This window comes from Grampus griseus (genome assembly GCF_964374135.1).
Source record: "Grampus griseus genome assembly, chromosome: 11".
NCBI lineage: Eukaryota > Metazoa > Chordata > Mammalia > Artiodactyla > Delphinidae > Grampus > Grampus griseus.
The window spans coordinates 48704972-48777060 of record NC_139005.1 but is presented as its reverse complement, the minus strand read 5'-3'; positions in this window follow the sequence as shown (position 1 = coordinate 48777060).

Genomic DNA, 72089 nt, shown 5'->3' with positions numbered 1-72089 from the left:
GGTAGGTGGTATTAAATAGTTAATCTCAGTTATAAATTTTTTCAGTTGATATCCTGTAGTTTGAACTGAAAACATTTTACATAGACCTTTTTAAAATTGATTGTGAGGTAATTATCTGTAATCCATTCTCAAGGCCTCTATTTTTTTGTAAAATGATGAAAGACGGGAAAAAAAGTAAGTACTTTCCTTCACAGTGGGTGCCTCGGCCAAGTCCCCCCTGATTCCCCACAAGCCAGCATAGATACCTGTTCTCCACACTCCCACTGCTTTCCTTCTTAATGCTTACTTGTTTGCTGTCTAACTTCTGCAATCCTAGTCCTTTCCTCTTAGAATTCGAATTGTGCAACAATGTCTGGGATGCAGCAGGCAGCCAAAACATTGCTTATTAAATGAATCATTGCATAATTTAATATACCCTACCTAGGCACACTTAGCAGTAACTGAGTTCGCTTCTTGTTGATTGACTAACTTGTTCCTAAACTCAGAAATGCTGAGTATCAGCTGTTAAGAAAGATTCTGGCAAATGGAGCATGATTGCGATTTGCAGTGCAAATGTCATGTTAATCTTTGTTTGTTTTCTGGCTGATAGTTAAATCTCTTGTACTATGCATCAAAAATGTCACAGCTAAACAATCTGAGGGATTAAATGGCTCCTCATAATTTCCATGCTGCTAACTGGCAGAAAAATAATCACTGTTGTCAGTCTTGGCTGGTGAGTTCTCATGGAAAATATTTCTTTTTTAATTTGAAGGCATTAGGAAACACACTCAAGTTATAATTTAAACATTGTTTATCCTGGAGTACATGAACAATCTATTGCTATTTCATTGTCAGTCATTCCAAATATATTACTAAAAAGTCACCAGGATTGGTCATATTTTCACCTTCAATGCTTTTTATTAATTTATTCTATGCTAATTTTTACAAAGATGATTTTAGATATTTTTGAATCCTGTGGTATTTCATTATGACAACTAATGATGCATGTTGCCAACATCTCTAAACACTAACAGAAGCTTAAATATTTTGTTGGCTTAATTGCTTCTGGTAGCATTGTAATGACATAGTGTGAAACTCATTTCACCCTCCTCATTTCATCTCTAGCCAAACATTAGGCCACTTCTGTCTTGTGATTATTTAGTTTTAAAAAGTTAAAATGGCCCATTTTCTCTTTTAAAGGACTCATTATTGGAACCAGTTTCAAAGAGAACCATGTGGCAGTTGTGAAGGGGAAGGTATGAGATATCTCAGCGTCCCTTACAGGTTTACTAAGAAAGAATACTTGAGAATGTATTACAGATAATTACTTCACAAGGAGCTTTTAAAAATCCAATTACCAGATTTCTAATTTAAATGGAAAAAATGGGAAAAAAAAGGTTCCAGAATCACTTAAATGCAATGTGCTATTTTGCAGAATATCAAGTCCATCTTGGGAGTTTAACTGTGGGAGCACTTTGTAATAGCACTGTCTCCCTATAACAGGACTCCACAGATAGCATTATGATGAATCTCCTGTATGTATTCATTTAATTTCAGGGGTTGCTGTGGTAAACAATATACCAAATTTGAGAGCTTGAATCCGGATGTATCTTGTCACTTTCTCTCCCCGTCAGTTCAATCAAATGTCATTCTATTCAACTGAATACGGACAGGGTGAATTTCAAGTAAAAGAAAATTCAACCAGAGTGACAGATTTTCTCTTAAAGTTACTTTTGTTTGATTTCATCTTCTTTTCTTTGCTGTGAAACCACAAAATGAAATGGAAATCAGGATGTCAATTCTTCTGCTCCTTGCTGTTTCTAACTTGTGCTTTTGGATCAGTAAAGCTAGTTGCTTCATACATGCCTCATGTGGTCATACAGATTGGGCACTGCACAAATCCAAGGAGCACCCATTGACCTACGCCACTATGTGAATGTCAGTCCCTTGAGTTGTGCAGTGTCCATCATGCACAACTGTAAGCAGAAGCTTTACTGGATTCTAATATTTTTGGTTGCAATAATGCACATACAAGATTCTACTAAGATATATAATTTAATTTAGGTAATTAATAATTTCTTACAATAAAATATATTAACATATTTAATCACAGATGCATGCCCAGAATAAATAATTAAACAGAATTAGAGATTTACTAAGTTAGATTGATAGTTAACCCAACTTGATCACTTTCAGGTTATCTACATCTGTGAATATTTCAGGAGACTTAATTTCTTAATCTAAGACAATGATGAAAGATTTTATCTTCTCTATTTAGATTTTCTCCCTAAGAAATATTATTCATGCTGATGACTCCTCAAATTAGTAACTTCAGCCCTAATCTTGCCCTTGAATGCCAGGATCCTTACCCCAACAACCTACTTGACATCTCCACTCAGATGTCCAATTGGTGTTTCAAACAGAACATGGGCAAGGCAGAACTTTTGATCCCTCTACCTCAACCTTCAAACCTTCTTCCTCAGTTTCCTCTAATTTTGTAAATACAATTACAGTACACCCAGTTTCTCACATTAAAAACTTACTCATCTCTGATTTCTCTTTCTTTGCCACTGCCGCATCTAATCCGTCAGCAAGTGCTATTCACTCTACAGCTCCAACCACCCTGAATCTGTTTTGCCTTATTTTCTCTGCTATCACCCTGATACAATTCACCATCATCTATTACCTAGACAAATGAAACAACAAATTTTTAACTGGTCACCCTATTTCTATCCCATTAGCATAATCCATCCTCCACACAACAGCCAAAATAAACTTTCCAAAGTATAAAGCTACCTTTCAACAAATTGTGCTGAGATAATTGTACATTCATAGGCAAACAATAAAACAGATAAACTAACAAAGCCAAAACTGAAAAAACCTTGACCTAAACTTCACACCTTATACAAAAATTAACTCAAAAAAGATTGTGGACTTAAATGTAAAATGCAGAACTATAAAGCTCTTAGAAAAAAAAAGGTGGGAGAAAATATTTGGGATCTACAGTTAGGCAAAAAGTTCTTAGACTTGATACTAAAATATAAGAGAAAAAAATTAAAACTTGGACCTCATCAAAATTTAAACACCTGCTTTGTGAAAAATCATGAAAAGACTGAAAAAACCGATGACAGACTTGTAGAAAGTATTTTCAAACCACATATTCAATAAATGACTAGTGTCTAGAATATATAAACAACTCCCAACACTCAACAGTAAGAGTTTCACTTCATGGTGACACAGGAAGCTCCTGAACTGACCTCCTCCTATGGACCCACTAAATCTACAGCTACATATGGAACAGTCTTTTCTCTGAAAGAAATCCATAAACCAGCAGAGTGACTTGTACACATTTGGTGAAAGAGAAAAAAATGGGTAGGAGAGGATGAGAAACAATCTTGTCATAAACCCCATTCTTGATGACACATAATTGGGTCACACAAACATCAACACACAATGGGAAGGAACTCACAATCCCCAGCTTCTGAGAAGGGTTTAAGCCCCACATGCCCCAAAATTTAAGATTTCTACCTGAGAGAGAGCTCCCCAAAACATCTACCTCTGAAAGCCAACAGGGCTTGTGTCCATGAGACCCACAAGGCCATAATGAACTAAGAAAGAGTTCTTAATGGGTTCACATGGACTCACCACAGTATCTTCCCCAGGCAGGGCCCACTGCAGAGGCAGCAGACTGAAATACCCAGTCTTTCCACGAAAGAGACCTATTGGCTTATTCATAGCTGCCACCAGAGGGCAAGCCTTCTATTTAACACACATCTAGGGGCTGACTGCAATACTCTCCAGATACTGGAGAGGCAGGCAGTCACCATCTTCATGTTCTCCCTCTTTCTCACTTCAGTTTGCCAGCATCTCCCCAAAGCAGCTTGTGCACACATCTGATACCCAAGCTTATGTGCCTGCTGCCCAGAGGGTACATCCTTTGATAAGCCTGGCTCTGAGGACCAGCAGGGATTGTATTCACTGGCTCAACAGGATAACAAACAGTTCTTAATGGGCTATCCACCTAGGGCTTGATCAGAGGGAGCAGGCAAAAATACCCATCTCCCAGTCTCCCCTAAAAGAGGTATATTTACACATTTTAAAAGCTGTTGCCTGAGGGTTCAGTTTCTAATAAGCCTGCATCTAGGTGGCGACTGAGATTCTCCTCTTTGTGACACTGACAGGTCTTAGAACAACGTCAACTACTGGGAACCACTATGAACAGAGCAGACTGTTTGGACAATCACAAAAATTTGAGAGACAAGCAAAAGCTAGGACAAAGTTAAACAATAAGTTTCATTTCCTACCTGTCGCCACTCCTTCAAGACTGGGAGAGGTGGTTGTTTCATCTAATGCATAGAATCCTAACACAGAGTCAAGGAAAATGAAGAAACAGAGGAACACATTCCAAATGAAAGAACGTGATAAAAATCCCAGAAAAAGATTTTAATGAAATGGAGATAAGTGATTACCTGATAAAGTGTTCAAAGTAAGTGTGATAAAGATGCTCACTGAGATCAGGAAAACAATGCCTAAATCAAGTGCATTTCGCCAAAGAGCTAGAAAATATAAGAAAGTGCCAAACAAAATACAGAACTGAAGAATAGGATAACTGAAGTAAAAAACTCAATCAGGGGTTCAGTAGCAGACTAGATGAAGCAGAGAAGTGATCAGTGATCTTGAAGACAAGGCAGTGGTACTCATAAAATTGGAGGAGAAAAACAAAAAGAGAAATGGTGGAAAAAGAGTGAAGACAGCCTAAGGGACTTATGTGATGACATCAATAGGACCAATATTAGTCCTATAAGGTTCCCAGAATGAGAAGAGAGAGAAAGGTGAAGAAAACTTATTTGATAAAATAATATCTGAAAACTTTCTTAACCTAGAGAAACAAACAAACATCCCACATTCAGGAAGCCCAGAAAGTTCTAAGTGAGAAGAATCCAGAGACCCACACCTAGGTAATAATTAAATTGTAAAAGTTAAAGGCAAGGACAGAATCTTAAGAGCAGCAAAAGAAAACACCCTGTTAATTACAAGGGAATCCCCAAAAGATTATCAACATTTTTCAGCAGAAATTTTGCAGGCCAGAAGGGAGTGGCACAATACACTCAAAGTCCTGAAAGAGATTATGCCAATCAAAAATACACTCCCCAGCAAAGCTGTCTTCCAGAATTAAAGGAGAGATGAAGAGTTTTCCAGACATGCAAAAGCTGAAAAATTTCATCACCATTAGACAAGCCTTATAAGAAATGTTAGTGACTTTAGCTGAAATGAAAGGGTGCTAATTTGTAACAAGAAAACATATGAAAGTATAAATCTCACTGGTAAAGGTAAATACATTTTAAAAAGGTAATGGATAAATCACTTATAAAGCTAGTATGAAGGGTAAAAGAAAAAATAATAACTACAATTATTATTTAAGGGATAGGCAAGATAAAAAGAAGTAAAATGTGACAAAAAACCCCATAAAACATGGGGTGGGAGAGTGAAAATATAAGTAGAACTTTAGATGTATTCGTACTTAAATTGTTATCAAATTAAAATAGACTGTTATAAATGTAAGTATATATATATATATATATATATATATATATATATATATATATATATATATATATATACACACACACCTCCTGGTAACCACAAAGAAAAAACCTATAGTAGATATACAAAACACAGAGAAAGAAATCTAAGCATACCACTAAAGAATGTCATCAAATTACAAAGGAAGGGCTTCCCTGGTGGTGCAGTGGTTGAGAATCTGCCTGCTAATGCAGGGGACACGGGTTCGAGCCCTGGTCTGGGAAGATTCCACATGCCATGGAGCAACAAGGCCCGTGAGCCACAACTACTGAGCCTGTGCGTCTGGAGCCTGTGCTCTGCAACAAGGGAGGCCGCGATAGTGAGTGGCCCCCGCATGCCACTAGAGAAAGCCCTCGCACAGAAACAAAGACCCAACACAGCCAAAAATAAATAAATAAATAAAATTTTAAAAAATTACAAAGGAAGAGAACAAGAGAAGAAAGGAATTAAAAACATGCAGAAAACAATTAACAAAATGGAAATAAGTACATACCTACTAATAATCACTTTAAATGTAAATGGACTAAATTTTCCAATCAAAAGACAGTAGCTGAATAGAAAAAAATTAAGATCCAACTACTATGCTGCCTACAAGAGACTCATGTCAGCTTTAAGATATATACACAGACTGAAAGTAAAGGGATGGAAAAAGATATTCCATAAAAATGAAAATCAAAAGAGAGCTGGGGTAGCTGTACTTATATCAGAAAATTTAGACTTTAAGATAAAGATTGTAATAGACAAAGAAGATCATATATAATAATAAAGGGGTCAATGCAATAAGAGGATATAATATTTTTAAATATTTAGCACCCAAAATTGGAGCACCTAAATATATAAAGCAAATATTTAAACACCAAAAGTGAGAAATAAACAGCAATACAGTAAGAGTAGGGGACTTAATACCCCATTTTCATCTATAGATAGATCATCCAGATGGAAAATCAATAAGGAAAAATTGGACTTAACCTACATGTTAGACCAGAAAGACTTAACAGACATTTACAGTACATTCCATCCAAGCAGCAGAATACACATTCTTCTCAAGTATACATGAAACATTCTCTGGGATAGATCACATATTAGGCCACAAAATTTGTTAATAAATTTTAAAAGATTGAAAGCATATCAAGCCCCATTTCCAACCATGGTGGTCTGAACCAAGAAATTAATTATAAGAAGAAAACTGGAATTTCACAAATATGTGGGGATTAAACAACATGCTAGTGAACAAACAATAGATCAAAGAAAAACTCAAAATAGAAACTAAAAAGAAATGTTGAGACAAACAGAAATGGAAATACAACATATCAAAATATATAGGATGTAGCAAAAGCAGTTCTAAGAAGGAAGTTCAGAACAATTAACACCTCATTAAGAAACAAGAAAGTTCTCAAATTGCTACAAAACTACAGTAATCAAAACAGTATAGTACTGGCACAAAACAGACACATAGATCAATGGAACAGGATAGAAAGCCCAGAAATAAATCCACACACTTACGGTCAATTAATCTATGACAAAGAATACAAGAATATATGATGGAGAAAAGACAGTCTCTTCAATAAGTGGTGCTGGGACAACTGGACAGCTATATGCAGAAGAATGAAAGTAGAACATTTTCTAACACCATATACAAAAATAAGCTCAAAATGGATTAAAGACCTAAATGTAAGATTGGATACTATAAGACTCCTTGAGGAAAATACAGGCAGGACACTCTTTGACATAAATCATAGCAATATTTTTTAATCCTTCTAAAGGAAATAAAAGCAAAAATAAACAAATGGGACCTAATTAAACTTAAAAGCTTTTGCACAGCAAAGGAAACTATCAACAAAACTGAATGGGAAAAAATATTTGCAAATGGTATGACTAATAAGGTATTCATATCCAACATATATAAATAGTAAATACACTCAACATCAAAAAAACAACCCACTAAAAAAATGGGTAAAAGAACTGAATAGCTATTTTTCCAAAGAGGAAATGCAGATTGCAAACAGGCAAATGAAAAGATGGTCAACATCACTAATCATCAGGGAAATGCCAATCAAAACCATAATAAGATATTACCTCACACCTGTCAGAATGGATATCATCAAAAAGAATACAGATAACAAATGTAGGCAAGGATGTGGAGAAAAACAACACTTGTACACTGTGGCAGGAATGTAAAATGGTGCAGCCACTGTGGAAAACAGTATAGAGGTTTCTCAATAAAAGTAAAAATAGGACTACCATATGACAGCAATTCCACTCCTGGGTATACATACAAAAAAAAAAAAAAAAAAAACCCAAAACACAAATTTGAAAAGTTACATGCACTGCAATGTTATTAGCAGCATTATTTAGGTGTCCCCATTTGACTCAAATGTAAACCCAGGAAGTTAGGATCTTGTTTATCTCAAGCAGTATTTCCCCAGATCCTAAAACAATGTCTAGCAAGTAGCAGACACTTACATTCCTGTTTGTTTAAATGATGAAATAAAAGAGAGAAGAAAGAGAAAGAGAGTGAGGGAAAGAAAAACTGGAATACCCACTTGCTTGAATAGTTGAATCACAATATAGGTGTGAGTGAAGACTGTTAATTCTGTTAATGTCAAAAGACAAAACTGGGGAGTGGCATATAATCACTAAAGTAAATGTCTGTACTAGTACACAGGACTGGACACACAGAAGTGTGATAGAAGGCAGTGCTAGCTGCTCAATCCAGGAATGCGTTCATTATTTGTGAGTAAGTAGAGGAGTAAATAAATATCTGTGTAACTGGAATGTGGGAGAAATGAGTTGCACAACCACTGTCCTTAAGGCAGGGGTCCCCAATCCCTGGGCTGTGGACCAATACCGGTCCGCAGCCTGTTAGGAACTGGGCCTCACAGAAGGAGGTGAGTGGTGGGCTAGCAGGCGAAGCTTCATCTGCCGCGTCCCATCGCTCCCCATCACTAGCATTAACGCCTGAACCATTCCCCCCACCATAGAAAAACTGTCTTCCGTGAAACTGGTCCCTGGTGCCAAAAAGGTTGGGGACCATTGCTTTAAGGAAATGGAAGGATAAAGGGGGTGGAGAGTCACTTCTCACTACATTACAGCTCTCTACCATGTTGTCTCAAAGGTGTTAGTGTCTTCTCCATTTGAATTGGGGAAAAGCAGAGCTTTAGATTGGGAAATATCTTTACTGAAATATAACCTGTCAGTCTGGCAAATCTTCACCAGTATTTGGAGGATCATAAACTGCTCAGAAACACAGGAGGGCTACATAAATGAAGTAAAACTAAATGCACCAAATGCAAAAGTCCTGATTCCTTTCATAGAGCCATGGAATTGATCTTCTGGCAGGAGGATGTCACTGTGGGATGGACAAGTGTGTACTCAAATTCTGACAGAATTTTTGCCTTGTTTCCCATTATCACCCTTAGCACAAAGTTTGACAGGATAGCCTGAGATTTGCAGCAGAGAGCATAGTGGAACTTACAAGCAGGGGATGACAATTGTTCTACCTCTACCAACAGGTAACCTTGCTGCTGTGCTTAGAAATCATGGCAAAGGGACTTGAAAACAATGTCTCCATATGCCATAGTTGCTGGAATTATCCCTCAGACAGATTCCCTTGTCATTTTTTTATATGTGGGAACTCATTAGACAACTACAGGAAGAAAATATGGAGGGAAACATAGTGCTATTAGTAGCAAATGCTATATAATAGTGTATTTATATTCTAAAAGATCTTACTGCAAACAGCTTACCAGAAATAGTCATGGCTGGTCTTTCATACCATAGGTAGTGACATAGTTCTCACCGTCTTAAACACAAGCCCCAAGATTGTCAATTGAGATAAATATTTACTAGCCTCCTGGCCAGAGGGGTTGTCTACTCTAATTTTCTCTTCCAATATTGAAATTCTAGTTAGTGAAATTCAGAACCCTTTATTCTTCTGGAAGAGAGAATGCTGAATGTCCTGTAGCTATAATCTCTTTCAGTGGTAGACTACTTCCATTAAAAGGACAGAAGTGGTCTGGCTTAGTGGTTCCGAGCTTGGTGTCTGCAGTCAGGAAGACCCGGGTCCCAGTTCCATTTCCACAGCTTGGCACAACTTATTTATGGTCTCTAAGTCCTAATTTTCTCATGTGTAAAATAAGGGCAACAGAATCTAACTCTGCAGCTGTGAGAATTTTGTGAAATAATTAATGTCAAGAAGGTTCTAGCAGGTAAGTTTTTATCACCATCATAATTATTACTGAGTAGTTTCCCAACTAATACATTTATTTTAAAAATACTTTTATCCTACTAGGATAAAGGGTAAAATAGGACATTCAGATAATAGAAACTTTCTTTATTTCTTTTATTTTATTTTTTACCAGAGTGACAATTGCCAGTGTGAACAAATATATACCCAGGTTCAAATTGTTCAGACTGTTTTGAAATAGAATTGTTTTTTTTTTCTACTGAGACTTGACTCTAATCTTTGTAGATAAGATTTGTTGCACATTATCATCACCTAGCTATATAGTATGAATCATGATTTCTATCAATAATTCTATCAGAAAACATTTCTGTTTTGGTAACTTGCTATTTTGGTAGGCACGTTCTTTGCAGTGGCATAACTGGTAAAGAAAGCTACTGTAAAATATAACACAAGATCTCATCTGACTTTTGCTGTTCATGAGTTAATTAAAACCCTTGGCCCTCCTTCTGTCACTGATGCCAATGGAAAGTTTTTATGAAAACGATAATCTCAGTTGAGACATGGGTGACAGGAAAAATCTAGATTTGAAAACCAAGCATTCAAGTAACATTTTATAACAAATGCCAAGTTCTAAGAATACTATCTTCTTTGACTTACACTGGGCTTCTTCCAGGGTCCCAGAAAATTGGATAGTAAGTTTTGTTTCCTTTTTAAGAATCATTTTGAGGAAGCTGAGAAAAGTAGAAATCTGGGAATTGTGTATTGAGTATGATAAATTTAAGCTTGGATACGGAATGTGAAAAGTAGGTTATCTTTCATGACTCTATGCTTTGATCAGATTATATAAGCATTTACCACATTTCCACTTTTTCAAAGCTTGGTAGGGATAGGCTAGAAGCAAATATGCCAGGAGACAAAATTCACTCAATTTTCTTCCCTGTTGAACAGATTGAAAGAATAATTGTTTCTAGTGACTCACTATATAGTTGAGTCTTGATAAGTCAAGGAAACCAAATTTTTCAATTTGTCAGTCTAGTCTCTGGGAAAGATACATACCACCATAGACTTTAATATTAACCTGGGATTTTAAGTGAATACAACAATGGACTTATAATTACTGGAGAGTTGACCCTTGAACAATGCAGGGGGGTTAGGGGTGCCAACCCTCTGTGCAGTGGAAAATCCACCTATAACATAGCTGGCCCTCCTTATACATAGTTTGGTTCCTCTGTATCCATGGTTCCACATCTGCAGATTCAACTAACTATGAGTCATGTAGTACTGTAGTTTTTACTATTTTTAAAAATTGGGTTCAAGTGGACCTGTGCAGTTCAAACCCATGTTGTTCAAGGGTCAACTGTATTTGTCACATAGAGACAAAATAATTGGAAGAAACACTGGGGCTACTGCATCAGGAATCAGGAATCCAAAAAAAGGATGTCATGTAAAGGGAGATGGTTAAATAGCCATCAGTGACTTATTTACATATGCCAAGTGAAATATAGAATTAACTTAATTATACATATAGGTTAAGGTAAGAATAGCTTTATTGTATCTTTTGCTTTTCATGTATAAATCAGCCTGACAAAGGCAATGCAATGATTGTGTAGAATATCAAAAACACTGAGCACTGCTTGCCTGAGAATGAAGGGATTTATAATTTGGTAATATTCAGGTCAAACAATGCTGAAGGCTGATTTTTATGTTAAATACCTTTTTCTATAAAAGGGTAGTTGTACCGAAAATTTAGGGCATTGCTTATGGAAGCAAAAAGGATAATGCCTAAGAAAAAAATGTCAGGATAACCATCGGCTCCATCATATTACAGCAGCATATAGCTATTTTATAGATTTATTGTAATAGTTTTAAAAGGTCATTTAAATATGAAGACAATTGTCAGGCTTGGCCCTTTAAGAATTTGCTTTCAGCAAAATACATTAAGATATGTTAATGGAATTTCCAGGACCAAGCCTATAGTTAGAGTCAGACCCATTCAATATTTTACCCTTTTACTCTGATCTCTGGGATGGAAAGGGGTGACTCCAGTTTGGTCTGAGAGGAGTCCAGCCAATATCCCACACAGATGGGCAGCCTCCTCATGGAACATAATTGTAAGGCCAACTGGCCCGAGGCAGGGGAACACAATCAGATTCACAGGTTGCATCAGACCGAAACTCTCCGGACCACCCAGTTCCAGGAACTGACCTGGGAACTTTCCACCCGGCCCAGCCTTCCCGCCTTTCGAGGGGCGGGACTAACGGTCCCCCACGATACCCGAAAAGACCACCAAAAAAGGAATACCCTGTGTCCTCCCAGATTCTCCACACCCCTTTCCCTTTTTCCCCTATAAATTCTGCCCAAACCCTCGCCCGGGCGCGACTTCTCTGGCCCCTTTCTCTCGGACCAGTGAACCTTGCCCGGGAGCGCTCCCTAATAAAGCTCACTTGAAGCTTTCCTCTGTTTCGCGGTGCCGTTTGTTAAGATCCGACCTTACAATAATAAAGGCCCAAGAAACAATATACCACATTTTGTAAAAGAAATTCTGATTTTTAAAAATCCTCTTCTATTTTCTTCATAAGTATACTTGTATATGTCATCCTATGAAGCATTATTTTCAGTCTTGATAACAAAATCACCACTGATATATACTCATAAATAAACACTCAAAGTTCAGAAACCAGGAAAATATATAGAAAAACAAACCTGAAAATTTCATGTCAGTGTTTCAGCAGGTGGTTCTGGATTTTCTTGGCTCTACCAAGAGTCTCATGGTATTAATTTTCGTTTTCATTGTGCATTACATAAAGGAAAATAACAATAGTAAATCTAAGTAAAAGGATATTTAAAAAAAGAAAAATATCCCAATAACACAACATGTGAGCACGTGTGTGTGTGTGTGTGTGTGTGTATATGGTTACACACTGTAAGGCATAAACAATACATAGGCAATAAACACTATTGGGAAAGAATTACGTTGGACAGGGATTCCTGGTTGAAAGACAGGTGGATCTGGAAAGTCCAATGGGACATGAGCAGTCACTTCCAGGTCACCTGGAACAGCTGGGACAAACCTTGCTTTGTTTTCGTGTAGAGTCAGTGTGCAGGATTTCACACATTCCCAATTGTGACAGGGTCTGAATTAACTAAGAGGGTCTCTAGTTGCTTCTATGAAAACAAGTTATTCTGTAACTATTTCAGGAAGAACTTAGCTTGCCTAGTGGGGCACTACAAGGCATATTCCTGATTAATTCGGCATCTTTCCCTATATTTCTATCACTTCCAGAAAAATGTCATGCGGCAACTGAGCAGCTCTTGAACTTAGACTTGGAGGCCTGCTCATGTTTAATTTAATTTTAAGCAATGATCAACATGCATTGAAAGTGTGATGGGAAATGTTAATGCATCAAAGCAGGAACACATTACATTTTATTAAATTTGCAAAATCTGTTGATAGGCAATAAACATTAAGGCTAAGGGTTCTAATTTTTTTTTTTTTAAGAAAAGCTCTAATTTTCATTGTTGGGTCATACAGTATTTCCTACATAAAATTTAAATGTCAATAATATTGAGCTAAAAGTTTAATTTCTGTTCAGATCATTAAAGTGGAGTCTTTGCCCAAACTAAAAGTATAAAAGATTCTACATATTTGTGACTCAAAGCAGTCTTCTAACTTTTATTATATAAAGTGAAGTGCTGCCATTTCCTGGATTGTGTTGAAAACAGTAATGACAATGTTCAAAAGAGGTTTACTTTAGTGATGCCAAATGGCAATTTGGTGCAATTATGTGTTTAATTCGGGGGAAAAACAGATCCTACCCAGTGAGTTGTATATTAAAGTAGCACAGTTATTTTTCTAAATTCCTTGTAGCCTATTTTTTCCTAATATTTACTTGGCTAATACAACTCCAAATTGATGAATGTAACTGATTTTCTAACACCTATTGTGGGATATTAAACAATAACAAAACGCAAACCTTTAAAGAGTCCTAGAATTCATATGAAGGGTCAAGAGCAAGTACAAATTTTTTTTTTATTTTAATGACATTCTTTTTGTAAAAGACCCCAAAGTGACATCAGTAATTTTCATAATGCCTAGAGAACGTATAATTTCATTTTCCAAAGTGTGTATATTTTCTTATAACTGAACAGAGAAGTAAAAACTCCAAGAAGAATTTCGTTGGACTTCCCTGGTGGCGCAGTGGTTAAGAATCCACCTGCCAACACAGGGCACATGGGTTTGAGTCCTGGTCTGGGAAGATCCCACATGCTGTGGAGCAACTAAGCCCATGCACCACAACTACTGAGCCTGCACTCTAGAGCCTGTGAGCCACAACTACTGAGCCCACATGCCACAACTATTGAAGCCTGCGCGCCTAGAGCCCGTGCTCTGAAACAAGAAGCCACCGCAATGAGAAGCCCACGCACCGCAACGAAGAGGAGCCCTTGCTTGCCGCAACTAGAGAAAGCCCATGCACAGCAACGAAGACCCAATGCAGCCAAAAATATAAATAAATAAATAAATTTATTAAAAAAAAAAAAGAATTTCCTTGATTTGTCTCAAAGCTGGAATATTATTTAAATATATTTTGTTTGGTGGATAGATATAAACTCACTCAACTCATTTGCAGTAAAATGCTCTGGTGCCTTAAGCTGCTTCCCAGAATTGCTTCCCAGTTACAGGCCTGTCAAGGTGACTTCTTTCTGTTTCAATTACTCAGCTTTGCCATTGTTTAACTATTAGAGTTATAGAAGGCTTGCACTACTCTTATTTATGGAGGGTGACATTTCATGAGAGAGAAATCTCCCCCACTAAGTGTGGAAGGAAATATTACATTAATGGATACCAAAAAAAAAAGATGTCAATGAAATAATGAAATGAGCAGATTCTATTCTGAAAGAAAATTTGGAAATCAGAAAACATTGATTATTTCCTTATTAGTGAGGAATTATTACCAGCAACTATTTTGTGCATAGCTTGCTTTCCACCATTTTGTCAGACATTATAGAGACCCTTATGTTTGCAAACTGGTGACATTTTCCCCATGCCCTTGAAAATAAGCAAGTAATAGAGCCCTTTAGATCTGTTTTTGCATGGCGTTTGACTTGAAATACAATAGAGTTGGAGATGACATTTGGAATGGGCTAATACATTTTGTTAAATGGCACTTTCAATAAGCTCTATAAGCTTCATTACCACTTTCCCAAGCATAGTGAGTCTCAGATATTTTGACCATCAGTCACCACTGAAACATATAGGAAAACATTATCTTGAAGTGCTGTGGAAATGTACATATTAACCATCAATTTAAATACTAACGAAAGACACTGGATTGCAGATCTGGATAGAGACAACAGCAGGATTCTGCCATAATTTGTAAAAATGGTCAATATTATTCTCAAACCCAAAGTCCATCAAAGAATAAACAATAGTAGGTAAGTGTGACACGGTTAGTGACTGCTTACCATGTGCCAAGCTCTGTCCTAAGTGCTTTTCACATATTCTTTCACTTCATCCTCAGACTGTGCCATGAAATAAACATGATAGCCCTTTTACAGATTAGGAAACTGAGCCCTACATTGTTTAAATAATTTGGCCTGATTCAAAGCTAGCAAGCAATGGGTGCATATCTACTGGTCTGCCTGAAAAACCTCTATGTCTAATCAGGAATGTAAGACTACCTCCTTCATTTTCCTTAATGTGTTCTTCTGCTTCATATAAGAAATACTGGTGTGCAAATAAAAACCGTGCTGGGAGACATTTTTATAGGGATGAAGCCATTTCTTGTCAGTGAAATGAGCTTAATACCCTAAGAATTACTGATAGAAGCTTGGTGTAAACTTGTTTCTATGCAACTTTCTGCAGATGCTGCCACTGCTCACAGCTCAGCAGAATTGTAGAAACCTTCTGTTTTTGAGAATAAGAGAATAAATATTCTATTTGGATATTGTTGAGATCAACATAATGGGAAACTAAAAGAGTGGTACCTGGACTCTGTGACTGCCAAATGATCTAGTTCAAAAAAGTCAGGTTAAATACATCCTTTAAACGCTCCTTGATAGACTGCCATAATGGTATGCTCCCTCCACTTCTCAGATCAAGAAATCCTCAAACAGTTGTCATAAACCCCGCTCCCACATTTCAATTATCATATTAGTAAGGAAACAGTGAAAGTGAATGAGTCAGACACAAAAGCAGTTGAGAGACTGGCCTTTAAGTACATGTACAACCCTAAACATGAATCTTCATAACCACTTGAACTGCTTTGCTTTGACAGAAGAGAGGAGTTTTATGGAAAAAATGGTTGGAGGGCCTTGAAAAACCTTCCTCTTTCCAATAATACGAGGAGTCAGTTGGTCCCCAGGCCAGTATACAGCACATTTTAAAATATACTTTTTGGGAGACCTTCAAGATGTCAGAGGAGGGCTTCCTTGGTGGCGCAGTGGTTGAGAGTCCGCCTGCCAATGCAGGGGACATGGGTTCGTGCCCCGGTCCGGGAAGATCCCACATGCCACGGAGCGGCTGGGCCCGTGAGCCATGGCCGCTGAGCCTGCGCGTCTGGAGCCTGTGCTCTGCAACGGGAGAGGCCACAACAGTGAGAGGCCCACGTACCACACACACACAAAAAAAATGTCAGAGGAGTAAGATGTGGAGATCACCTTCCTCCCCACAAATACAACAGAAATACATCTACGTGTGGAACAGCTCCTACAGAACACCTACTGAACGCTGGCAGAAGACCTCAGACTTCCCAAAAGGCAAGAAGCTCCCCACATACCTGGGTAGGGCAAAAGAAAAAAGAAAAACCAGAGACAAAAGAATAGGGGTGGGACCTGCACCACTGGGAGGGAGTTGTGAAGGAGGAAAGGTTTCCACACACTAGGAAGCCCCTTCACAGGCAGAGATGGTGGGTGGTGGGGGGGAAGCTTCAGAGCCACAGAGGAGAGTGCAGCAACAGGGGTGCGGAGGGCAAAGCGGAGAGATTCCCACACAGAGGATCAGTGCTGACCAGCACTCACCAGCCTGAAAGACTTGTCTGCTCACCCGCTAGGGCGGGTGGGGGCTGAGAGCTGAGGCTCAGGTTTCAGAGGTCAGATCCCAGGGAGAGGACTGGGGTTGGCTGCATGAACACAGCCTGAAGGGGGCTACTGCGCCACAGCTAGCCGGGAGGGAGGGAGTCTGGGAAAAAGTCTGGATCTGCCTAAGAAGCAAGGGACCATTGTTTTGGGGTACACAAGGAGAGGGAATTCAGAGCACCGCCTAAAGAAGCTCCAGAGGCTGGTGCGAGCCGTGGTTATCAGCACAGACACCAGAGACGGGCATGAAAAGCTAAGGCTGCTACTGCATCCACCAAGAAGCCTGTGTGCAAGCACAGGTCACCATCCACACCTCCCCTCCTGGGAGGCTGTGCAGCCTGCCACTGCCAGGGTCCTGTGATCCAGGGACCAATTCCCCAGGAGAACACGTGGCGCACTTCAGGCTGTTGCAACTTCACACTGGCCTCTGCCACCAGAGGCTCACCCCACATTCTGTACCCCTCCCTCCCCCCGGCCTGAGTGAGCCAGAGCCCCCTAATCACCTGTTCCTTTAACCCTGTCCTGTCTGGGCAGGAACAGATGGCCTCAGGTGACCTACATGCAGAGGCGGGGCCAAATTCAATGCTGAACCCCAGGAGCTACGCAAACAAAGAAGAGAAAGGAAAATCTCTCCCACCAGCCTCAGAAGCAGCAGATTAAATCTCCACAATCAATTTGATGTACACTGCATTTCTGGAATACCTGAATAGACAGTGAATCATCCAAAAATTGAGGCAGTGGACTTTGGGAGCAAATGCAGACTTGGGGTTTGCTTTCTGCATCTAATTTGTTTCTGGTTTTATGTTTATCTTAGTTTAGTTTAGTATTTAAACTTTATTATCATTGGTAGATTTGTTTATTGATTTGGTTGCTTTCTTCCTTTTTTTAAAATATAGATATATATATTTTTTCCTTTTTCCCTTTTTGTGAGTGTGTGTGTGTGTGTGTGTGTGTGTGTATGCTTCTTTGTGTGAGTTTTTCTGGATAGCTTTCCTTTTACCATTTGTCTTAGGGTTCTGTCTGTCCCTTTTTTGTTTTTTTTTAAGGATAGTTTTTAGCACTTGTTATCATTGGTGGATTTGTTTCTTGGTTTGGATGCTCTCTTCATTCATTTTTTAATCAATTTTAATTTTTTTATTTTTAACAATTTTTTATTTTAATAAATTTATTTTCTTTCTTTCTTTCTTTCTTTTTTTCTCCCTTTTCTTCTGAGCCGTGTGGCTGAAAGGATCTTGGTGCTCTGGCCAGGTGTCAGGCCTGTGCCTCAGAGGTGAGAGAGCCAAGTTCAGGACACTGGTCTACCAGAGACCTCCCAGCTCCACATAATATCAAATGGTGAAAAGTCTCCCAGAGATCTCCATCTCAATGCTAAGACCCAGCACCACTCAACGACCAGGAAGCTACAGTGCTGGGCACCCTATGCCAAATGACTACCAACAAAGGAACACAACCTTACCCAAGAACAGAAAGGCTGCCTAAAATTATATAAGGTCACAGACACCACAAAACATACCACTGGACACGGACCTGCCCACCAGAAAGACAAGATCCAGCTTCATCCACCAGAACACAAGCACCAGTCCACTCCACCAGGAAGCCTACACAACCCACTGAACCAATCTTAGTCACTGGGGACAGACACCAAAAACAATGGGAACTACGAACATGCAGCCTGCAAAAAGGAAACCCAAACACAGTTAAGTTAAGAAAAATAAGAAGACAGAGAAACACACAGCAGATGAAGGAGCAAGGCAAAAACCCAGCAGACCAAACAAATGAAGAGAAAATAGGCAGTCTACCTGAAAAAGAATTCAGAGAAATTATAGTAAAGATGATCCAAAATCTTAGAAATAGAATGGAGAAAATACAAGAAAAGTACAACAAGGACCTAGAAGAACTAAAGACCAAACACACAACGAAGAACAACACAATAAATGAAATTAAAAATTCTCTAGAAGGAATCAATAGCAGAATAACTGAAGCAGAAGAACAGATAAGTGACCTGGAAGATAAAATAGTGGAAATAACTACTGCAGAGAAGAATAAAGAAAAAAGAATGAAAAGAATTGAGGACAGTCTCAGAGACTTCTGGGACAACACTAAATGCACCAACGTTCGAATTATAAGGGTCCCAGAAGAAGACGAGAAAAAGAAAGGGATTGAGAAAATATTTGAAGAGATTATAGTTGAAAAGTTCCCTAACATAGGAAAGGAAGAGTCAATGAAGCCCAGGAAGAGCTGAGAGTCCCATATAGGATAAATCCAAGGAGAAACACACCAAGACACATATTAATCAAACTATCAAAAATTAAATACAAAGAAAAAATATTAAAAGCAGCAAGGGAAAAGCTACAAATAACATAAAAGGAATCCCCATAAGGTTAACAGCTGATCTTTCAGCAGAAACTCTGCAAGCCAGAAGGGAGTGGCGTGACTTATTTAAAGTGAGAAAGGGAAACCAAGATTACTGTACTCAGCAAGGATCTCATTCAGATTTGACGGAGAAATTAAAACCTTTACAGACAAGCAAAAGCTAAGAGAATTCAGCACCAAAAAACCAGCTTTACAACAAATACTAAAGGACCTTCCCTAGGCAGGAAACACAAAAGAAGGAAAAGACCTACAATAACAAACTCAAAACAATTAAGAAAATGGTAATGGGAACCATACATATCAATAACTACCTTAAATGTAAATGGATTAAATACTGCAACCAAAAGACATGGACTGGCTGAATGGATACAAAAACAAGACCCGTACATATGCTGTCTACAAGAGACCCACTTCAGACCTAGGAATACATACACACTGAAAGTAAGGGGATAGAAAAAGACATTCCATGCAAATGGAAATCAAAAGAAAGCTGGAGTAGCAATTCTCATATCAGACAAAATGGAATTTAAAATAAAGACTATTATAAGAGACAAAGAAGGACACTACATAATGATCAAGGGATCAATCCAAGAGGAAGATATAACAATTGTAAATATTTATGCACCCAACATAAGAACACCTCAATACATAAGGCAAATGCTAACAGCCATAAAAGGGGAAATTACAGTAACACAATCATATTAGGGGACTTTAACACCCCATTTGCACCAATGGACAGATCCTCCAAAATGCAAATTAATAAGGAAACACAAGCTTTAAATGATACATTAAACAAGATGGACGTAATTGATAGTTATAGGACATTCCATCCAAAAACTAAAGAATACACTTTCTTCTCAAGTGGCCTTGGAACATCCTGCAGGATAGATCATATCTTGGGTCACAAATCAATCCTTGGTAAATTTAAGAAAATTGAAATCGTATCAAGTATCTTTTCTGACCACAACGCTATGATGCTAGATATCAATTACAGGAAAAAATCTGTAAAAAATACAAACACACAGAGGCTAAACAGTACACTACTAGATAACCAAGAGATCACTGAGGAAATCAAAAAAATACCTAAAAATAAATGGCAATGAAAACACAACAGCCAAAAACCTATGGGATGCAGCAAAAGCAGTTCTAAGAGGGAAGTTTATAGCAATACAATCCTACCTCAAGAAAGAAGAAAAATCTCAAATAACCTAAACTTACACGTAAAACAATTACAGAAAGAAAAACAAACAAGAAAAAAACCAAAATTAGCAGAAGGAAAGAAATCATAAAGATTAGATAAGAAATAAAACAAAAAGAAATGAAGGAAATGATAGCAAAGATCACTAAAACTAAAAGCTGGTTCTTTGAGAAGATAAGCAAAATTGATAAACCATTAGCCAGATTCATAAAGAAAAAAAGAAGAATCAAACCAACAGAATTAGAAATGAAAAAGGAGAAGTAACAACTGACACTGCAGAAATACAAAGGGTCATGAGAGATTACTACAAGCAACTATACACCAATAAAATGGACAACCTGGAAGAAATGGACAAATTCTTAGAAATGCAGAACGCCGAGACTGAACCAGGAAGAAACAGAAAATATGAACAGACCAATCACAAGCACTGAAATTGAAACTGTGATTAAAAATCTTCCAACAAACAAAAGCCCAGGACAAGATGGCTTCACAGGAGAATTCTATCAAACATTTAGAGAAGAGATAACACCTATCCTTCTCAAACTCTTCCAAAATATAACAGAGGGAGAAACACTCCTAAACTCATTCTACGAGGCCACCATCACCCTGATACCAAAACCAGACAAAGATGTAACAAAGAAAGAAAACTACAGGCCAATATCACTAATGAAAATAGACGCAAAAATCCTCAACAAAATACTAGCAAACAGAATCCAACAGCACATTAAAAGGATCATACACCATGATCAAGTGGGGTTTATTCCAGGAATGCAAGGATTCTTCAATATATGCAAATCAATCAATGTGATACACCATATTAACAAATTGAAGGAGAAAAACCATATGATCATCTCAATCGATGCAGAGAAAGCTTTCGACAAAATTCAACACCCATTTATGATGAAAACCCTGCAGAAAGTAGGCATAGAGGGAACTTTCCTCAACTTAATAAAAGTAATATATGACAAACCCACAGCCAACATCATCCTCAGTGGTGAAAAACTGAAACCATTTCCACTAAGATCAGGAAAAAGACACTCTCACCACTATTATTCAACATAGTTTTGGAAGTTTTAGCCACAGCAATTACAGACGAAAAAGAAATAAAAGGAATCCAAATCGGAAAAGAAGATGTAAAACTGTCACTGTTTGCAGATGACATGATACTATACATAGAGAATCCTAATATCCTACCAGAAAACTACTAGAGCTAATCAATGAATTTGGTAAAGTAGCAGGATACAAAATTAATGCACAGAAATCTCTTGCATTCCTATAACATAATGATGAAAAATCTGAAGGAGAAATTAAGGAAACACTCCCATTTACCACTGCAACAAAAAGAATAAAATACCTAGGAATAAACCTACGTAAGGAGACAAATGACCTGTATGCAGAAAACTATAAGATACCAGTGAAAGAAATTAAAGATGATACAAACAGATGGAGAGATATACCATGTCCTTGGATTGGAAGAATAAAGATTGTGAAAATGACTTTACTACCCAAAGCAATCTAGAAATTCAATGCAATCCCTATCAAACTACCAATGGCATTTTTCACATAAGTAGAACAAAAAACTTCACAGTTTGTATACAAACACAAAGGACCCCTAATAGCTAAAGCAATCTTGAGAAAGAAAAATGGAGATGGAGGAATCAGGCTCCTGGACTTCAGACTATACTACAAAGCTACAATAATCAAGATATTATGGTACTGGCTCAAAAACAGAAATATAAGTCAATGGAACAGGATAGAAATCCAAGAGATAAAGCCATGCACATATGGTCACCTTCTTTTTGATAAAGGAGGCAAGAATATAGAATGGAGGAAAGACAGCCTCTTCAATAAGTGGTGTTGGGAAAACTGGACAGCTACATGTAAAAGAATGATATTAGAACACTCCTTAATACCATACACATAAACTCCAAATGGATTAAAGACCTAAATGTAAGGCCAGACACTATAAACCTCTTAGAGGAAAACATAGGCAGAACACTCTATGACATAAATCACAGCAAGATCCTTTTTGACCCACCACCTAGAGAAATGGAAACAAACCCAAAAATAAATCTAAAAGCTTTTGCTTTTGAATGAAACCTAAAAGCTTTTGCACAGCAAAGGAAACCATAAACAAGACAAAAAGACAACCCTCAGAATGGAAGAAAATATTTGCAAATGAAACAACTGACAAAGGATTAATCTCCAAACTTTTCAAGCAGCTCATTCAGCTCAATATCAAAAAAAACAAACAACCCAATCCAAAAATGGGCAGAAGACCTAAACAGACATTTCTCCAAAGAAGATATACAGATTGCCATCAAACACATGAAAGGATGCTCAACATCACTAATCATTTGAGAAATGCAACTCAAAACTACAATGAGGTATCACCTCACACTGGTCAGAATGGTCATCATCAAAAAATCTACAAACAGTAAATGCTGGAGAGGATGTGGACAAAAGGGAACCCTCTTGCACTTTTGATGGGAATGTATATTGATACAGCCTCTATCGAGAACAGTATGGAGGTTCCTTTAAAAACTAAAAATAGAGCTACCATATGACCCAGCAATCCCACTACTGGGCATATACCCTGAGAAAACCATAATTCAAAAAGAGTCATGTACCACAATGTTCATTGTAGCTCTATTTACAATAGCCACGACATGGAAGCAACCTAAGTGTCCATCAACAGTGAATAGATAAAGAAGATGTGGCACGTATATACAATGGAATATTACTCAGCCATAGAAAGAAAGAAAATTGAGTTATTTGTAGTGAGGTGGATGGACCTGGAGACTGTCATACAGAGTGAAGTAAGTCAGAAAGAGAAAAACAAATACCGTATGCTAACACATATATGTGGAATCTAAAAAAATAAACAAAATGGTTCTGAAGAACCTAGGGGCAGGCAGGCATAAAGACACAGACATAGAGAATGGACCTGAGGACACAGGGAGGGGAAACAGTAAGCTGGGACGAATTGAGAGAGTGGCATGGACATATATACACTACCAAATGTAAAATCGATAGCTAGTGGGAAGAAGCCACATAGCACAGGGAGATCAGCTCAGTGCTTTGTGACCACCTAGAGGGGTGGGATAGGGAGGGTGGGAGGGAGGTGCAAGAGGGAGGAAATATGGGGATATATGTATATTTATGGCTGATTCACTTTGTTATAAAGCAGAAACAAACACACCATTGTAGAGCAATTATACTCCAATAAAGATGTTAAAAATAAATAATAAAAAATATATTTTAATATAAATAGTACATATAAGGTATACAACATGAATTGATATACATATATCCATTTGATATATGTATATCAAATCATGTTGTAAAGTGAAATAATTACTAAAGTCAAGCTAATTAACACATCTCCTCACATAGTTACCATTTATTTTTATAAAGCACCTGAAATCTACTCTTAGCATATTTCCAGTATTCAGTACAGTATTATTAACTCTAGCCATCATGCTGTGTATGAGATCTCCAGACTTAATCATCCTACAAACCACAACTTTGTAGCCTTTAACAAATTCTCCCCATTTCCCCCACCCAACTAGCCCCAGTAACTAATTACCTTTCTACTCTCTACTTCTATAAGTTTAAATTTTCTTTTTTGTACATTCCATATATAAGTGATTCCACATACAGTATTTGTCTTTCTATGTCTGGCTTATCTCACTTAGCATAATATTATCCAGGTTCATCCATGTTGTCGCAAATGGCAGGACTTCCTTCTTTCTCAAGGCTGAATAATATTGCGTTGTGTGTGTATGTGTATATATATATCACAGATGGCAGGACTTCTTTCTCAAGGCTGAATAATATTGCATTGTGTGTGTATATGTATATATACACATACACACACCACACCATATATATATAAACCACATCTTCTTTAATCGTCCATTGATAGACCCTTGGGTTATTTCTATATCTTGGCTATTATGAATAATGCTGCAGTGAACATGGTGGTGCAGACATTTCTGAGTTCCTGATTTCCTTTGAACATATACCCAGAAGTGAGATTGCTAATTTTAAGTTTAACTCTTTGAGGAAAACCGAATCATTTCCTACAGTAGCTGTACAAATTTACACTCCCACCAACAGTACACAAGGGTTTCCTTTTCTTCACAACCTCACAGCACATTTTATTACTGGCTTGTGCTGCATATTTCTCAATGATGTGTTACATATGTATGTTGTACCTATCTGTAATTGCTCACTATGTAGAAAAGTAGCAAACATCGATGCGTCAATAAAGAAAATTGAGGATAAGGGAAAATGGATGTAAATCCTTGGTAACAGAAAAGGGAAGGTCTAGAGATATCCTTATTTAGACATCATTCAGTGATGTTGCTGCTTATCTACTCTCCTTATTCTCAACACTTTAATCTCTACAATTTGAGTCCGTTCAGATCCATAAATTTTTTTGCAAACAACGTAAGTAATCCTTAAACTCAGGACAATGAATTTATAACATAAAAAGGGTTAGTTAAGAGTCATTACACCAACTAGATCATATACATTGTATTTAGAAAACCATTAATAGTTGGCAATCATCAATCCAACCATTCATCCAACCACACGTTTCTCTTAAACCAAAAACAAAACGTGCAGCCCTACAATTAAGTCAAATCCTGCTAGCTTTCCACCAAGTTTTGCTCTTTAATTTTTCTAGGGGAATGTGAGCAGAAGTGAAATGTATCACCTTTGTACTGGGGGATAGTCCAAACTCACTTCTACTATGCAGATGACGACAACATCCACAGGATGGTAGAGATGCCCTGCTAGTCTGAACCATAGATAGCTGGATGGAGTGGAGCCCACCTGCCAGTCTTGCACTGTTACAGTGCAAACTTCTGTCTTATTTGAACCATTGAAATTTGGGTCCCTCTGCAATATCAAGTTGGCTTTCGCACCAATCAATATATCTTGAAAACTGGAGCTATATCTAGTTTAGACTGCATGTGTTAGATGCCTCAACCCTTAGCCTTGCACGTATATTATGGAATTTGGTAGTTTTCTAATCCCCTTTTCTATTTCAAAGGAGTTGGCTCACCACACTGTGATCACTTCTTTGTGTCATCCTTGATATTCAAGGTGCAGACAATTCTTATCCTCTGTCTATAAGTTTATATAATTCAGATTTTAAGGTGTGGAGTCTTTATCAACCATATTTATGTAGCACCAGCTATATTTTCCTGTTTGCTGCTGCAAAGATCCTTGTGATACTGGAACTAAGGTAGCTGCATTCTCCTCTTCATTCACTGTCCTGCAGCTAAAGGTCACATTTCATTTCTCTCTGGATCTTGGTGGAGATTGACACATGAGAATAGGGTTTTCTGAGTTATTGGCTACTCTGGTTTGGGCATGGGTGGGCCAATTATACCTCTGAGTTCTGCGAAGACCTCTGCCCTGTCACTACTCATAATTCATATTATTTTAACTTCCTTTGCTATACTATTACATTTCCCATTTAATAGGGTAGTGGTATATATTTGTAGATATTTTGTTTCTCTTTTTCTTTTAAACCTTTCCTCAAAGCTGTCCATACCTTAGGATAACAAAAGCCAATATGGTACTGAAGAAAAATTGATGAGGTTTTATATGCTTTTAATTAGTATATGAATATTTTGCCAAAATAATGAAAAATCAGGAAAACTTTTATAAAATTTCTAATTATAAACATGGAAAAAATAGATTCAAATATCCAAACAGCAGATTATCAGAATTGCTTTATTTTAAAATAATCTTTTTCACTGTTCTAAATTCATGTACCTTTAAAACTGGGAAGAGAAAATCCACTGACCATCATGCAATTAGGGGGAGTGTCATGGTGCAAAGGGTCAACAGATGAGTTGAAGGTAGCTAAAAGCTTGAAGTGACTGCTCTACAAGATGGTCAAGGGACATGACATCTGAATGAAGGGAAGGGGAAGAGAAAAAGACAGTGAATAAAAGCAAGGAGATGAGAATTTCTTAGACATGTTGAGACTGCCCAATGTGTGAATCGTGGCTTTGGCATCAGCTGAAAGAGACAGGAGAGGCATCTACCAAGGGAAGAACGTAAGTATCCCTTGGTGATCAGTATTCAGCAGGAGGGATGTGTGCCTCAGCTGCAGGAAGCTTGGCCAGGAAAATTCTGATGTAATAAGCCATATTAAACTAGCTCACACACACTGTGCAGGAAAACTGGTTCAAGTCAAAAATGACACTTCAAGCTTTATATGTGTACCACTGAACTGACATATTGATTTACTGTAATTCTTAATGATTCTATATTATCATTAGTTTTATTTGCTTGTTTTTATCCCAGATAATCCCTAAAGTTCTTGCAGGGTGATTGTGGAGAGGAAAAGTTTAGGTACATCACTTGGACAACTTCGTAAATTAAAGTCATGTTTAAATTTTGCTCTGGGTCTGAATGCTCTAACACTCCACATATTAACTAGCAAAATACCAGTCTTTTACTTGGTTAATTCCATAGATGTTTTCTCCAAACCCCAAAGATGCTCATTAACCTAGGAATGTGCTTCTCCTATAGGTGACCCTGGAAGTCAGTGATCCAAGACCTCACTGTGGCTTTGTTATGACTAGGTAGAGAAGAATATCTGGAAAGGAATACAATACATTTGCACATTAATTAAGAATGCCACAGGACACAATTTAGAATCATGGGCAATTTTACAATCTTGCACATGAATTAGCATTGCCACAGTGTATCTCAAAAAGTTATAGCTAAGGTAAGGTTGCTTTTCCCAGGGAAATCTAGATATATGTGCTTAGGACAGGAAACTGAAAATAGAGTTTACGGCTTCAAAGCAAAAAAGTGAGTTTAGGCAATTGTCAATGATGTTTTTAGCGAGATTGGGGACACAGCTGTTATTTCTGTGGTTCACGCAGGTGCAGTGAAATGTTATGCATTGACATTTCAGAAGTTTTGAAACTATACTGAGACTGCTCATTTCCATATTAAAGAGCTAATGGTTACAGTCTGCTCTGAAAGATGTACTGTTTTACCAAGGTCCGCTGACAGGTGGCCTCCTCTACAGTTCTCTGCTCCTTCAAGATGGCAGTGTCATTACAGAGATTTCTGGTAGCCAGAATGTTGTTCTCCACTTTTATAAAGTGAGTTTCAGAAACTATAACACATTAGAATTCTGCATTGTTCATCACATAATCTTTGGGGAAAACACACCAAATAATGTAAGATAAAGGAGGCTTTTTTCCTAACAGTGATTAAAGAAAAATGGTAATTTCTATGTGGTGTTTATAGTTAACTTGAGTGAATTAGTGAGTGGCAAGTAACATGGTGAAGAAAATGAACTCTTAAAAAAAGTCTTTCACATCATACTTAAACTGAGCAAAATATTTTGTCCAATAATATATTCTTCATAGCTTTTAAATCAAAAAGAAAATAACAAAAAGTTCAAGCTAGGTCTAACTTAGTTGAACTGTGCTGTTTGTGGGTGAAATTTTTCTTGGGTGTTTGATCCTACCAATGCCTTCTTTCTTGGAGGTCTAATGCTCTTTACTCATAATCAGTTATTCACTTCTGTCCTTCCAAAATAGTGTTTCATGCTCTGGTTCTCTCTTTTGTCTCTGCCCTCCTTCTCCAACCCCCTATTCAAATCTGCTCTACCTAGCTGTCAGAATGGAAATGACTGGCATAAATCTGTTACACATCTGGGCCTACTGACATAACAGCTTTATATATTCTTTCTTTAGAAGCATTTGTATAAGCTACAGAAATAATCTCTAATGGTGGAGAAAACATCTACAGAGATTTTCATCAGGAAGACTGTCACATTCAACTCACAAACTGGCTGTGCTGAGAATATGTGGAAATAGTGTAACAAATGTTTACATAGTATTTTTTCTTTTCATTTACAAAGACTTTTTTTTTAATGTGCAAAGCCTTGATCTTCACAATAGACCTTTGTATTAAATATTATTTTGCCTATGATGACACTAAGAATCAGTGAGGTTAAGAGGTTTATTTATAAGCAGCAGGGGTTGGATTTAAAGCCAGGTATTTCAACTCTATGTTCTTTGCACTACAGCACTGTCTTAATACTACTCCTGAAATTATTACTTTAAAAAAAAAACCAATAATTTTGACAACCACACCTATTTTTATTACTAGTGGCTTCTAATTATTTAGTAGCTGGCATAGCCCTGGCATTTTCCTAAGCATTTTGCACATTTGCAGATTTGACCCGCACAACTCCATCTTATCGCAACTATTTGGTGAGCCAGCTGATGCCAGAGACCTGTGGGAAATCTGTTTGCCCACGGTCACACAGTAATGCTGATAAGATGTCATCCCACATCTATGTACAACCTTTCTGACTCCCCTTCTCTGTCCCCCTAACTTCTTTATTCCTCAGCCCCCAATTCAGAACATATTACTATAGGCCTTAGCACAGTTTATAGAGGACTGCAGAAATCTTTAGAATTGTTCTTCTGCTCACCATCAATTTCTAAATCCCTGAGGAGTTGAACTGCGGTGGGGGTGGGGGTGGGGGACTATGAATACATAGAAAAAGAAAACAAAATACCAAATACCATGAGAAGGCTAATGCCTTGTGTCAGTCTTCTTGAGTTTTTTCCTCATGTCTTATTCTTTCCCCTTACATATTTTTGAGCTACAGTATTCTTGGATAATAGTTGTTAGAGATATTTGCTTATTTATGCTAATTTGACTTTTAAGGCAATGCAAAGCAAATAGGAAGGGCTTCAACTTAATTTTTACCACCAAAGTTCAATCACTATCTGGACATTTCTGTTGTTAAACTGACTCTTGAATAACCTCCAATCACTTGGACAATACAGTACTTTGCACTGAATGGTACAAGAACATGTAATTAGTAACTATTAATACAACTGACATTTGCAAGAGACATCTGGATCCATTTTGGTAAAATTGTTCAATTTGTACTTTCCAGCCTGTTTCCTTGCTATAATTATGCTATAATTATAGCCATCCATATATTACTTGGGCATGCCTGCACAAGAGTTGTATATAATTACAGGTAATAGAGAAGTGAGCAATAGTGGTGTAGTGGGGATATCTCTGTTATTTTGTTATTGTTGTTAGAAGTCAGGTTTGAGTCCCAGGTTAGCCAGTTATTAACAGTATAAATTATAAGCTTTGGAAAATGACTTAATGCTCTAACCTCCTTTTACACATCTATAAAGAAGGAAAAAAGGTTGCTGTGAAAAAATCAAATGCTTTAAATTACATTAGGGTTTTTGAAAACTAACTATAAAATAATATATATATATATATATATATATACACATATATCAAAAATATATGGGCTTCCCTGGTGGCGCAGTGGTTGAGAGTCTGCCTGCCGACGCAGGGGACACGGGTTCATGCCCCGGTCCAGGAAGATCCCACATGCCGCAGAGCGGCTAGGCCTGTGAGCCATGGCCACTGAGCCTGCGCGTCCAGAGCCTGTGCTCCGCAACGGGAGAGACCACAACAGTGAGAGGCCCGTGTACCGCAAAAAAAAAAAAACAACAAAAAAAACAAAACATATATATATATATATATATATATATATACACACACACACACACATATATATATATATTTTTTCACACACATATTTTTTAAAATCTTGTCTTGAGTTGGTAAATATGTGTCACTCACGCTAGCACTATTCTACTAGTTCAAAGCAAATATTACTAATTAATTACAGTAGTCTTTTTAAGGACTGTGTGTATGTGTATTTACATGCTGATTTATTTACATACTTATATTTATATTCAGAGTCCTTCTCAACCTAGCTCCCAGATGGTCACTATGAATCATACAAAGATGTACACTAGATCAACTTCCTTCCTCATCCTGGTTTAATTTAGCAAATTTCATTTGTATTTGGAGAAATTATGATTCACTCATTGAGTCAGCAAACATTTATTAAGCCCCAGAGAAAGTGCTAGATGCTAATGGTTAAAATATAAATGGAGTATATTTCTGACCTCCTGGGAGCTCTCAGTCTGGTAGAAGAGGTGGTGGAAGAGTTAGACATGATTAGAGTAGGGTGGTCAGTATTACAGTGGAGGAGGCAGAGAAGGACATGCTTATTTAACCCCCTGGAGATTACAGGTTTGATTAAAGCATCCCTGGGGGCTGGGTGTGGGATTTTCAGGGGGTGTCATTATCTTCACCCTTAGATGGGCAGTAATAAGGAAAGTGTCCCATGACATGAGGTAACTGTACTAAGAATGAGAAAGCAATATCCTTCAATTCCAAGGTTTTTTGAAACCTATACTGTGGAACATGTAAATTTTGAAAGAATATTTAAGTGAAAAGGCATTAGGATAGCGACAAAAAGGTTATTAGAAGAACAGAGATTCAAAGCCAAACCAAACAAACAAACAAAACCACTATAATGAAAAAGCCAAATTTCAAAAGCAGATTCAGATGACTGTAGGTTCTGGGGAGCGCAATTAATCTTTCCAACAAATGGACAGAGAAATAAGGTCATTAAAGACAAGCTTTGTGTAAGAAGACCTTTTCTTTTACACAAGAGCTGGACCTATTTTAAAATTAATTTGTATTAGAAGCCTAGAAGTTGGCAAAAGTTTGTCAGCTCTTAGTTTCAAAAAGAATGAACTAATCCCAAAGTTAGCAGAAGGAAATAATAAAGATCACAGTGCAAATAAATGAAAAGGAAGATCAGAAACACATTAGAAAAGAGAAAAATAAGAACTGTTTTTTTTAAAAAAGATACACTTAACAATCCTTTAGCTAGAATAATTAAGAAAGAAGACTTAAATGAATAAAATTAGAAATGATGAAGAGACATTACAAGTAATACCACAATAATATATAGGATCATATGAGACTACTATGAATAATTACAAGCCAAGAAACTGAATAACTTAAAAGAAATGGATGAATTCCTAGAACATACAACCTACCAAGACAGAATCATGAAGAAATAGAAAATCTGAAGAGACCAATAACAAGTGAGATTAAATAAGTAGTCAAAAAACTTCCAACACAGAAAAACCCAGGATCAGATAGTTTCACTGGTCATTTCTACCAAATATTTAAAGAAGAATTACTACCAATCCTTCTCAAACTCTTCCAAAAAATCAAAGAGCAGGGAACACACCCAAATTCATTTTACCAGGTAGCATTACCCTGATTCCCAAGTCAGATAAGTACACTACAAGAAAAGAAAACTATAGGTCAATATACATGATGAATATTGATGCAAAACTTCTCAATAAAATATTAACAACTGAAATCAACAACACATAAAATAGATCATAGGATGGTTCAACATATATAAATCAATAAATGTGATACACCACATTAATAGAAAGATAAAACCCATATGATAATCTCAATAGATACAGAAAAACCATTTGACACAATACAACATCCTTTCATGATAAAAACCCTCAACAAATTGGGTATAGAAGAAACATACTGCAACGTAAAACAGGACATTACAGTCAACCCACAGCCACCATTATACTTAATGGTGAAAAATTGAAAGCTTTTCCTCAGATATTAGGAACAATACAAGGTGTGTCCACTTTCACCACTCTTATTCAATGTAGTACTGCAAGTCCTAGCCAAAGCAATCAGACAAGAGAAAGAAATAAAAGGCATCCAGATTAGAAAAGTAAAATTGTTTGTTTACAGATGATATAATCTTATACATAAAAAAATCACAAAGACTCAACCCAAAATCTTTTGGAACTAATTAACCAATTTAGTAAAGGTGTAGGATATAAAATCAATATACAGAAGTCAATTGTGTTTCTATATAATAACAATGAAATATCTGAAAAAGAGCTAAAATAATACTATCCCATTCACAGTAGCATCAAAACCAATAAAATACTTAGGAATAAATTTAATCAAGAAGTAAAAACCTGTACAATGAAAACTATAATTCTGATAAAAAAGTTGAAAACATGAATGGAAAAGTATCCCTTATTTATGGATTAGAAGAATTCATACTGTAAAATATCCATAATTTTCAAAGCCTTCTAAAGATTCAATGTAATCCTTATCAAAATTATAATGGCATTTTTCACAGAAATAGTAAAAACAATCCTAAAATTTGTAGGAAATGCAAAAGACTTTGAATAGCCAAAGCAATTTAGAGAAAGAACGAAGCTAGAGGCATCATGTTTCCTGACTTCAAACTACACTACAAATCTGTAGTAATCAAAACAGTATGTACTGGCATAAAACCAGACACATAGATCAATGGGACACACTAGAGCACCAAGAATAAACCCACAAATATATGGTCAATTCATTTATGATAAAGGAGCCAGTAATGTATAATGGGAAATGGATAGTTTCTTCAATAAATGGTGTTGGGAGAACTGGACAACCACATGCAAAAGAAGAAACTGGATTCCTATCTTACACCATACACAAAAATCTACTCAAAATGAACTAAAGACTTGACTGTAAGACCTCAAACCATAAAACATCTAGAGGAGGACATACAGGGCAAACTCCTTTACATCAGTTCTGGCAATGATTTTTTTGAATATGACACCAAAAACTAAGCCAAAAATAATAATAATAAAGCAAAAAACAATAAGTGGTATTGCATCAAACTAAAAGCTTCTGCACAATGAAGGAAACAATCAACAAAATGAAAAGACAACCTACAGAATGGAAGAAAATATTTGTAAAACATATATCTGATAAGGGGTTAATATCCAAAATATATAAGGAACTCATACAACTCAATTGTGAGAAACTAAACAATTCTATTTAAAATGTGCAGAGGAACAGAATAGACATTTTCCCAAAGAAGACATATAAATGACAAAACATACATGAAAAGATGCTCAACATCACTAATCATCAGGGAAATGCAAATCAAAACCACAATGAGATAGCACCTCACACCTGTTCAAATGGCTATTATGAAAAAGAAAAGAGATAAGTTTTGACAAGGATCCTGAGAAAAGGAAAACCAAAGAGATAAGTTTTGGCAAGGATGCTGAGAAAAGGGAAACCTTGCACCCTGCTGGTGGTAACATAAATTGGTACAGTTACTAAGGGAAATGTTATGGAGGCTCTTAAAAGGATTAAAAATAGAACTACCACATGATCCAGCAATTTCATTTCTGGGTATATACATAAAGGAAATGAAAACAGGATATCAAAAGGATATCTGCACTTCCATGTTTATTTCAGTGTTATTCACAATAGCCAAGAATTGGAAACATCCTAAGTGTCCATCAGTGGATGAATGGATAAAGATGTGGTATTTATATATAATAAAATGCTATTGAGCCATGTAAAAGAAAGAACAATATGGATGGATCTTAAGGGAATTATGCTTAACGAGAAAAGCCAGACACAGAAAAACAAATACTGTATGATATCACTTATTTAATGGAAGTTTAAAAAGTCAAACTAGTAGAAACAGTAGAATAGTGGTTACTGGGGGTTGGGAGGAGGGGCATTGGGGAAATGTTATTAAAAGATACAAACTTGCAACTAGTAGATAAACAAGTTCTGGAGATCTAATGCACAACATATTAATTATAATCAATAATACTGTATTATATACTTCAAAATTGCTAACAGACTAGATCTTAAATGTTCTCATACCACAAAAGAAATAATTACGTGATGTGATAGCAGTGTTATCTCAAGCTATGGTGGTAATTATATTGCAATATGTAAATGTTTCAAATCAACATATTAGACAACTTTAAACTTACACAATGTCATGTCAATTATATATCAGCAGTTTGGGGAGGGAATGTATTATAAATATCAATTAAATCTCTCTGATCTATTGTGTCATTTAAAGCTTGTGTTTCCTTATTAATTTTCTGTCTGGATGATCTGTCCATAGCTGTAAGTGAGGTGTTAAAGTCCCCCACTATTATTGTGTTACTCTCGATTTCCTCTTTTATAGCTGTTAGCATTTGCCTTATGTACTGAGATGCTCCTATACATAAGGCAAATGTATGGGTGCATACATTTGGGTGCATATATATCTATAATTGTTATATCTTCTTCTTGGATTGATCCCTTGATCATTATGCAGTGTCCTTGTCTCTTGTAACATTCTTTATTTTAAAGTCTATTTAATCTGATAAGAGAATTGCTACTCTAGCTTTCTTTTGTTTTCCATTTGCAAGGAATATCTTTTTCCAACCCCTCACTTTCAGTCTGTATGTGCCCCTAGGTCTGAAGTGGGTCTCTTGTAGACACCATATATATGGGTCTTATTTTTGTATCCCTTCAGCAAGCCTGTGTCCTTTGGCTGGAGCATTTAATCCATTCACATTTAAGGTAATTATCAATATGTATATTCCTATTACCATTTTCTTAATTGTTTTGGGTTTGTTTTTGTAGGTCCTTTTCTTCTCTTTTTTTTTCCCCACTTAGAGAAGTTCCCTAAGCATTTGTTATAAAGCTAGTTTGGTAGTGCTGAATTGTCTTAGCTTTTGCTTATCTGTAAAGCTTTTGATTTCTCCAGCGAATCTGAATGAGATCCTTGCCAGGTAGAGTAATCTTGGTTGTAGGTTCTTCCCTTTCATCACTTAAAATATATTGTGCCACTCCCTCTGGCTTGTAGAGTTTCTTCTGAGAAATCAGCTGTTAACCTTATGGGAGTTCCCTTGTATGTTATTTGTCATTTTTCCCTTGTTGCTTTTAATAATTTTTCTTCATCTTTAATTTTTGTCAATTTGATTACTATGTGTCTTGGCGTGGTTCTCCTTGGGTTTATCCTGCCTGGGACTCTCTGTGCTTCCTGGACTTGGGTGGCTATTTCCTTTCCCATGTTAGGGAAGTTTTCAACTATAATCTCTTCAAATATTTTCTCGGGTCCTTTCTCTCTCTCTTCTCTTTCTGGGACCCCTATAATGTGAATGGTGTTGTATTTAATGTTGTCCCAGAGGTCTCTTAGGCTGTCTTCATTTCTTTTCATTCTTTTTTCTTTCGTCTGTTCCACAGCAGTGAATTCCACCATTCTGCCTTCTAGGTCACTTATCCGTCTTCTGCCTTATTCTGCTATTGATTCCTTCTAGTGTAGTTTTCATTTCAGTTATTGTACTGTTCGTCTGTTTGTTTGTTCTTTAATTCTTCTAGGTCTTTGTTAAACATTTCTTGTATCTTCTCGATCTTTGCCTCCATTCTTTTTCCAAGGTCCTGGATCATCTTCACTATCATTATTCTGAATTCTTTTTCTGGAAGGTTGCCTATCTCCACTTCATTTAATTGTTTTTCTGGTATTTTATCTCATTCTTTCATCTGGTACATAGTCCTCTGCCTTTTTATTTTGTCTGTCTTTCTGTGAATGTCGTTTTTGTTGCACAGGTTGTAGGATATTAGTTCTTCTTGCTTCTGCAGTCTGCTCTCTGGTGGATGAAGCTATCTAAGAGGCTCCAGAAAGCTTGCTGGTGGGAGGGACTGGTGGTGCATAGAGCTGAGTGTTGCTCTGGTGGGCAGAGCTCAGTAAAACTTTAGTCCACTTGTCTGCTGATGGGTGGGGCTGAGTTCCCTCCCTGTTGGTTCTGTGGCTTGAGGTGACCCAGCACTGGAGGCTACAGGCTCTTTGGTGGGGCTAATGGCAGATTCTGGCAGATTCATGCCAAGGAGCACTTCCCAGAACTTCTGCTGCCAGTGTCCTTGTCCCCACACTGAGCCAGAGCCACCTCCCACCTCTGCAGGAGACCCTCCAAACACTAGCAGGTAGGTGTGGTTCAGTCTCCCATGGGGTCACTGCTCCTTCCCCCTGGGACCTGATTCACACACCACTTTGTGTGTGTCCTCCAAGAGTGGAGTCTCTGTTTCCCCCAGTCCTGTAGAAGTTCTGAAATCAAATCCCAATAGCCTTCAAAGTCTGATTCTCTGGTAAGTCCTCCTCCCATTGCCAGACCCACAGATTGGGAAGCCTGACCTGGAGCTCAGAACCTTCACTCCAGTGGGTGGACTTGTGTGGTATAATTGTTCTCCAGTTTGTGAGTCACCCACCCAGCGGTTATGGGATTTTACTTTATTGTGATTGTACCCCTCCTACCATCTCACTGCAGCTTTTCCTTTGTCTTTGGATGTGGGATGTCTTTTTGGTGAGTTCCAGTGTCTTCCTGTCAATGATTGTTCAACAGTTAGCTGTGATTCTGGTGCTCTCGCAAGAGGGAGTGAGTGCATGTCCTTCTACTCTGCCATCTTGAAACAATCTCCCTCAATTATATATCAACTCAAAAAAGAAACAGTATTACATTGTAGTAAATGCTAGACAGCAAGGATAGAAACATGAGTCACACAATCCCTTTGATGTCAGTGTGTTTATAGAAAAGAGATCATTCAAATCAGTAATTGATGTTAACTTTTATAATTCATCATAATAGACATTGACTGAGAATTTTCCACTGTGATTCTTTCATGTCCTTGCATCTCCCTTCTTTCTCACAGCTGTTTTTTCCCCAATATCTTTTGCACAAGATATTGGTCTAACACATAAGATATTGGTGTAATAAACCCTCCTCCTCATTCTCTCTCAATAAAATCCAAATTGCTCAATTGTCACTAATCTACAAGAAAAATTCCTTCTTTTTGGGAGAAACTTCTTTTGACCAACTGTTGCTGTAGAAATAATTAAAAACAAAATCTCCTCCCAATGTAGAAAACCTCACCACAAGGTTAATAGAGAAAGAAGAGTTTTACTACTGAATGAGCATTAACCGTGGACGTGATAGGTATTATAGGCAATTTATGAAGAGATCACAAAGACAAGAAGAAACCCCAGCCTTTTATATAGGCAAGCAGATACAACCCATTGCATACATGTCTTGAAGATTAATAACTAGTCAAGTCAGAGTACTTGACAGCACCATTTGTCACACATAGTTCATCCTAAATTCACCTAGTAATTGGGATGACTGTATTAGTTAATTGCTTTTACACCAAAGGACAATAAACTTCTCATATCTTTATGACAAGAGATAGTTTTGCTACTTGGAGCTAGGCATTTGCTGAAGGTAGGCTCCTGCCCTGCCAAGAGACACTGGGCAGGTAGGGGTACTATCTTCCTTGATGTTTGCATTTCAAAGAGATGGCTTCCAGGTCCTTGAGAAAGATATTCTTGGGTCATAAAGCTGGCAAGAGGCTTAATAACTTCTGAAAAGATTTACATGCATTTCAAAGAGACAGAGAAAGAACTTATATGTTTTTTAAAATAAATTTTCTAAGGAAAGGAGAGGAAAGAAGTCTCTATTTTCAAAAATGAAAATTAAGCATTTTGTTTTTAATTTATATTTGCCCTTGCACTGTTTTTAAAATTAGCTGAAAATTAGGTTAACCCTCTTGCTAAAGTTCTATAAAATCATTACCGGTATTTCTCAAATTAGAAAGATCCTTTGGTGCCTTCTCTTGCTAAGCATTTTTCAAAGAAAGTCTTATGTTAATGGTGCCATGATCGATTTTCTTCCAAACCAGCTATCAGGTGGAGTCACACTGTCCTTAAAGTATAGCTCAGATGGATTTAATTGGCTTTCCATAGATTGTTGTCAATGCCTAGAAAAACATACCTGCAAATATCAGGTGTTCTTATGGTCTCATGGATATACCTGATTCCAGCTGCCACTTCCAAGATTAGCTCATTTTAGGGATCCTTTTACAACACCACTCAGTAGGTACTGCTAGGTACATAGCAGTATCCCTCCTATGTACCTAGACATCCCAGAGATAGAATTCTGTCCCTTGTTGCAGATTATGTATTTGATATTTAGAATGGACAGGTCTGTATGACATCAATGAAATCAGCTTAATGTTAGGATAATCCCGTTCCTAAGTTTCTCTGCAATATTCAAAATTGTAGCTGAAGTCTTCTATTGTCCTCTTTTCTCCCCCTTCTCTCCTCTTTCCTCTCATTTCCCACCAACAAATTCCTCTTCATTGTCAATGCAGAGCAGTTTCAGGATAGCGTTTATAGTCTTGAAGTCTGCCAGCACATGCCCGTAGGGGGTTACCTTTTCACTGTGGTTTTAAAATGTGCTTCCTAATAAAGACAATTTTCTCTAAAAGAATTTTGATGCCAGCTTTTATATCAATACAACTATATTTACTTATTTTAAAATGTAGTCATGTAAGACTTCAAGGTCAAAACAAGTTAAGTGAAAGAACAAGGTTACAAGGGTAAATAAGTTTAGGTTGAAACAAGTGTAAGTTTACTGTACAAAATTCACATTCTAAGGTCCGGTATGTTTCTTGGAGGAGGATCAAACATTTTTGTTCTGTGGAAGTATTTCATGCTTTAATGAAGGGAGAGGTGTGCACAACGTAGCATAAGAAGACCAAGTGGCAAACTAGGGCTACAGGCACAGGGTAAGTCAGGAATGCTGATTACTCTCAGTGGGAAAAAATATTTGAGCTCATCAGGTATAGAAGCCTGGGAAAGGCATTGCTAGGCAAAGGCATAAAATAACAATACTTCTGGTGTGTATGTTCAAGGAACATCAGATAGACTAAACCTGGATCAGAGGCATGGTGAAGAGGGGTGAGCCATGAGGCTGGAAAGACTGAAGAGCCTTGGGTCCCTAATAAAGTACTTAGTATTTATCCTGAAGGAGTGAGGGGATTACTGAAGACTCTGAGCAGGACAGAGATCTAAACAGATTTATATTTGAAAAAGTTTTTTCTTACTATTATACCAATTATGAGTCACCGTCTATGAATTATTTTTCAATTAATTTTTTCTCATTTCATAAACAATTCTCTACTTGGTAGAAAAGAGAAGGAACTTGCGTGTTCGTGTGTGTGTGTGTGTGTGTGTGTGTGTGTGTGTGTGTGTGTAACTAAACAGAAATAGCAGTTATAAACATTGTATTTATAAAAAAGAGACAAATTTTCACAGAGCTAAGATTTTTGTTTATTAATAGATATATGAATCACAATTTGTTTTTCAGTTCAATTCATACGTCAAAACCCAAAATATAGGGTACAAATATCAGACATTTGCTTTGAAAACACAGGTGCATGAGCTTATAATATTTGAATTGTTGAGGTTAGATTTTGGACAATTAATTCACAGATGACTGGCATCGTATTTTCTGGAATTCCACAAGGACATGCCTTCTCTTCACTAGGAGATTAAATTACTGATTTACTAAGAATTGTTAACATAGCCGGTTGAAAGCTTGTAGCCATAAAAAAAGCTACTAAATATCCTCTAAGACAAGATACCATATCTGAAAATTCTATAATCTCTCCCAATCACAATTCAATTTTACTAAAAACCTACCAGATAAACTAGATTATTTAATACACTGTTTCTAAAAATTATTAGTATTTCAGCACCTTTGATGAAGCAAATCAATGTGATCTTACCCATGGTAATAGAAAATACTGTAAGAAGTTGTTAACAATTATCACATTCAAGTAAGAAATTGGATGCATATGATTATTTGATCTGTTCACATTTCACAGAAACTCTAGATTAGCTAGAGAAAAAGGTTAGCCAGGAGGAAACTGTGAAATTATTTAATTTAAAAGGGCTTAAAACTTACTTATAATGGTGTGATGGGAGTTGGGAAGTGTTGTTTGAAGAGACCAAAATCCAATGGGGGGAAAGATATGCTCAAAAGTGACACAGTCACAGAAGGAAATTCACTCATACTGACATGTTATTATGTCTGAGATTCTTATTTCTACTTCCTGACGTACTACACTAAATTTGAGCTAATATATCAAGAATGTTGTTTTTGTTGGGTAAAGTGAATTATAATAGCATGTAAAGGTAAAGATTAATGGTACACTAGAAAAGCACATAATTATATCATAATTCACTTTTTCTTACTGGTTTCTGTTAATGATGAGAAAAAAACATTGAGAGAAATATCCTAGCCATTTATGTTCTCATAAGAGACACCTATTTTTTTACTCTATCCCCAGTAATAATTTGGATAATGTTTGAATTAGGCTTTCTATAATGTTTAAAATATTAGGAAACATGAAGGTGTTATGTTTATAGAGATAGGACATCTGATGTGGGCACTGATCATTGTGATTTTGATCATAAATTTGTGCTTGTATTGACATAATGTTAGTAGCATTGCTTACTACATTTTAGTGAGCAATGGAGTAAACGAGAAGTCTTGTAAAGCCTATATGTGAGGCTAAACAGATACTCTCAACCAGTGTCTACAACACACTGGTGTGGGTTACTGGTGTGTTCAGCTCTTGTGGCCTGGGAAGGTTTGGGACAGCCAAAGCCCCAGGATAATGAGCAAATAACACCTCTCTTTGCCTAAAGTGACTAAGCAAATATTACCACTTTGTTCAAAAGTTTGGGAAGCACTGCAAGAACACTTGTGGTGAACATGAGAAGAGCTAAGGTGAGACTGGCTTTTCTAGTAAAGGTTAATGGAAAGAATCATAAAGATCTAGTGGTGAATCTTGATGTACCTAAAACACAGTTTTCTGAGCTGTTTTGAGGATGAGATAATGTATGAAAAAAATACTTTCTACAATGGCACAGAACTACATACATGTGAACACATGCCGCCTGATACTTTCCGGGTGCAATCACCCCTCAGAACAAAATAGCAGTCCAGTAAGTGTTCACCAGTGGCTCACAGAGGAATGAATATGCACTTCTGTTATTAGAACTAGAGTTGTATCGTGGAAAGTTGAAGGGTTTGCAGTAGGACTTGGATTTAGATCTTGGCTCTGAGAGATTTTGGGCAAAATAACTCAGTTGAAATGTCATAATATTTTCTGAATGCCAAAAAACCCCGGTAATTAAAATACACTTTGTAGGGTTACTTATAATTTTTCTGTGTATCTACAGATCTACGTATCTATCTCTGTGTCTACCTATGTGTGTACATACATACGTAATGCCTTCCTCATGTGAAAAATGAAGACTGGAGATGATAATACCAACATGACAGGCTTATTGTGATAGTGAAAATTAGAAATAGCTGTAATAATGTAAGTACCTATGTCACCTGCTCTTGGCTTCCCACCCACCTCCCACCCCATGGCCTTCATCCTGGTCATTACAGTACAGAGTTTTTCAATCTTAGCACACTGATATTTTGGAATGGGTAATTCTTTGTTGTGGAGGACTGTCCTGTACATTGTAGCATGTAAAATGACTCTCCACATCACCAAATGTCCTCTTGTAGCAAAATTGCCTTCTGCTGAGAACTACTACTCTAGGCTTTTCCAGAAGAATCCATTACCAAATGGGAGATTTAACAGGTACTTTGTACCAGCCTTCATGAGTTACAAAGGATCAAGATCTCAAAAGAAGATCCAAAGATGACTCAGAGAGATGCAATCCCCTGACGGAAAAAGGCAAAGAGCACATGCTATGGAGAAGCAGCGTTTTTTATTCTTTTTCCTATTAGTCAAAAATTTACCCTGGCATCATTACCAAATACTGTCCTTATACTTCACCTATTCCTATCAGTGCTTTTCCTTAAGGTAGAAAATTGTAGGGAATACTTAAGCTCTCTCTAGTGGCATTGTATAACTGACACTGGACTCTACCACTATAGTTGTTATATTATTATCATCATTTTAGTTACATTGGGTAAATTGAATTAATGTTTTGATTAACTGATTAACTGATCTCTGAAATTAACTTTATTTAAGAGTACCATATGTATGAGACCGAGAATAAATTACAATAACCTTAGATCATACGGAGCTGAAGTAAGATACAACATTGTGACACATTTTGCCATTTTGAAATAGAACTGTGTCTAGCATGAAGTGAGTTCAGTTCTCCTTGCTATTTACTTCCTGCATTTTGATGCAGATTGTACAGCAACAAGAAAATTGGCAATCAATCCCCTGCTGTTCAGTGTTGGTTTCTAAAGCAGAATCAAGCCCATCCCCTCCCTAGGTCCGATCAGTACATTCTTACATCCTTTGGGGCTTATATCTACTAGGAAACAGTAGAGCAGGAAGTTGAAGGTGGTACACAGTAGGATACAGGATTCTGATATGATTTTCTTACACCAAAAACTGTAGATGAGAGGGAAGAAAGAAAGATGTGTGTATAGTACATGCTTGAAGATGTGATCTCTCATGTACTAAACCTATATAAAGAAGAAATGCATACTGTTGCACTGAAACAGTTTCTGTTTCTGATAAAGAATCGAGGAGTGTGGGCATCAATTTACTTTATTCAGCAAAGTCATACCAGATGAATTCCTACGGATCAACACAAGTGAACTATGAATTTCTTTCTGTATCTGTTTACTTTAAACCTGACAGCAGTAGTTTTATAACAGCCTAATAACTGAGGAGCAGAAGGAAGGGTAATCTGTATTCTCTTTCTACTGACAATCTGAAGCCAGATTGTCAGTACTTTTTCCTTATGAAAAGAAACAAGGTGATGTCATTAAGATGGCAGAATAGGTGCTTCCTGACTTCATTCCCACTGACAAGACCAACTAGCAATTATCCATAGAAAAGACCTTTGTGAAGATTCCAGAACCCACAGGTTAGGCAGAAGCATTCCCTTGGACCATAGAGACTGAGAAGGACCACATTAGAAGAGGTCAAAGGAGATTTCACTTTGACTGCATGGCTTCTCCCACAGGTTGGCAAGGCACCACACTGATAAGAGCCCCCACTGGCCTCCAGTTTCTCTAGTGGGCAAAAGAGAGCCCAAGGTAGACATCCTGCTTCACACCACTGTCATACTTCCCAGAAGGGCTCCTTGGATCTTGCCTCACGGGCATCACTGGCTGTGCCTGGACTATGAGGGATCAGACAGAGATGCAGAGGGAGGTCACAGCTTACAGCAGCCAGTGCATGAATATTGGAAGAACACGTTTCTGCTGGTGGTGGTGCCCAAGCAGGGATCCAAGCTATGGCTCCATCTGGCCAGAGAACTCAGTGAGCCGTTCTGCCTTGTTTGGGTCCCCAGCCAACAGCCATATAAACCGTGGAGCCCATTCTACAGCCCTACCCAGACAGGACAGCAAGTCATCAGCCCTGTCCAACTGCTGAGCATGGCTCCTGTCCTGCCCCACCAGGAAGCCTGGCCATAGATGCCAGGCAGCTGCAGAGCACATTCAATGGCATGCCTGAGTAGGGAAGCAAGTCAGCAGAGGTGCCCAGCTGCTGAGAAAACTCTCCTGCCCAATCTGACCAGAAAGCCGAAACAGTGATTCCAGCTGGCCTCAGAGCCCGTCCTGTGGAACTGCCCAGCCTCAGAGCCCAGTTTACAGCCCTGCCCAACTATACAGTACAACTTATGGCCCTGCCTGATTGTTGAGTACAGTCCTTGGCACCACCTGACCAGGGAGCCTGGATAGCAACCCTGCCCAACCAAGGAGCACAGCAGCCTCCAGCAATACCTAACTGCAGGGTTCAGTTGGGGGCCCCACCTGACCAGGGAACTTGGCCACTGACCTTGCCCAACAGCAGAGCACAACCAACACCTGCCCAATGGTGGAATCCAGTGTGTGGCCTGATCTAACTTCAGGCCACAGACTATGGCTCTCCTGATTGTGGAGCACAGCCTATCCCCTGTCTGATCATGAAGCTCTGTTTGAAGCCCTGCCTGAATGCAGAATCCAGACTGCTCCACTTGGGAAGCACAGCCTAAAGCCTCATTCTGGCCAGGAAAAATTGAGGAGCCCAGCTTACAGCACTAATCATAGACTCCAACTGTAGGCACAACCTTGCTAGGTGGTAATCCCACCCAACCAGAGGTGACTGTGCAGCCCAGCCAGTGGTCCAGCTTAAAATAGGATGCTTAACTATAAAATATTTTATGTAGCCTCATGGTAAGCACAAAGGAAAAACCTGTAGTACAAAAGAGTAAGACAAAGGAATGAAAGCAAATTGCCCAGAAAGTCATCATATAACAAAGGAAGACAAGAGAGGGGCAAAGAATAAAAGGAGCTACAAAACAGTCAGAAAACAATGAACAAAATGGCAATAGTAAGTCTATACCCATCAGTAGTTACTTTAAACATTATGGATTAAGTTTTCCAATCAAAATACAAGAGTGGCTGAGTGGCTATATAAACAAGATACAATGATATGATGCCTACAAGAGACTCATTTTAGCCATAATGATATGCATAGACCGAAAGTGAAGGGATGGAAAAAGCTATTCCAAGCAAATGTTAACTAAAAGAGACCAAGGGGGGCTTCCCTGGTGGTGCAGTGGTTGGGAGTCTGCCTGCTGATGCAGGGGACGCGGGTTCGTGCCCCGGTCCGGGAGGATCCCACGTGCTGTGGAGCGGCTAGGCCCGTGAGCCATGGCCGCTGGGCCTGCACGTCCGGAGCCTGTGCTCCGCGGCGGGAGAGGCCACGGCGGCGAGAGGCCTGCGTACCGCAAAAAAGCAAAAAAAAAAAAAAAAAAAAAGCAAAAATAAAAGAGACCAAGGGTTGTCTGGTACTTAGACAAAATAAAATTTAACCTAAAAATGTCACAAGAGACAAAGACGGTTATTATGTAATGATAGAGAGGTTAATTCATCAAGAAAACATAGCAGTTGTAAATATTTAAGCATCCAACATCAGATTACTTAACTATATAAAGAAAATACAAATGGAACTAAAAGGAGAAATAAACAACAACATAATAATACTATTGGACTTTAATACTCCACTATGAACAATGGATAGATCACCCAGAGAGAAAATTAATACGGAAATAAGATTTCAACAACACTGGATTTCAAAGACAAATACAAAAATAGGTAAAACATCTTATTTTTTGTTGATTTTGTTATAATGATATTTTAGAAATAATGGGTTAAATAAAATATGCTATTAAATTCATTTTTGTGTTTTAATGTGATTATTAGAACACTTAAAATTACACAAGATGTGTAGTATATTTCTATTAGACAGTGCTGGCCTAAAGCCACACTTCTGAAGCTACTTGTTAGGGGAATGTTGCTATAAGAATGGCAAGTTAAATGTGAGAAAAAGACTTGCCTAGAATAAATAATTTGGTTAGCTGTTACACAAGGTTTTTCTTCAACATGTTCAAAAATATTGTAACTACGAGAAAGTTTTGTCAGTCTTTAAAAGATGACCTCTACCAATTCCTTCCCTCCTTGTTTGAAAATACTGTTCTTTCCAACAAAAGGTGGAACTTATTTTCCCTCCTCTTGATTCTGGGTTGGCCTTAACTTTTTCTGAGCAATTTAATGCATCAGAAGTTTTTTCCTAGGGCTTGTGAGGCTAGATAAAGTCATCTTACAGGTATTGCTTGGTATTCTTTCTTTCTTTCTTTTTTTTTTTTTTTTTTTGCAGTACGCAGGCCTCTCACTGTTGTGGCCTCTCCTGTTGCAGAGCACAGGCTCCGGACGCACAGGCTCAGTGGCCATGGCTCACGGGCCCAGCCGCTCCTCGGCATGCAGGATCCTCCTGGACCGGGACATGAACCCGTGTCCCCTGCATCAGCAGGCGGACTCTCAACCACTGCACCACCAGGGAAGCCCCATGCTTGGTATTCTTAGATCGCTTTTTCTTGGGATTTTCTGTTTCAGAACCCAGTCACCACCATGTCGTGAGAAGAAAAAGTCACATGTTAAAACTGTGTGTGGACACACTAGTTGGTAAGCCCAGCCCAGTCTCAGCAACAGCCAGGATAAGCTACCAGCTATCACAGTGAGTCCCCCTGGGCATCCACCACAATTGTGGGTTCTAATGACTGGAACCCTGTCCAACCTGACAAACTCAGGGACCCTGAGCTGAACCCACTCACCCTAGAGAACTGAGAGAAAATGCTAACCTGTTGTTATAAGCTGTTAAGATTTTACAGGGGGTTGTTACATCCCAAGCTTTTCTGATCATTAGGACTACCTATTAATATCTCCTAAGCTAGTTCTTCTCAGAATGATTTTATAAAATAGCAACATAGAGAATTACAGAGTTTGTGAATTTTTGGAAAATTTTGAGGTAACCACTGTAGAATCAAATACAGCATATATACTTTTATAACAGGACAAGGAAGAGCAAATAAACACCATACAGTAAAAGACAGAAATCTAAGGGTAGGAAACAGCAGTCAGTGTGAAGATACAAACACTTAAAAATAACAAACATTTTAGTTACAATAAAATTAAGTAAAATAAAAAATAGGTTTTAAATAGAGGCACCTATTTTTTAATCAGAAAGATAAAAAATAAAGTGAGCAAAGATACATAAGTAAAAACCACTAAAACAAAAACAGTTTGTTAATATTAAGAGCAGACAAAAGAGTAAGGGGAAAAAAATTGAAAAAAAAGTATTTCCATATACATGAAAGTTAAATACCATAAAGAAATTATAACAGCCAGAACATTTATGTGAATTTATGTGAATAAAAATATGGAAATAAATTTTAGGAATTCAAGGAGAGATGAACAGGAGCTTAATTACAACTGGGAAAGTTAATATCACTATCAGTTTTTATCATAAGTAGTAGTCAAAAATTAAGTGATGACATCTCAGTTTTGAGTAGAATTAATGAAGTTGGATAGAACTATATTAAGCATTGTAATCAGAGCAGAAAATATATTTTCTTTTTAAATGCCTCTAAGATGTACAAAATATGGTTGTAATACCCTACAAAAAATTGTTTGTACAAAGCAGAAATAGCAGAGGTTTTATTTTCAGTTTAGTATAAACAGAATTAGTAGGTAAAAATAATAACTATGACCATAACTAACATCTTATAAATTAACAATCACAACAAAATAACAACCCCTCTGTGGAAACCAAAATATTTAAATAATTAATTACTGTGTCAACATCTAACAGACCCAAGCCTCTGGGGTGGGATCACAGAGTCCAGGACGCTGAGCCACCAGAGAATTCCTGGATCCAAGGAATCTTAATTGGCATGCACACTCCTGGAAGTACCCATATCAACACCAAGACCCAGCCCCATATAACTGCCTAGACAGGCTCCAGCGCTAGACACCTCATGCCAAACAACCAGCAAGACAGGAATACAGCCCCACCCATCAGTAGACAGGCTGCCTAAAGTCGTACTAAGCCCACAAACACCCCAAAACACACCACCTGATGAGGCCCTGCCCTACAGAGGGAAAAGACTCAATCCATCCACCAGGGCACAGGCACAAGACCCTCCCACCAGGAAGCCTGCACAAGCCCCTGGACTGGACTCACTCACCAGGGGGCAGACACCAGAAGCTAGAGGGACTACAACCCTGTAGCCTGTGGAAAGAAGATCATAAACACAGTAGGTTAGACAAAATAAGACAACCGAGAAATATGTTGCAGACAAAGTAGCAAGGTAAAATCCCACAAGACCAAATAAATGAAGAGAAAATAGGCAGTCTACCTGGAAAAGAATTCAGGGTAATAATAATAAAGATGATCCAAGATCTCAGAAATAGAATGGAGGCACGGATCGAGAAGATTCAAGAAATGTTTAACAGGGACATAGGAGAACTAAAGAACAAACAATCAGTGATGAACAACACAATAACTAAAATGAAAAATACACTAGAAGGAATCAACAGCAGAATAACTGAGGCAGAAGAATAAATAAGTGAGCTGGAAGGTAGAATGGTGGAAATAACGGCCAAGGAGCAGAATAAAGAAAAAAAGAATGAGAACAAATGAGGACAGTCTCAGAGACCTCAGAGACAACATTAAATGCACCAACATTCAAATTATAGGGGTCCCAGAAGAAGAAGAGAAAGGGAAAGGGCCTGAGAAATTATTTGAATAGATTAGAGTCGAAAACTTCCCTAACATGGGAAAGGAAACAGCCACCCAAGTCCAGGAAGCACAGAGAGTTCCAAACAGGATAAACCCAAGGAGAAACACACCAGGACACATATTAATCAAACAAACAAAAATTAAATACAAAGAAAAAATATCAAAAGCAGCAAGGGAAAATCAACAAATAACCTACAACAGAATCCCCATAAGGTTATCAGGTGATTTTTCAGCGAAACTCTGCTGGCTAGAAGGGAGTGGCAGTACATAATTAAAGTGATGAAAGGGAAAAACCCACAACCAAGATTACTCTACCCAGCAAGAATCTCATTCAAATTTGATGGAGAAATCAAAAGCTTTTCAAACAAGCAAAAGCTAAGAGAATTCAGCACAACCAAATGAGCCTTATGACAAATGCTAAAGGAACTTCTCTAGGTGAGAAATGCAAGAACAGAAAAAGACCTACAAGAACAAACCCAAAACAATCAAGAAAATGGTAATAGGAACATACACATCTATAATTACCTTAAACGTAAATGGATTAAATGCTCCAACCAACAGACACAGACTAGCTGAATGGATACAAAAACAAGACCCATATATATGCTGTCTACAAGAGACCCACTTCAGACCTAGGGACACATACAGACTGAAAGTGACCAGATGGAAAAAGATATTCCATGCAAATGGAATCAAAAGAAAGATGGAGGGCTTTCCTGGTGGCGTAGTGGTTGAGAGTCCGCCTGCCGATGCAGGGGACATGGGTTTGTGCCCCCGTCTGGGAAGATCCCACATGCTGCGGAGCGGCTATGCCCGTGAGCCATGGCAACTGAGCCTGTGCGTCTGGAGCCTGTGCTCCGCAATGGCAGAGGCCACAACAGTGAGAGGCCCGCGTACTGCAAAAAAAAAAAAAAAAAAGAAAAAAGAAAAAAAGCTGGAGTAGCAATACTCATATCAGAAAAGATAGACTTTAACATAAAGAATGTTACAAGAGACAAGGAAGGCCACTACATTATGATCAATGAATCAATCCAAGAAGAAGATATAACATTTGTAAATATCTATGCACCCAATATAGGAGCACCTTAATACATAAGGCAAATACTAACAGCCATAAAAGGGGAAATTGACAGTAATACAAAAATAGTGGAGGACATTAACACCCCACTACACCAATGGACAAATCATCCAGACAGAAAATGAATAAGGAAACACAAGCTTTAAATAACACAATAGACCAGAAAGACTTAATTGATATTTATAGGACATTCTACCCAAAAGCGGCAGAATGCACTTTCTTCTCGAGTACTCATGGAACATTCTCCAGGATAGATCACATCTTGGGTCACAAATCAAGCCTTGGTAAATTTAAGAAAATTGAAATCGTATCAAGCATCTTTTCCGACCACAATGTTATGAGATTAAAATCAATTACAGGAAAAAAAACTAAAAATTACAAACACATGGAGGCTAAACAATACACTACTAAATAACCAAGAGATCACTGAAGTAATCAAGAAGGAAATCAAAAAATACCTAGTAACAAATGACAACGAAAACAGGACAACCCAAAACCTATGGGATGCAACAAAAGCAGTTCTAAGAGGGAAGTTTATAGGAATACAACACTACCTCAAGAAACAGGAAACATCTCACATAAACAGTCTAGCCTTGAACAACTCCTACAGAGCATCTACTGAACGCTGGCAGAAGACCTCAGACCTCCCAAAAGGCAAGAAACCCCCCACGTACCTGGGTAGGACAAAAGAAAAAACTAAACAGAGACAAAAGGATAGGGACGGGTCCTGCACCAGCGGGAGAGAGCTGTGAAGGAGGAAAAGTGTCCACACACTAGGAAGCCCCTTCGCGGGTGGAGACTTCGGGAGGCGGAGTGGGGGAGCTTGGGAGCCGCGGAGGAGAGCACAGCAACAGGGGTGCGGAGGACAAAGCGGACAGAATCCAGCGCAGAGGATCGGGCCGACCGGAACTCGCCAGCCGAGAGGCTTGTCTGCTCGCCCGCCGGGGCGGGCGGGACTGGGAGCTGAGGCTCCGGCTTTTGTCGGAGCGCCGGGAGAGGACTGAGGTTGGCGGCGTGAACACAGCCTGCAGGGCGTTAGTGCACCGCGGCTGGCCGGGAGAGAGTCCGGGGAGAAGTCTGGAACTGCCGAAGAGGCAAGAGACTTTTACGTCCCTCTTTGTTTCCTGGTGCACGAGGAGAGGGGATTAAGAACGCTGCTTGAGAGAGCTCCAGGGACGGGCGCGAGCCGCGGCTAAAAGTGCGGAGCCCAGAGACAGACATGAGACGCTAGGGCCGCTGCTGCCGCCACCGGGAGGCCTGTGTGCGAGCACAGGTCACTAGCCACACGCCCTTCCGGGGAGCCTGTGCAGCCCGCCACTGCCAGGGTCCCGGGATCCAGGGACAACACCACCGGGAGAATGCACAGGCGCGCCTCAGGCTGCAACGTCTCGCCGGCCTCTGCCGCCGCAGGCCCGGCCCACACTCCGTGCCCCTCCCTACCCCCGGGCCTGTGTGAGCCAGAGCCTCCGAATCAGCGGCTCCTTTGGCCCCGTACTGTCTGAGCGAAGAACAGACGCCCTCCGGCGACCTACACGCACAGGCGGGGCTAAATCCAAAGCTGAGCCCCTGGGAGCTCTGAGAACAAAGAAGAGAAAGGGAAATCTCTCCCAGCAGCATCAGAAGCAGCGGATTAAAGCTCCACAATCAACTTGATGTACCCTGCATCTGTGGAATACCTGAATAGACAACCAATCATCCCAAATTAAGGAGCCGTGTGGATGAAAGGCTCTTGGGGCTGCAGCCAGGAGTCAGTGCTGTGCCTCTGAGGTGGGAGAGCCAACTTCAGGACACTGATCCACAAGAGACCTCCCAGCTGCACATAATATCAAACAGCAAAAATTTCGGAGAGATCTCCATCTCAACGCCAGCACCCAGCTTCACTCAACGACCAGCAAGCTACAGTGCTGGACATCCTATGCCAAACAACTAGCAAGACAGGAACACAACCCCACCCATTAGCAGAGAGGCGGCCCAAAATCATAATAAGTCTACAGACACCCCAAAACACACCACCAGACGTGGACCTGCCCACCAGAAAGACAAGATCTAGCCTCATCCACCAGAACACAGGCACTAGTACCCTCCACCAGGAAGCCTACACAACCCACTGAACCAACCTTAGCCACTGGGGACAGACACAAAAAACAACAGGAACTACGAACCTTCAGCCTGCAAAAAAGGAGACCCCAAACACAGTAAGATAAGCAAAATGAAAAGACAGAAAAACACACCGCAGATGAAGGAGCAAGATAAAAACCCATCAGACCTAACAAATGAAGAGGAAATAGGCAGTCTACCTGAAAAAGAATTCAAAATAATGATAGTAAGGTTGATCCGAAATCTTGGAGATAGAATGGACAATAGAATGGACAAAATGCAAGAATCAGTTAACAAGGACCTAGAAGAACTAAAGATGAAACAAGCAACGATGAACAACACAATAAATGAAATTAAAAGTACTCTAGATGGGATCAATAGCAGAATAACTGAGGCAGAAGAACGGATAAGTGACCTGGAAGATAAAATAGTGGAAATAACTACTGCAGAGCAGAATAAAGAAAAAAGAATGAAAAGAACTGAGGACAGTCTCAGAGACCTCTGGGACAACATTAAACGTACCAACATTCGAATTATCGGGGTTCCAGAAGAAGAAGAGAAAAAGAAAGGGACTGAGAAAATATTTGAAGAGATTATAGTTGAAAACTTCCCTAATATGGGAAAGGAAATAGTTAATCAAGTCCAGGAAGCACAGAGAGTCCCATACAGGATAAATCCAAGGAGAAATACGCCAAGACACATATTAATCAAACTGTCAAAAATTAAATACAAAGAAAACATATTAAAAGCAGCAAGGGAAAAACAAATAACACACAAGGGAATCCCCATAAGGTTAACAGCTGATCTTTCAGCAGAAACTCTGCAAGCCAGAAGGGAGTGGCAGGACATATTGAAAGTGTTGAAGGAGAAAAACCTGCAACCAAGATTACTCTACCCAGCAAGGATCTCATTCAGATTTGATGGAGAAATTAAAACCTTTAGAGACAAGCAAAAGCTGAGAGAGTTCAGCACCACCAAACCAGCTCTACAACAACTGCTAAAGGAACTTCTCTAGGCAAGAAACACAAAAGAAGGAAAAGACCTACAATAACAAACCCAAAACAATTAAGAAAATGGGAATGGGAACACACATATCGATAATTACCTTAAATGTAAATGGACTAAATGCTCCCACCAAAAGACACAGATTGGCTGAATGGATACAAAAACAAGACCCATATATTTGCTGTCTACAAGAGACCCGTATGCTAACACATATATATGGAATTTAAGAAAAAAAAAAATGTCATGAAAAACCTAGGGGTGAAACAGGAATAAAGACACAGACTTACTAGAGAATGGACTTGAGGCTATGGGGAGGGGGAAGGGTAAACGGCGACAAAGCAATAAAGAGGCATGGACATGTATACACTACCAAACGTAAGGTAGATAGCTAGTGGGAAGCAGCCGCATAGCACAGGGAGATCAGCTCGGTGCTTTGTGACCGCCTGGAGGGGTGGGATAGGGAGGGTGGGAGGGAGGGTGACGCAAGCGGGAAGAGATATGGGAACATATGTATATATATAACTGATTCATTTTGTTGTGAAGCTGAAACTAACATACCATTGTAAAGCAATTATGCTCCAATAAAGATGTTTAAAAAAATAAAATAAAATAAACAGTCTAGCCTTACACCTAAAGCAATTAGAGAAAGAAGAACAAAAAAACTCCAAAGTTAGCAGAAGGAAAGAAAGCATAAACATCAGATCAGAAATAAATGAAAAAGAAATGAAGGAAATGATAGCAAAGGTCAATAAAACTAAAAGCTGGCTCTTTGAAGAGATAAAAAAAAATTGATAAACCTTTAGCCAGACTCATCAAGAAACAAAAGGGAGAAGACTCAAATCAATAAAATTAGACAGGGAAGATGGCGGAAGAGTAAGACGCGGAGATCACCTTCCTCCCCACAGATACATCAGAAATACACCTACACGTGGAACAACTCCTACAGAACACCTACTGAACGCTGGCAGAAGACCTCAGACTTCCCAAAAGCCAAGAAACTCCCCCACGTACCTGGGTAGGGCAAAAGAAAAAAGAAACAACAGAGACAAAAGAATAGGGACGGAACCTGCACCAGTGGGAGGGAGCCGTAAAGGTGGAAAAGTTTCCACACAAAAGGAAGCCCTTTCGTGGGTGGCGACTGTGGGTGGTGAAGGGGGGAAGCTTCAGAGCCATGGAGGAGAGCACAGCAACAGGGGTGCGAGGGGAAAGCGGAGAGATTCCTGCACAGAGGATCGGTGCTGACCGGCACTCACCAGCCCAAGAGGCTTGTCTGCTCACCCGCTGGGGTGGGCGAGGCTTGGAGCTGAGGCTCGGGAATCGGTCGGATGGCAGGGAGAGGACTGAGGTTGGCTGAATGAACACAGCCTTAAGGGTTTAGTGCACCACAGCTAGCCCAGAGGGAGTCTGGGGAAAAGTCTGGACCTATCAAAGAGGCAAGAGAATTTTTCTTCCCTCTTTGTTTCCTGGTGTGCGAGGAGAGGGGATTAAGAGTGCTGCTTAAAGGAGCTCCAGAGATGGGCGCGAGGCACGGCTAACAGCGTGGACCCCAGAAACGGGCATGAGGCTCTAAGGCTGCTGCTGCAACAAGCCTGTGTGCGAGCACAGGTCACTATCCACACCACCCCTCCCGGGAGCCTGTGCAGCCCACCACTGCCAGGGTCCCATGATCCAGGGACACCATTCCCGGGAGAACGCACGGCACGCCTCAGGCTGCTGCAACGTCACGCCAGCCTCTGCCGCCGCAGGCTCGGCGTGCATCCATATCCCTTCCTCCCCACGGCGTGAGTGAGCCAGAGCCCCCGAATCAGCGGCTCCTTTAACCCCATCCTGTCTGAGCGAAGAACAGATGCCCTCCAGCGACTTACACACAGAGGCGGGGCCAAATCCAAAGCTGAACCCCGGGAGCTGTGCAAACAAAGTAGAGAAAGGGAAATCTCTCCCAGCAGCTTCAGAAGCAGTGGATTAAATCTCCATAATCAACTTGATGTACCCTGCATCTGTGGAATACCTGAATAGACAACGAATCATCCCAAATTGAGGAGGAGGACTTTGAGAGCAAGATTTATTTTTTTTTCCCATTTCCTCTTTTTGTGAGTGTGTATGTATATGGTTCTGTGCGAGATTTTGTCTGTATAGCTTTGCTTTCACCATTATTCCTAGGGTTCCGTCTGTCCGTATTTTTTTTCTATTTTAATAACTTTATTTTATCTTACTTTATTTTATTCTTTCTTTCTTTCTTTCTTCCTTACCTCCTTTCTTTCTACTTTTTCTCCCTTTTATTCTGAGCTGTGTGGATGAAATGCTCTTGGTGCTACAGGAAAAAGCCAGTGCTGTGCCTCTGAGGTGGGAGAGCCAACTTCAGGACACTGGTCCACAAGAGATCTCGCAGCTCCACGTAATATCAAACAGAAAAAATCTCCCAGAGATCTCCATCTCAACACCAACACCCAGCTTCACACAATGACCAACAAGCTACAGTGCTCGACACCATATGCCAAACAACAAGCAAGACAGGAACACAACCCCACCCATTAGAAGAGAGGCTGCCTAAAATCATAATAAGGACACAGACACCTCAAAACCCACCATCAGATGCGGACCTGCCCAGTAGAAAGAAAAGATCCAGCCTCATCTACCAGAACACAGGCACTAGTCCCCTCCACCAGGAAGCCTACACAACCCACTGAACCAACTTTAGCCACTGGGGACAGACACCAAAAACAACGGGAACTATGAACCTGCAGCCTGCAAAAAGGAGAACACAAACACAGTAAGATAAGCAAAATGAGAAGACAGAAAATCACACAGCAGATGAAGGAGCAAGATAAAAACCCACCAGACATAACAAATGAAGAGGAAATAAGCAGTCTACCTGAAAAAGAATTCAGAATAATGATACTATAGATGATCCAAAATCTTGGAAATCGAATAGAGAAAATGCAAGAAACATTTAACAAGGACGTAGAAGAACTAAAGAGGAAACAAGCAACGATGAACAACACAATAAATGAAATTAAAAATACTCTAGATGGGATCAATAGCAGAATAACTGAGGCAGAAGAACGGATAAGTGACCTGGAAGATAACATAATGGAAATAACTACTGCAGAGCAGAATAAAGAAAAAAGAATGAAACGAACTGAGGACAGACTCAGAGACCTCTGGGACAACATTAAATGCAACAACATTCGAATTATCGGGGTTCCAGAAGAAGAAGAGGAAAAGAAAGGGACTGAGAAAATATTTGAAGAGATTATAGTTGAAAACTTCCCTAATATGGGAAAAGAAATAGTTAATCAAGTCCAGGAAGCACAGAGAGTCCCATACAGGATAAATCCAAGGAGAAACACGCCAAGACACATATTAATCAAACTGTCAAAAATTAAATACAAAGAAAGCATATAAAAAGCAGCAAGGGAAAAGCAACAGATAACATACAAGGGAATCCCCATAAGGTTAACAGCTGATCTCTCAGCAGAAACTCTGCAAACCAGAAGGGACTGGCAGGACATATTTGAAGTGATGGAGAAAAACCTACAACCAAGATTACTCTACCCAGCAAGGATCTCATTCAGATTTCCTGGATGGAAATTCAGAAACCTTCACAGACAAGCAAAAGCTGAGAGAGTTTAGCACCACCACATCAGCTTTACAACAACTGCTAAAGGAACTTCACTAGGCAAGAAACACAAGAGAAAGAAAAGATGTATAACAAACCCAAAACAATTAAGAAAATGGGAATAGGAACATACATATCGATAATTACCTTAAATGTAACCGGATTAAATGCTCCCAGCAAAAGACACAGACTGGCTGAATGGATACAAAAACAAGACCCATATATATGCTGTGTACAAGAGACCCACTTCAGACCTAGGGACACATACAGACTGAAAGTGAGGGGTTGGAAAAAGATATTCCATGCAAATGGAAACCAAAAGAAAGCTCGAGTAGCAATTCTCATATCAGACAAAATAGACTTTAAAATAAAGACTATTACAAGAGACAAAGAAGGACACTATATAATGATCAAGGGATCGATCCAAGAAGAAGATATAACAATTGTAAATATTTATGCACCCAACATAGGAGCACCTCAATACATAAGGCAAATACTAACAGCCATAAAAGGGGAAATCGACAGTAACACATTCATAGTAGGGGACTTTAACACCCCACTTTCACCAATGGACAGATCATCCAAAATGAAAATAAATAAGGAAACACAAGCTTTAAATGACACATTAAACAAGATGGACTTAATTGATATTTATAGGAACATTCCATCCAAAAACAACAGAATACACATTTTTCTCAAGTGCTCATGAAACATTCTCCAGGAAAGATCATATCCTGGGTCACAAATCAAGCCTTAGTAAATTTAAGAAAATTGAAATTGTATCAAGTATCTTTTTCAACCACAACGCTATGAGACTAGATATCAATTACAAGAAAAAATCTGTAAAAAATACAAACACATGGAGGTTAAAAATACACTACTTAATAACGAAGTGATCACTGAAGAGATCAAAGAGGAAATCAAAAAATACCAAGAAACAAATGACAATGAAGAGAGGACGACCCAAAACCTATGGGATGAAGCAAAAGCATTTCTAAGACGGAAGTTTATAGCAATACAATCTGACATTAAGAAACAAGAAACATCTCGAATAAACAACCTCACCTTGCACCTAAGGCAATTAAAGAAAGAACCAAAAAACCCCAGAGGTAGCAGAAGGAAATAAATCATAAATATCAGATCAGAAATAAATGAAAAATAAATGAGGGAAACAATAGCAAAGATCAATAAAACTAAAAGCTGGTTGTTTGAGAAGATAAACAAAGTTGATAAACCATTAGCCAGACTGATCAGTACAAAAAGGGAGAAGACTTAAATCAATACAATTAGAAAGGAAAAAGGAGAAGAAACAACTGACACTGCAGAAATACAAAGACCATGAGAGAGTACTACAGGGAACTCTATGCCAAAAAAATGTACCACCTGGCAGAAATGGACAAATTCTTAGAAATGCACAATCTGCCAAGACTGAATCAGGAAGAAATAGAAAATATTAACAGACCAATCACAAGCACTGAAATTGAAACTGTGATTAAAAATCTTCCAACAAACAAAAGCCCAGGACCAGATGACTTCACAGGAGAATTCTATCAAACATTTAGAGAAGAGATAACACCTATCCTTCTCAAACTCTTTCAAAATATAGCAGAGGGAGGAACACTTCCAAACTCATTCTATGAGGCCACCATCACCCTGATACCAAAACCAGACAAGGATGTCACAAAGAAAGAAAACTACAGGCCAATATCACTGATGAACATAGACGCAAAAATCCTCAGAAAAATACTAGCACACAGAATCCAACAGCACATTAAAAGGATCATACACCATGATCAAGTGGGGTTTATTCCAGGAATGCAAGGATTCTTCAATATACGCAAATCAATCAACATGATATACCATATTAACAAACTGAAGGAGAAAAATCATACGATCTTCTGAATAGATGCAGAGAAAGCTTTTGACAAAATTCAACACCCATTTATGATAAAAACCCTCCAGAAAGTAGGCATAGAGGGAACTTTCCTCAACATAATAAAGGCCATATATGACAAACCCACAGCCAACATCATTCTGAATGGTGAAAAACTGAAACCATTTCCACTAAGATCAGGAACAAGACAAAGTTGCCCACTCTCACCACTATTATTCAACATAGTTTTCGAAGTTTTAGCCACAGCAATCAGAGAAGAAAAGGAAATAAAAGGAATGCAAATCGGAAAAGAAGAAGTAAAGCTGTCACTGTTTGCAGATGACATGTTACTATAAATAGAGAATCCTAAAGATGCTACCAGAAAACTACTAGAGCTAATCAATGAATTTGGTAAAGTAGAAGGATACAAAATTAATGCACAGAAATCTATGGCATTCCTATACACTAATGATGAAAAACCTGAGGGTATAATTTTAAAACTCTCCTATTTACCATTGCAACAAAAGAATAAAATACCTAGGAATAAACCTACCCAAGGAGACAAAAGACCTGTATGCATAAAATTATAAGACACTGATGAAAGAAATTAAAGATGATACAAATAGATGGAGAGATATACCATGTTCTTGGATTGTAAAAATCAACATTGTGAAAATGACTCTACTACCCAAAGCAATCTACAGATTCAATGCAATTCCTATCAAACTACCACTGGCATTTTTCACAGAACTAGAACAAATGATTTCACAATTTGTATGGGAACAAAAAAGACCCCGAATAGCCAAAGCAATGTTGAGAACGAAATCGGAGCTGGAGGAATCAGGCCTCCTGACTTCAGACTATATTACAAAGCTACAGTAATTAAGACTGTATGGTACTGGCACAAAAACAGAAATACAGATCAATGGAAGAGGACAGAAAGCCCAGAGATAAAGCCACGCACAAATGGTCACCTTATCTTTGATAAAGGGGGTAGGAATGTACAGTGGAGAAAGGACCGCCTCTTCAATCAGTGGTGCTGGGAATACTGGACAGGTACATGTAAAAGTATGAGATTAGAACACTCCATAACACCATACACAAAAATAAGCTCAAAATGGATTGAAGACCTAAATATAAGGCCAGAAACTATTGAACTCTTGGAGGAAAATATAGGCAGAACACTCTATGACATAAATCACAGCAAGATCCTTTTTGACCCACCTCTTAGAGAAATGGAAATAAAAACAAAAATAAACAAATGGGACCTAATGAAACTTAAATGCTTTTGCACAGCAAAGGAGACCATAAACAAGACCAAAAGACAACCCTCAGAATGGAAGAAAATATTTGCAAATGAGGCAACTGACAAAGGATTAATCTCCAAAATTTACAAGCAGCTCATGCAGCTCAATAAGAAAAAACAAACAACCTAATCCAAAAATGGACAGAAGACCTAAATAGCCATTTCTCCAAAGAAGATATATAGATTGCCAACAAACACATGAAAGAATGCTCAACATCATTAATCATTAGAGAAATGCAAATCAAAACTACAATGAGATATCATCTCACACCAGTCAGAATGGCCATCATGAAAAAATCTAGAAACGATAAATGCTGGAGAGGATGTGGCGAAAAAGGAACACTCTTACACTGCTTGTGGGAATGTGAATTGGTACAGCCACTATCAAGAACAATATGGATCTTCCTTAAAAAACTACAAATAGAACTACCATATGACCCAGCAATCCCACTACTGGGCATATACCCTGAGAAAACCATAATTCAAAAAGAGTCATGTACCAAAATGTTAATTGTAGCTCTATTTACAATAGCCAGGAGATGGAAGCAACCTAAGTGTTCATCATTGGATGAATGGATAAAGATGTGGCACATATATACAATGGAATAATACTCAGCCATAAAAAGAAACGAAATTGAGTTATTTGTAGTGAGGTGGATGGACCTAGAGTCTGTCATACAGAGGAAATAAGTCAGAAAGAGGAAGACAAACACCATATGCTAACACATATATATGGAATCTAAGAAAAGAAAAATGTCATGAAGAACCTAGGGGTAAGACGGGAATGAAGACACAGACCTACTAGAGAATGGACTTGAGGATATGGGGAGGGGGAAGGGTAAGCTGTGATAAAGTTAGAGAGTGGCATGGACATATATACACTACCAAACGTAAAATATATAGCTAGTGGGAAGCAGCTGCATAGCACAGGGAGATCAGCTCAGTGCTTTGTGACCACCTAGAGGGGTGGGATAGGGAGGGTGGGAGGGAGGGAGATGCAAGAGGGAAGAGATATGGGGACATAAGTATATGTATAACTGATTCACTTTGTTATAAAGCAGAAACTTACACAGCATTGTAAAGCAATTATACTGCAATAAGTTTGTAAAAAAATAAAATAAAATAAAATTAGAAATGACAAAGGAGAAGTTACAGTTAACACCACAGAAATACAAAGGATCATAAGAGACTACTACAAGCAGCTCTATGCCAATAAATTGGACAACATAGAAGAAATGGACAAAATCTTAGAAAAGTACAACCTTCAAAGACTGAACCAGGGACAAATGGAAAATATGAACAGACCAGTCACAAGTAATGAAATTGAAACTGTGATTAAAAATCTTCCAACAAACCAAAGTCCAGGACAAGATGGCTTCACAGGTGAATTCTATCAAACATTTAGAGAAGAGCTAATACCTATCCTTCTCAAACTCTTCCAAAATATACGAGAGGGAGGAACACTCCCAACCTCATTCTATGAGGCCACCAAAACCCTGATACCAAAACCAGACAAAGATACTACAAAAAAAGAAAATTACAGGCCAATACCACTGATGAACATAGACGCAAAAATCCTCAACAAATATTAGCAAACGGAATCCAACAACACATGAGAAGGATCATACACCATGATCAAATGGGATTTATCCTGGGGATGCAAGGATTCTTCAATATACACAAATCAATCAATGTGATATGCCATATTAACAAACTGAAGAATAAAAACCATATGATCATCTCAATAGATACAGAAAAAGCTTTTGACAAAATTTAACATCCATTAATGATAAAAACTCTCCCAAATGTAGGCATAGAGGGACCCTACCTCAACATAATAAAGGTCATATATGAAAAACCCACAGGAAACATTATTCTCAATGGTGAAAACCTGAAAGCATTTCCTCTAAGATCAGGAACAAGACAATGATGTCCACTCTTGCCACTATTATTCAACATAGTTTTGAAACATCCTAGCCACAGCAATCAGAGAAGAAAAAGAAATAAAAGGAATCCAAATTGGCAAAGAAGTAAAACTGTCACAGTTTGCAGATGACATGATATGATGCATAGAGAATCCTAAAGATGCCATCAGAAAGCTACTAGAGCTAATCAATGAATTTGGTAAAGAAACAGTATACAAAATTAAAACACATAAATCTCTTGCATTCCTATACACTAACAATGAAAGATCAGAAAGAGAAATTAAGGAAATAATCGCATTTACCATTACAACAAAAAGAATAAAATATCTAGGAATAAACCTACCTAAGGAGGCAAAAGACCTGTACATAGAAAACTATAAAACACTGTTGAAAGAAATAAAAGATGACACAAACAGATGGAGAGGTATACTATGTCCTTGGATTGGAAGAATCAATATTGTGAAAATGACTATACTACCCAAAGCAATCTACAGATTCAATGCAATCCCTATCAAATTACCAATGCTATTTTTCACAATATTAGAACAAAAAATCTTACCATTTGTATGGAAACACAAAAGACCCCGAATAGCCAAAGAAATCTTGAGAAAGAAAAATGGAGCTCGAGGAATCAGGTTCCTTGAATTCAGATTATATTACAAGCTACAGTCATCAAGAAAGTATGGTACTGGCACAAAAAGAGAAAGACAGATCAATGGTACTGGATAGAAAGCCCAGAGACAAACCCAGGCACCTATGGTCCCCTAATCTGTGACAAAGGAGCCCAGAATATACAATGGAGCAAAGACAGCCTCTTCAATAAGTGGTGCTGGGAAAACTGGACAGCTACATGTAAAAGAATGAAATTAGAACACTCCCTAACACCATACACAAAAATAAACTCAAAGTGGATTAAAGACCTAAATGTAAGACAAGACACTATAAAACTCTTAGAGGAAAACATAGGAAGAACACTCTCTGACATAAATCGCAGCAAGTTCTTTTTTGACCCACCTCCTAGAGTAATGAAAACAAAAAAAAAGTAAACAAATGGGACCTAATGAAACTTCAAAGCTTTTGCACAGCAAAGGAATCCATAAACAAGACAAAAAGACAACCTTCAGAATGGGAGAAAATATTTGCCAACGAAGCCACTGACAAAGTATCGATCTCCAAAATATACAAGCAGCTTATGCAGCTCAATATCAAAAAAGCAAACAACCTAAACAAAAAATGGGCAAAAGACCTACATAGACATTTCTCCAAAGACACACATATCGCCAACAAACACATGAATATATGCCAACATCACTAATTAGAGAAATGCAAATTAAAACTACAATGAGGTATCACCTCACACTGGTCAGAATGGCCATCATCAAAAAATCTAGAAACAATAAATGTTGGATAGGGTGTGGAGAAAAGGGAACCCTCATACACTGTTGGTGAGAATGTAAATTGATACAGCCACTATGGAGAAGAGTATGAAGCTTCCTTAGAAAACTAAAAATGGAACTACCATACAACCCAGCAATCCCACTACTGGGCATATACCCTGAGAAAACCACAATTCAAAAAGAGTCATGTACCACAATGTTCATTGCAGCACTGTTTACAATAGCCAGGACATGGAAGCAACCTAAATTTCCATCTACAGATGAATGGATAAAGAAGATGTGGCATATATATACCATGGAATATTACTCAACCATAAAAAGAAATGAAATTGAGTTATTTGTAGTGAGGTGGATGCACCTAGAGGCTGTACAGAGTGAAGTAAGTCAGAAAGAGAAAAACAAATACCATATGCTAACACATATATATGGAATATAAAAAAATGGTTCTAATGAACCTAGGGGCAGGACAGGAATAAAGACACAGACATAGAGAATGGACTTGAGGACACGGGGATGGGGAAGAGGAAGTTGGGAGGATGTGAAAGAATGGCAATGACATATATACACTACCAAATGTAAAATACATAGCTAGTGGGAAGCAGCTGCATCACACAGGGAGATCAGCTCGGTGATTTGTGACCACCTAGAGGGGTGGGATAGGGAGGGTAGGAAGGAGACGCACCAGGGAGGGGATATGGGGATATATGTATACATATAGCTGATTCACTTTGTTATACAGCATAAACTAACATACCATTGTAAAGCAATTATACTCCAATAAAGATGGTAAAAAATGTGTTTTTTTTTTGATAAAACATTACCTTAAAGCAAACAAAAAACAGGTATTAGAAAGGAAAGGAGAACTGTTGCATGTAAGAGATGTTACAATTTCAGAATGATAAAATACTACATATAGCTCTCTGTTGAAATATTAAAAGTTATAATCAATTGATTTTCTGTAAACACATAATAAATTGACATTTATTTCATTTTATATTTTAAAGAATACATAAGGAAATGAGGACACAAGTCTATGTATGGAAATTTTCATTCATCGTTGTCTTATATAGTAGAATCCTGAAAACATCTAAATGTCTGATCAGCTAGGAAAAATACTGGCTATAGCAAAGATCCGGGTAGGCATTACACAAGGTTTTTTAGTGGTAAGCACATTTACTGTATATGTAACAACGGTATTAGGGTTAATCTCGCAGCTCAACAATATGAGCAAGATTCCAGGTTCACTTTACCTTTCTGTTCATCCATCCATAGTTTATCAGCATTTTTTTATTGGAGTAAAATTGCTTTATAATGTTGAGTTAGCTGTACAATGAAGTGAATCAGCTTTATGTATACCTATATCCCCTCCCTCTTGGACCTCCCTCTCACCCCGAACCCCGTCCCACCCATCTAGGTCATCACAGAGCAGCAAGCTGAGCTCCCTGTCCTACACAGCAGGTTCCCACTAGCTATCTTTTTACACATGATAGTGTATTTATGTCAAACCTAATCTCCCAATTCGTCCCACCCTCCCCTTCCCCCTCTGTGTCTATATGTCTGTTCTCTACGTCTACATCTCTATTCCTGCATTTCATCTTTACTGTTGTCACTACAAAGTTGCAAGAAAGCTGTCTGGCTTGAAACATCAAGTTCACGAAGGAAGGAGAAACAAGAGGCAGAAAGAGCTCTCTTCTCTCATCTATTATTCTTATCAGAAAAGCAGATGCCTTAAGAGTAATTCTTCTAGAAGTCTCCTTCATGACCAGAGCTTGGTCACCTGGCTACCCTAACTAGATAGGACCCTGGGAAACTGAGTGAAAGTTTTATTAAGCTTTTATAATGAGATGTGACCAAAGAAGAGGGAGAAAGGGAATGGTCTCTGGTAGCCATCAAAGTCTCTGCTACAATGTTCACATATTAAAAAAAAAAAGAAAAGAAAAAGAAGTGTTAGCTAGACTTACCAAGAAAGAGAAGGCTCAAATAAATAAAATTATAAATGAAATAGGAAACATTACAAATAATGCCACAGAAACACGAAGGATCATAAGGTTACTATGAACAATTATACACGAACAAATTGGAGAGCCTAGAAAAAGATAGATAAATTCTTAGAAACATACAACCTATCAAGACTTAATCATGAAGAAACAGAAAATCCAAGTAGATCAATAGCTAGTAAGTATATTAAATCAGGAATCAAAATCTTCCCATCAAAAAAATAAGATGACTTCACTAGTGAATTCTACCAAACATTTAAAGAAGAATTAATATCGATCCTTCTCAAACTCTTCCAAAAAGAGAAGAGGAGGGAACACTTCTCAACTCATTTTACAAGGCCAGCATTACCTTGATACCAACATCAGATAAGGACACTAGAAGAAAATTACAGACCAATATCCCTGATGAACATAGTTGCAAAGACCCTCAATAAAATAATAGCAGACCAAATTTAACCATACATTAAAAGTGTCATACACTATGATCAAGTGGGATTTATCCTAGTGAGGAAAGAATGGTTCAACATACACATATCAATGTGATCTGCATTAATAAAATGAAGGATTAAAAAATCATAATTAAGACACACAGAAAGAGAATTTCACAAAATTCAATATCCCTTCATAATAAAAACTCTCAACAAAGTGTGTATAGAGGAAATGTACCTCAATGTAATAAAGACTGTATATGATAAGTCCTTAGCTAACGTCATACTCAATGGTGAAAAAGCTGAAAGTTTTTTTAACATCTTTATCGGGGTACAATTGCTTTACAATGGTGTGTTAGTTTCTGCTTTATAACAAAGTGAATCAGTTGTACATATACACATGTTCCCATATCTCTTCCCTCTTGCATCTCCCTCCCTCCCACCCTCCCTATCCCACCCCTCTAGGTGGTCACAAAGCACCAAGCTGATATCCCTGTGCTATGCGGCTGCTTCCCACTAGCTATCTACCTTATGTTTGGTAGTGTATGTATGTCCATGCCTCTCTCTCGCTTTGTCACAGCTCACCCTTCCCCCTCCCCATATTCTCAAGTCCGTTCTCCAGTAGGTCTGTGTCTTTATTCCTGTCTTACCCCTGGTTCTTCATGACATTTTTTTTTCTTAAATTCCATATATATGTGTTAGCATACGGTATTTGTCTTTCTCTTTGTGACTTACTTCACTCTGTATGACAGACTCTAGGTGCATCCACCTCACTACAGATAACTCAATTTCGTTTCTTTTTATGGCTGAGTAATATTCCATTGTATATATGTGCCACATCTTCTTTATCCATTCATCCAATGGTGGGCACTTACGTTGTTTCCATCTCCGGCCTATTGTAAATAGAGCTGCAATGAACATTTTGGTACATGACTCTTTTTGAATTATGGTTTTCTCCTCTAGGATCAGGAACAAGACAAAGATGCTCACTCTCACTACTTTCATTCAACATAGTACTGAAAGTCCTAGCCAGAGCAATTTGTCAAGAAAAGAGAAGGCAAGAAAGAAGGCATCCAAATTGGAAAGAAAAAAGTAAAACTATCTCTATTTGAAGATGACATAACATCATACATAGAAAACCCTAAACATACCAAAACCCATTAGGACAAATACATTTAGGAAAGTTACAGGATACAAAATCAATATGCAAAAATCAGTTGCATTTCTATACACTAAGAATAAACTTTCAGAAAGAGAAATTAGAAAAAAATTCTATTTGCAATAGTATCCCCAAAATAATTAGGAATAAACTTAAGGTGGTGAAAATTCTGTGCACTGAAAGCTATAAGATGTCAATGAAAGAAACTGAAGAAGATAAATAAATAGAAGGAATTTCCATGTTTTTGGATTGGAAGAATTCATGTTGCTAAAATGTGCATAGTGCCCAAAGCCATTTTTAGATTCAATTCAATCCCTATTAAAATTCCAATGGAATTTTTTCACAGAAATAGAAGAAAATAATCCTAAAATTCATATGGAACCACAAAAGACCCTAAATAGCTAAAGCAATCTTGAGAAAGAACAAAGCTGGAGGCATTACGTTTCCTGAATTTCAAGCTATATTACAAAGCTTTAGTAATCAAAACACTACAGTACTGACAAAGAAACAAACACATAGATCAATAAATAGAACAGAATGGAGAGCCATAAATAAACTTACAGATAGTCAACTTATGACAAAGGAGTCAAGAATACACAATGGGGATATGATAGTCTCTTCAATAATGGTGTTGAGAAAACATGGCAGCCACATGTGAAATAATGAAACTGGATCCCTATGTTATACCATACACAAAAATCTACTCAACAGGGATTAAAGACTTGAAAGTAAGACCTGAAACCATAAAATATCTGGAAGAAAACATAATAGGGGGTAAGCTCCTTTCATTAGTCCTGGCAATGATTTTTTGGATATGACACCAAAAGAAAAGGCAACAAAAACAAAAATAAGTTATAAGTTAAGTGGGACTACGTGAAATTAAAAAAAAAAAAAAAAAAAGCTTTTGTGAAGCAAAGGAAACCTCCAACCAGGATCAAAAGGCAACCTAAATAATGGGAGAAAATATATATAAACCATATATCCGATAAGGGTTAATATCCAAAAATAGTGGATTGGCCAAAAAGTTCATTTGGGTTTTTCCGTAACATCTTATGGAAAAACCCAAATGAACTTTTTGGCCAACCCAATATATAAAGAATTCATACAACTCAACACAAAAATAAATAAGTAACCATCTAATTAAAAATGGGCAGAGGAACTGAATATACATTTTTCCAAAGAAGACAAATGGACAAAAGATACATGAAAAGATCCTCAACATCACTAATCATCAGGGAAACGAAAATCAAAATCACAATGAAATATCACCTCACACTTGTTAGAATGGCTGCCATCAAATTAAATGGCTGTTATCAAAAAGACAATAAACAAGTGTTAGTGTGGATGTGGAGAAAAGGGAACCCTTGTACATGTTGGTAAGGATGTGTAAATTGGTACAGTCACTATGGAAAACATTATGGAGGTTCCACAAAAGTTAAATATAGAACTACCATATGACCCAGCAATGCCAATTCTGAGTCTATATCAAAAGGAAATAATTTTATTATTATTATTATTAAAAAAATATTTTTTGGCCATAACACACAGCTTGCAGGATCTTAGTTCCCTGACCAGGGATTGAACCTGGGCCACCACACTGAAATTCCTGAAGTCTCTATCTTAAAAAGATACCTGCACCTCCATGTTTGTTGCAGCATTAGTCACAATAGCCAATAATACATGTAAACATTCTAAATGGATGAACGAATAAAGGAAATGTTTGTTTACAATGGAATATTATTCACAGCCATAAAAAAAGAAGAAAATTGTGCCATTTGCAACAACATAGATGAACCTTGGGGGCATCCTGGTAAGTGAATTTAGTCAGACACAGGAACAAATACTACATGATCTCACTTATATGTGGAATCTAAAAGAAACAAACTTAGAGAAGCAGAGAACGTATTGATGGCTGCCAGAGACAGGATTTGGAGGTGTGGGGATAAATGTAGTCAAAAGGTACCAACTTATAATAAATAAGTCATGGGATGTAATGTACAGCATGGTGACCATATTTAATACTGTATTGTATATTTGAAAGTTGCTGAAAGAGTAAATCTTAAAAGCTCTCATCATAAGAAAAAAACTTAACTATGTGAGGTAATGTATGTTAACTAAACTTATTGTGGTAATTATCTTGGAATTTACACATATACCAAATCTTTGTGTTGTACAACTTAACTGTGAAATATTATGTTAAATATTTCTCAAAAAACTTAGGAAAAAAAGGAATGCAGTATAATGTCATCATCTTTAAATATTATGTAGCCATTAAAATAATTTCCATGAAAGTGTTTTAAATTATACAACACATGTAAGTAAAAATGTAGTCTGTATAAAAAATATTATGTCACATACAGATGAACACACTCATAAATTCATTGGAAAATGTGAAACATATTCTAAAATATTAGTGATGGTTTTCTCCAAGTGATGACATAATGGCAATTTCTATCAATTTTTTTTTTTTGCTATCTTATGAGTTTACCATATTTTTTTAAAAACACATGATATTTAAAATCATAATTTTTTAGAGGAAATTAATGCCTCTTTTCTATTATAAGTTGAGTGGAATTTTCCCTTTGCTTTGTATATGATCTGTGATACTAGAAAAACCATGGCCACATTTTCATTTCTTTGGTGTAACATAATTTTAGGGAAGCATCAAAAGTAGAAGCCCATCCAGAGCAGCTGAGTGCCTGTTCTTGGCCTAGTATGATAACACTCGCTTTGAATGTGTTTGTGTTGTATTGCCAATCTGAGGACTGTAAACACTAAGCGCCCACTTTGGTAATCTTGGCTTAAAACAAAGGGCTGTAAACAGAAAAGCTGTACACAGGGAGGGAAAAAATAAATAAAAACACCCTTCTTACACTGTGGACTGAAATTAATCCATAATGTGGGAAGGGGTACTTATGATGACCATTTATTATTGCTATGTCACTCTCTTTAAACACTAAAAATGATTGTGGTGATAGAAAGGATGATCAAAGACAAATACAATAGAGTTTTGGTAACTATTTCTACATGGATTCCCTAAACTTTTCCCAGTAGGACCGTTTACAATGGATATATGAACCCGTATGTTCACTGTACTGTGACTCAGATTTGGGTTTTATTCTAACACTCTAAATTTTGTAGTCAGATTTGGACTGGAATTCAATAGTACCAAAGCTGTATTTTCTTCATTTTTGAACTTTTGTTCATTTGAATGCTAAGAGCTATCTCAACTCAGGGGATAGATAATGTGTGGGTGGCAGGATGCTGCCTCAGGAAAAAGCAAATTGAATTTCTTCTCAGGATCAACTGAAGGTTCTATTCATCACCTCTTATAAGATAACTCTGAAGTTTGAGGGTGAAGTGAAAAATTTTTTGTAGAGGCATATGCTCAGACTTACATTTTCAGGCATCTGAACTATGGGACAGGAGTTAGATTATGAATGGCTTGCAGAATGTCCTCACTTTATTATTGACCCAGTCCGTGCAATTGTTCTCACAGTGCTGCCTTGGAGAATCAATCCCATTTTAATTGAGAGGTTGATTCCTAAGGGGATTTCAGCTCTCATCTTATAGTCTTTTTTGGTTGATACATGTACACATAGAAACACACACATATATATATATATATATACATTTATATATGTGTGTGTGTATATATATATGTATGGGAAATACGGCCTTTCTTCTCTTACTCATCTCATTTTTATGGGAAATTTTAATTTTGGTTGTTCATTAATCATGTCTTTCTTGATAAAAACTTGAAATGTCTGAGATATTAACATATTATTATTCTCTACTCTAGTATTTCTCAATGTGTTTCAGTTTTGAATACTATACCACCTCCCCTTTTAAATGGAATAAATCATTTCATTCTTTGAACAATCTTATAAATACCACAATATGATCAAATAGCTAATAGAAGGATTGCCTTGTATTTTAATATTTATAGGAAGCCATGTAGTGTAGTACAGTGAATCTTGATTTGATTTTAGTTAATCTTTAACTATGACAACATCAACTGACTTGATGGTATTACCTATTCCTATTCCAAAAAGTTTGCAAAAGTTAGAAAAACAAAATAATCTGATTAATTTTTGAATCTCACTGAAGTTGGTTGTTTTTTAATTACCAATGAAAATTTAGGAATATACAGGTCTTATTATGTTTGCTTTGTTATAAGCTGATAATAGTAAAAGTTTTAAGGGGCATAAAGAAGGAAAGCTCCTTTTCTTCTGATATGACTGTCACCTAAAACACTTATAATTTTACAGGCTAGCAAAAACATTAGTTACCTCCAATTATACCAGAAAGTAATATATGTTTGTAACCTTCCAATATATATGTACTTTTTAAGTATTTGATGGTAATATAGAAATAAATTCTCCTCATGGAGCCACAAAATAAAGATCTAAATCAAATCAAACTCTTCTTTCACAAAATGCATGTTTTCTGAAGAATTTGTACATAAGTAGTTTATGATGCCTAATGATTAAGTTTTAATTAAGCATTTGTAAAGAGTTGCTGTCAATATACAAATGAATAGGTCAGTTCCAAAGACTTTCCTGATAGCTATACTCAGTATTCTTTTTAAAATGTGATATTTTAAACATGTCCAGTAATATTTTCATGTAGTATTATCTGGAGTAAGGAAATTCTGTCCTTGGAATTATTCTGATTTTCAAGATTCTGCCAGCTGTCTCCTGCACACTCACTCATCTTATTATTGATTTCCCAAAGATTTTACTTCTCTCATTACTTTCTGGAGAGTGATTGATGAATGTACCTCACAGTCTCTTCTCTTGAAATAAGGGCAAGAGTGTAAACTTGCCCTGCTGTTTTTTCCGACTCTGAGTAGGAGGGTATATCCAGACATAATTTCTATGAGTTAGAAATGTGATGGAGATGTTGGCAATAGTGTGAGAAGGAGATTTGAGTCTGATCTGAAAACAGGTTTAATGAAGAGATTTCTCTAGGATTGATTGAGCTCTTTTCACAGTCAGTGGGGCACATTTCCATGATTTTCATATGAATAGTAAGAGGTAACAGGAGAGGGTAGCCAGTTTTTCAGGCCAGCAAAAACGGTACTCAGGCATTCTGGTCAGAGAACTATTTGCAGAAATCAATTATTTATTGAGTGTTTACCAGGTGCCAGGTAGTGTGCTTGTCAATGAAAAGGATATAAAAATATGGTTCCTGTGCTGAACAATGTACACACTTGCTAGAAAAAAAATGTAGGTAAACACATCATAAGAGTTATTGTGACCTACAGGGCATGGAATGTATTTTAAATATCACGTCCCTTAGGTCCTTCAAACTGCTAATGATGTTAAAAAGGAAGGTGTTTTCAGTTCAGATAACCATCAGAAAAGTGTAATTTCTGGCAAAAAGAATAGAACATACCTTCCCTATTTCTCCCTTCTAGCATATTTGACCAGACTTAAAGCTCCAACAAGGGCAGGGGCTGAGCCTGCTTTGTTCATAGCTAGAGCCAAGCACAGAGGCTTGCACACAGCAGGTGCTTAATAGTTGTAGAGTAGTATTACTGAGGAAAAGAGGCTTGGGGTCTAATTCCCGGGTTAAATCGCTTCTCCTTTACTACTTAAAACATTTTGTAAGGACTCTATTTCTGGGTCAGGAGGGCTGTGACCGTATGGCATATGAAAATGGGTACTTGTAGGAGGAGATGGAGTAAGAGAGTTACTTATCCTTGACCAAATATATAAGCAAATTTGTATAAACTTCCTAACATAAAAAAGGGTATTAGTAAAACATATAAAGTCTGTCTTAAATTCTACGTACTGAGACAGGGCTGAGTGGAAATATACCTACCATGAGCCAAGGCAGGGACCCCAGAACACAGAGAAGGTAAGTGCATCTCTCCATAGGCAGATGGAGGGGATAAACACCTACATGGTATGGGGTCCAACAGCTAAGACAGGTTTCTAGATACCACTTCCCATGTCATGACTTTTCCCAACTGGGTGGAAATATTCATGTGAGCTGCTTACTCTAAGATGCAGCAGCTTCCCAGACCACCTCCCAACTTGGAATTTGGTTTTGAGAGTCTACTTTGTTGCTTATCTGCCTACACATCCAGAGAGACTTTGGACCAGTCT